This window comes from Rattus rattus, chromosome 7, assembly GCF_011064425.1.
Source record: "Rattus rattus isolate New Zealand chromosome 7, Rrattus_CSIRO_v1, whole genome shotgun sequence".
Lineage (NCBI taxonomy): Eukaryota > Metazoa > Chordata > Mammalia > Rodentia > Muridae > Rattus > Rattus rattus.
Window position 1 is genome coordinate 5529796 of NC_046160.1, and position 54122 is coordinate 5583917.

At 45.8% G+C, this 54122-nt stretch overlaps 2 protein-coding genes across 2 annotated transcripts; both read left to right on the forward strand.

Moving 5' to 3' along the window:
- The first annotated feature begins 2344 nt into the window (after positions 1-2344).
- On the forward strand, positions 2345-15079 carry Calm2 (calmodulin 2). Its single transcript, XM_032908716.1, has 5 exons — positions 2345-2470; positions 7448-7478; positions 12699-12949; positions 13393-13528; positions 14451-15079. The coding sequence occupies exons 1-5, from the start codon at positions 2468-2470 to the stop codon at positions 14477-14479; spliced, it is 450 nt and encodes a 149-aa protein (XP_032764607.1). The 5' UTR covers positions 2345-2467; the 3' UTR covers positions 14480-15079.
- Positions 15080-19621: 4542 nt separating this feature from the next.
- On the forward strand, positions 19622-53764 carry Stpg4 (sperm-tail PG-rich repeat containing 4). The gene is made up of 7 exons (XM_032908717.1): positions 19622-19758; positions 21352-21411; positions 24162-24419; positions 33778-33842; positions 34081-34135; positions 49769-49873; positions 53625-53764. Exons 1-7 carry the CDS (start codon positions 19675-19677, stop codon positions 53739-53741), a joined length of 744 nt encoding a protein of 247 aa, XP_032764608.1. The 5' UTR covers positions 19622-19674; the 3' UTR covers positions 53742-53764.
- The last annotated feature ends 358 nt before the right edge of the window (positions 53765-54122 follow it).

The following is a 54122-nucleotide window of genomic DNA, read 5'->3' on the forward strand; positions in this document are numbered from 1 at the left end:
TCTAGATCATAGAAGAGAAGTTGACGCATTACACATGATCAGTGTCCTGGAAAAAGTAGGACTTAATTTTTTTTTTTTAATTTATTGAGGAACCCATAGACTATATTCAAGGATGACACTACGGTTTGTTTGTTCTTGTTTTTGCCCTATTAACTAGCAAAACTGGCTAAAAGAGAGAAGCTGGGGAAAGGAAGTTATCCAATGATAGGACTGGTGTTATCTCAGTTCAGAAAATGAGGAAGCAGCAGCGGAGGGGAAGTTCATTCTTATTTTTTCCCAAGACGGACAAAGGTAACAAACTCTAAGATCTCACAGTGGGAATCGGACAGAGAAAAGGTGTGTTCAAGGCTCATGCCCATCCTTGACTTGCTTTTCACTGGCAACTGCCTGGGTTAGGCTGAGCCCTCTGTCATACTTCAGAAGACAAGGGCTCTATAAATAAATTGACTTGGAACCGTCTCAAATACATACAAACCACAATGGCTTTCAATGTAAACCTTGACTTTTCTTTCTCTTCTTGAGAGGTCAGCAAGGAAGATTACGCAAGAGAGGCTTTACCAAAATCCAACCTGGGGAACCTGGAAGAACTTTCCTGTATCCTCTATTTTTAAAAATTATTTCTTTGTACTTGCTACCCAGTGCCGCTGCACTTCTCTAGGCACAGATCTGTGCTGATCATGCATTATACACCAATCCTCTTAAAAATTCCTTCCCTAGAGGAGGCAATTGTTCATTTTGTCACTCAATTTCCCACCATTAAAAGTTTCATATGTAAAATCACTGCATGCTAATGGGGTACTGTGTAAAGAGAATATTTTTAGTGAGTCAGCTGAAAGACAAAAAAAAAAAATCATTAGTAGGTCTTCCATCTGAAGATCTGAGAGGAATCACAGATTTCTGAGGTATACCTTGGAAAACCTTGGAATTTACCAGAATGCAGTGCACTGGAACGGTGGCCTCAGGTTCTTGAGTAGAGGTGCCCATTTTAAAGTAATATTCTCACTTGATGTTTATCTCATTTGTAGGATAAGGTTAATTAACCCCCCCCCTTTCAAAATTATCAAGGCACCACAATGGCAAGGATAATAGAAACAGAAATCTGAGGTGGGCTTTTTGTTTTGTTTTGTTTTCCCATTGAGTGGGCGTCCGTTTGAAAGGGTGTGGACTTTGTCAGTGCTAATTAGAAGGCCGCTTAATGTCTGGTTTGCATGATTGAAAGAGGTCCCAGCACTGGCTTCATTACAAGATATGTTCAAAGGTGTGAGGGAATGTCTAATTTAGGTAAAGGAGGTTAAATCCGACTGAAGCTCTCCGAGTGGGTGCAGATAGCTGTTAGCTTCGAGATGTTCTTGCCAAACAGGAAAGTATCGTGAAAGGCAGGCTTCTTCTCAAAAGTTGGTTTCATCTTGGCTTGCTTTTTTAAAAATGCTGCTCGTTTCGAGGGTCTGCATGGTGGTGCTCTTTCCACTGGGAAGTTCGTCTCTGACTTCACCATCTTCATAATTCTTTCTGGGCCGTGGTTGTTCCATCAGTCTTGTCTGGGTACCGAATTTTGAGGATTAAGTCCTCATTTCCTTAACCTCCATCATCCTTTTCTGGTCGTCTACTTTGGGTTTCCAACAGCACATACTCTGATACCGTGGGTTTGAATACCTTTCAGATAACTTACTGCTAGACAAGAAAAGTAAAGGGGAAGCATAAACGGAAACCCCTTTCTGATTAGTCTGTCAGCTGAGCTGCACCATGAAATGAAAAACGACTGGTCTCCCTGATGCAGCAACTGGGCGCGGGGTGGGCGTTTACGGGGGGGGGGTCCTTCAGTTCTATTTTTTTATTGGCTTAAGTTGTTTTTGTCGAAACCTCCATACGGGGCGGGAAGGTAAGTGTGTGCGTGTGCCTGTGGCAGGGAGAACGGATGGAAGAAGGTCCTCCAGCCAAGCGCAAAGAGAGCCACGCTGCCTCCTGGCGCAGTTGCCAGGACAGCCCGGCGCGAGCAGAAACGGCAGAAGCCGCACCGCGTTCCGGCTGAGAGCAAGTGACGCATTGCAGGTACAAACCAGCCAATCAGCAGCTAGCTCAACGGTGTTCGCAGTGTCCATCTCCACCGCGGTGCTCCTCCGCGCCGCAAAGTAGCGCCCCCCAGCCGCGGTTCCCCCGGCCTTTTAACGGCTTGCCTGGGAGTGAAACCCACTTACGTCACCCGTCCCCTGCTCCCCTTTATCTCTTGCCTGTCTGACCGGTGACTGCGGAGAAAAGGGTCTCCCGGAGTGGAGGGGGGCACACGGGGGCTGGCCGGGACTCGTTCGCTATGTTCCGTTATCTGTCGTGAGGCGGAGGGATCTGGCGGAGGGAGGCGGAGGGAGGTGTTTATGAGGAGCTGGGGGCGGAGGAGGAGAATTAGTCCGAGTGGAGCGAGCGAGTCGAGTGGTTGTCTGTTCTGGTCTCGGAAACCGGTAGCCCTTGCAGCATGGTGAGTGCGTAGCCGAGCGGCCGGCGGCGCCGGTGGGGGAAAAATGCTGAAGCGGACTGACTAAAGAGGGGGACCTGCCCGTGCTGACCCTCGAGGAGCCGTCTTCCCCAGAGGGATGGCACCAAAAAGGCCAGGAGGCCCCCGCGACGGTTATGTCGCAGGTGTCCCCCACCCAGGTCCTCTTGGGTTCCCTTAGATGAGTCGGGGGACAGCTGCGGAGCTTGGCCCGGGGAAGATGGATCAGGGGTGAGGGGCGGTGTGGTCGGTCGGGAGAGCAAGCGCGGGGCGCCGCGGCTGAGGCGGCGCTAAAGGTCAGCCCTGGGGCCGGATTCAAACCGCCGCCAACGGCCACCGCTAAGCGCGGGCGCCAGGAAGCGCCTTTGTCCGCCCGGCAGCCATGCGCGGGGGGTGGGGTGAGGAGGAGCGCGGGGCCCCGGGGCGAGCGGGCGCCGTTAGCCCGCATCCCCGCGAGGCGAGGTAAGCCAGCCGGCCCGGGGCGCGCCCAGTGCGTCCTGCCGGTGCGGGAAGCAGGCGCTGGGGGTGGGGTGGGCGCGCGGGGCCCGGAGCCGCCGCCCGACGCTGCTCGGCTCGCGCCCCAGCTGCTGCGCTGGCACCTGCAGGACTGCGGAGGTCTGGGCGGCCCGCGGCGCTGCGGGGATGGGCGGGGGAGGGGACCCTAGCAGTTCCCCCATCCCCCTCCGCGCAGTGCTGCTTGTTCCACTCCATCTGGTGCTGTCTTCCACTACCCAGACTGGATGCTTAATTTCTTTTTCTTTTTTTAATCGCTGAAGAATACAAGCTTTATGCTGGAAGTCGGGCGCTTTCTCCAAATACAGTTTATAAAGGGAAAGCAATCGACTTCAGTTAGGGTCTCAAAGACTTTTTCTGCCCACAGCGAAAGCAAGCCAGTGAAAGTAGCAATTAAGGGGCGGGTCGCTAAATTCTTGAGTACTCAGGTGCACTCCTGTTCACCTCTACCACACGCAGCGTTCCTTGAACGCTTGTGTTTGTGTTTCTTGTATTTCGGTGTAGGAGTTGCCATCCGATCTTAGTTCTTAGATCTACAGTTCATTTATACAGTATTGGCTGTCAGAAACTGTGCACTTAAAGAGTGTATAAGAGAGGAGATTTCAGAGAGAATTTTTTTTTTTAAATAAGAGCCTCCTCGTGTTTCCTGTAAAAGAATGAGGACAGTAATTTGCACTACTTACTTTACTCCTTTGCCAAATGGTTACAGCAATGGGTGTGTCCAGGAGGCAAGGTGACATCTTAAACAGTAGTTGGGAATCCCTGCCAACTGAAACCTCCAGCCTGCTTGGGTGTGGGGAGAGTTCACCTTGGAGAGAGCTAGCATTCATTTAACTTTGGTGAATCTTTGTGTTTTGATAAGTATTTTTTTTAACTAATGAATTTTAATATGCTGATTGAATTTGTACTTTGTAAGGTGAAACAGGATATAAATTACAGGCATGTAATTAACACTCCAAGTTATGTAGTAACTTATTTTTTTAGTTAGCAGGATAGGATTTAAATGTTTACTGGAAAATTATAATTTGTATCTTACAGTGGTTTTTCTTCCCAGTAAGTTTTTATAGTTAAATGTATCATTAATACATTGCCAATTAGTCTAGTAACTTCATAATATATAAATAAGACTTTAGATTCTGAAGACTCTGTTAAAGAGGAAAAAATTATGTTAGGGACCTATGTATATATAAGAACTGATTGCAAAGCTCTCGAATTTGCATGCAGCCACTGTTTTTATTGGGCTGTCATGTATTGGAAGGAATGTGTGGTGTTGACACAGATGTAAAGAGTGTGTTTAAATGAGTCCATTAAGCTGAAAGGTTTTTATTAGGCTCAAAACAAGAATTTGCTTTGGCTCCATTATAATGTAGAAACTTCTAGCTTAAGCTAGAATCTAGGCTTTTAGTCAAGGTCCTGATTTCTATCAAGTTTTGTTCCTCCACTGGCTTCTCTTTTGGCTCAAGATACTTTTATAGTAAAGTGACATTCTGTCAGAATAAAGACCCCCTTTTTCCTACAGAAATAACAGATTGGTTTTGATGCATGAAAAATCCTGTAATTGTAGAAGAAATGATGAATGGAGCCTTGTGTGTGTGTAGTATTATTTGAGGGTTGAACAGGATGAAGATGTATTTCTGTTCATTGTGAGGCCAGGATTCATAAATTTATTCAGATACACTAAATATTTTTTAAAAAGAACTTTTCAGTTCAGAGTGCAGTTTAGAAAATGCTTTAAATGTTCATGATGCCTTCAGTTCAGGTGACTTTGTAATGCAGGTTAGTTTCTAGATAAAGATCAACAGTGGTAACCCAAAATGCAGGATCTAGTTCAGTAGGTTGGGGTGGAACCTGAAAGTACACTGGAAGTCTGTGGAATGACAAGAACAGCAGGAGGGGTTACATCAATCCTTGCAGAACCGAGAATTAGTCTCTGGGGAATTAGTCTTCGCCTTATTATGATAAACATGCTAATGAGCTTGTATTTTCCCAAAAGTATAATTTCAGTTCTAAGAAAACGGCATTCTCCATAGACAAAGTAGTTGGAAAAATTGAGTGCCAGGAAGTCTTTGCTCTTGATTTTTAGGAGCTTTTATTCTAGAACTTGGTAAAGTTTATTTTAAAACCTTAAACCCTGAAGAGACAGCTTAGGGGCTAGGAGTCCTGATGCTTTTCTTGAGGACCTGGGTTCAATTCTCAGTACTCACATGGTAGCCCACAACTGTCTGTAATTCCAGTCCAGGGGTCCTACCTAACCCTTCACACAGACATGCATGTAGACAGAACACCAAATGTACGTAATTTAGAGAAAGTCCTTAAACTCAAGAAAGAGCTTTTCATGAAGCCTTGGACGCGAAGTTAAGAGGTTTTCAAGTTACCTGGGAAACTGGTTTTTGTGTGCCTGGCTCATTGCTTGAAGGAGATCTTTATGTAGTGTTCTAAGATTACATTTGCCTGGTAACAGGGAACTGAGCTGGATGGGTGGTTTGGGGGCCTTAAGTTGTGACCCTGTAAACCAAGACTTAGAATATTCAATTATTGTTAGTCTTGTCTAACCACCACAGTTTTTCACCTCACCTGTTGAAACTAACCTCTGTGTGGTCACAGACTGATTTCCTGCTCTAATTTATAACATGTATTCCTTCCGATTGCCACACTACAGTGCCCGCTACACATTTAAGCTTAGCACCTTTTTAGGCTTAATCTCACATGCTGCATTCTGTTCTCAGGGTGCTGCTAGTGCCTTCTGTGTTCAGTTTGTGCAAGTGAATTCTCTTTGCTTAGAGTTAATGTCAGCATGCTGAGAGGTTAGTCTTCTGTATGGAAATTGAGCTGTTTGGTTAATTTATATACATTGATAGCTAATCGTTAGCTGCAAGGTTGGTGTTGCAAATGGGATCTGAGAGGTTGATAATATGTCCAAGGTTGCTCAGCTTATAAACTCATTTAAGGATTGGTATTTAGAGAGGTAGTTAGTAAATGATAGCTTTTCTTTTTAATCTTATGGTCTTGTGCACTTGAACATAACTGGCATTTCAATTTTAAGTCTACTAACTTGGCTTTTTTTCTCTCCTTAGTACTAGGAATTGGACCCAGGACTTACCATGGTTGGCAAACACTATTGATGAGCCTACATCCCTAGCTCTTATTTTGTTTCATTATAAAGAGAAATTAACTGATTGTGATTAAATTGGATATTGCTGTTTAAGTTAAGATCTTGCTGTGTTGCCCAGACTGGCCTTCAATTAATGGCCATACCGCGATGGATCAGCTCCATTGCTGAGAAGAGCAGTTGTCTTTCGGTCCCTTTTCACATCCTTATGCTGTGCCCTAGAGAAGTACACAAGGCCAGTGCCCTTCCCCAGAGATAGTTCACTTTAAACATGAGGGATCAGACTGCTTTTCTTGCCTCAGTAAGAGAGTGGATTTAACCATGGCATATTTAACCCCATGTTGTTAAGGATTTTGTTACTTTATTTATTTTTGTTTATTGAGATGCCATCTCACTGTGTACCTCTGTCTGTCTTGGAGCTTGCTATGTGCACCAGATTGACCTGGAATTCAGAGATGGTCCTGCCTCTGCCTCCCAAGTGCTTAAAGGCAGTGCTATTATACCTGGCTTCTTGGTGGGTTTTTAAGTTAGTTTGGCAGTGCCCCTCAGAACCAGGTAACAACAGTTAGAGGAGATGCATGTACTAATGAGCAGTAAATATTCACAGGTGCAGGCTGTAACAGCAAGAAACTGTTTTTGTTTTTAGCACGCTGTGTTCTTTGCATTTGCCCATTTGCCAGGTGAGTAGCAGGACTTGAGTAGTGCTTCTCACCCCTTCTCAGGTTTGGGAAATCAATTTTGTCAGGATCTTGAATTTAACCATTTATGGACTGACTTTTCAATTTGAGATTCATAAATCATTGAGTGGCAATTTTTAGTAATTTGATTTTTAAAAACAGCTATGGGTGCTCAGTTTCATTTGGGTAATCGATGTTGGAAGGTGGCACACAGATTTAATCCCAGAATTTGGGAGGCAGAGGCAGGAGGATCTCTTGAGTTTGAGGCCAATCTGGTCTATAAGAGCTAGTTACAAGAGAGCCAAAGCTACACAGAGAAACCCTGTCTCTGAGAGAGAGAGAGAGACAGAGACAGAAAGACAGAGAGAATTCTAATTTGAAAAGGAAGCTGATTTTACTGGATATATTTTTGTGTATACATTACAGGTTTTTTGAAAGTTTAAAATCATTCTGAAGTATTTGGCATAATCTTGGAGTCAAGTTTGCTTAGCTACGTGGTTAAATCAATGTGTCCACATTCTGCCTGCCCATAGTGTTCTGGGCTCATTGAACTGAATGTAGCTCGTAGCACACTGTGAACCTTGACAGTTCTAAACTTGTTTCTGTAACTGCTAATCTACATACTTAGAAGTCATTAATCCACCTTTTTTGTTCTCTTTGTAGGCTGACCAACTGACTGAAGAGCAGATCGCAGGTAAATACTCTGCTGGATTATATCTGTTGGGGTTTAAATGAAATATTTGCCTTTGATTGTGACCTGAATGGTGACAAATTGAATGTAGCATAAATACAGTTGAGCCTTTGGCAATTGGTGAATGTAAGAGCATACAAAGGGGTGTGTGTGTAGGTTGAGAATAAGTATATATCAACTGTAGGTGGTGGTTTTGTTTTGTATTTTTCTTTTTTTTTTATTACCATCCAAAACACATGGAACTCTAAAATCAGTTAATATAAATAATAAAGTGGGGACAAGTATATGTAAAGTAACTAAATTAAATTGAAATGTAGAGTCAGAACTTTGAATTTACACTGACTTTGCTAGTTGATTTAGTAGATTAAGCAATCCCTCATCTCTACAAGACTTGTATTCTCCAAAATCCAAAACCTGAGTGGTAACATGACCCCACTCATAGAAGATTGGCCATTCTACCACATGGGTGAGGCAGTGCGTAGACAGTAAAAATGCTGTTTAAAGATTACTTCTAGTTGTGTATATACGACACAGAAATACTTTGTAATTTGAAACATATCTTGTCCCAAGCATTTCAGGTAAGCAATATTCAGTTTGTATGGTCGATTGGTGAGTAATAATTTCCCTAGAGAAAAACTTAACATATGTCACTGGTGTTCTGGTTTCTTTTCAGATTTTAGAACTCTATGAATGTCAGTCACCGTGGCAATTGAATTTTGACATTAAAAGCGGTGACAGCTATTGAACAGAACCTTTTAGGAGAAATACATGAAATTAATGCATAAAACTTGTTTTTAGCGGTATCATTTACCTGTTAGGACTTTTGGTTTTCTTGTGATATTTTGAGATGATCATCTGATTCTAAACTGTGGGCGCTTGCCAGTTGTGTTCTCTGTTTCTGAATACAAGGTCTTGCTGTAAAGTACTGACTGGCCTTGAACTCATTTAATCACGCAGCCTCCGTGAGTGCATCACCACTGTGCGTGGCCTCCTAAGACTTACCACAGTCTAACTTTCATTTCCTCAGTAATTAAGAGGCATTTGATAAGTGTCCCAATGGTTTAGTTTGTTTTTTTTTTCCTCTTCCCCTGTGGTGCTGGAGATTGAACTGAGGGCCTTATGTGCACACCAGTCTGAGTTCTGTCCCTAGCATGTGACTTTCTGAGACAGCGACTGTGTAGCTCAGGTTGGTCTTGAGCATCCTGTGAAGGACAAGCTGATTTGCAATTTATGGCCCTTCTACCTTCCCTTCCCCTCCCGAATGCTCTAGCTGCTCTACTCCCTGAGCACTTAGGCTCCACTCTATCACCCATTTGAAAGCAAGTCTACCTGCAAATCCTGCAAATCTACGGAAGCCTAGAGACTCAGAAACCAGCAGTCCTCAAGTATTTTGATGACAATATAAAGGAAAGGGCTACTAGATTAAGGACCAAATTTAAACAGGTTTTTTTTTTTTTAAAACTTAATTTTGTAGGTTGATAAGGTCTATCTGAATGTATATTGAGGTAATGAGGCAGAGCTTTGAATCTTTTGTAGAGTTGCACTGGCTTGTTGTGTTGAATAGTCACAGCCAGCTTTAGTTACACCTTAGGTTACCAAGAATTTCTTTTTCCTCAGTTATTTTCATGTATTTTCCCACCTTTGGGAGACTGGGTTGGGCTAATACTTCCTTCCTTTCTGAAACTTAATTGACTCTCATGTATCTGCTTTTTGTTTCTCAATGTTTCTGGTCAAATATTGGTCCCTCCTGTTCACAACAGACATTTCAGGGTAGAAAATGTATTGATATAAGGTTTCTATGTTGCCAGAAAGTTGTCTTTTTCAAGGTAAATTCTGGTTGGCATATATATATATATGCCTATAATCCCAACATTTTTGGGGGACTGAAGCAAGGGGCTCACAAATTTGAGATCACTCTAAACTCCATAGCTAGATAGTTTCTATCCTAAAATTGGTTTTATAAAAGAAAAGGAGATTGGTTCTTTCTCTGTTCTACCCTTTTCTCTAGAACAGATTTAAAGCCTGGTGCCCGCTGTGCGTTATGTACTAAGTATTTTCTGAAGGGACAACCACAGAGTGCTGCATAGTACCCAGTAACAGTGTTCTGTCCTCTCCAAGGCCCTGCTCCTAAAAGTTCAGTCTACCTTCAAGGCACAGTTTTTATTTGTTTATTTTTCTTAAAGCTGGTGGTCAGTGAGATTCTGGAGTCTAAAATCTACTTGTCCGTCCAGAAAGAAATGTTGACCATCTAGGGATATAGAATGGGACATTATATGACCAATTGAAGCTATTTTTATTCTCATACTGTAGTAATTACTACTATAGATTTGTTTAGAAATTCTAACAATAAATAACTTAGTCTAGAAATAAAACACTACTTGTTCTTGTAAAACAATTACTAACATTTACATTGCTTTTTTTTTTCCTAAAGAACACCTTATAGCACGACATCAGTAACCAGTTAGTTCTGTTACAGCTCTGTCTGCACCTTAGTTATCCTTTCTCATTAGAAAGACTGCTGTAGAAGGTACTTTAAAATGTTATTTAAACGAAATCTACCTTAGTCTTCCACTTTAAAGGTCCAGATTGGATTAAAACATTAACCTTATTCAACTTAGAGCAGCAGTTACCTGACTGCAGCAGGCTCGCTGTGCTCTGGGGCACTCCCCTTCCCTTTGCCGTGTGATAAGTCATCTCACTGCTTACACAGTTGTTTAACTGAAGAAATAAAACCATCAAGTCTGACTTCTAAAACTTCAGTCTTGGCATAACTAGAACAGTTTGGAGCAGGCCCTCTATGCCTACAGACGATAGCTGTGATAGTATTTCTATTGCATGTTTAGCTTTCAGCTCCTGATTTGTATTTCTGATATTATTAATGGGAATTAATTAACGCTTAGGGTAAAGTGCTCCTGAGTGTAAGTACAAAGTGTGCTGGTTTTGAAGAGCAAATGAACCAGAAGTGTATGTTTTGAAATGTAGATCCTAGCTCTGACTCTTTAGCCTAAGAATAGAGTCTTGCCTGTAGTAGTGACCCCACACCTTCAATCCTAGTACTCGGGAGGCGGACTCAGGGCAGCTCTGAGTTCGAGGCCAGCCTGGTCTACAGAGGTAGTTTAAGGACAGCCAGGGCTACACAGAAGCCCTTGTCTCTAAATGATCAAAAAAGATTAAAGAGTCTTTAGTATAAGAATATAAATTTGTTCTTTGCATAATGTCATTAATTAGCTCCTTTATTTTGTACATAAATTAGCAGCCATGGCATGAATAATCTGGTGTTTGTTGTTGTTATGTTGTTTGGAGACAAGGCCCAGGCTGGCCTCTAGGTCTTGATCCTCCTGCCCCGTCCACCCCAGTTAAGGAATTACAGGTGTACACCACTGTGACCTGGCCCATGGGTGTTTTAAACCTTTGAAATTTAGGACACATAAACTAGTGTATTATACAGTCTTAAATCTTGTTTGTAGGTGGGGAAATCCCTTGATTTGTATTGTAATTAGATTGATCTGTTTAGTACTGTGTACAAGTTATTCAATTATTGCAGTCCACTCCTAATGAAGCTTCTGATGGATAATGAATTCCTCAGGAAATGTTTATATGGACTAGAACTGTGCATATATGTGGAGAGAGTGGATTGAGTAACCACAGATGAGTCAGTGCAGTCGAATTCAAATAGAAGCTAACCAGGAGTTCTGTGTTGCATAAAGTGACATGGTGTTCCAGAAAGGTATAGGATCTGGTAATCTGTGGGTAACTTAGGTCACAAAAGGACTCAAGTCAGAAGCCAGTTTCAATAGTAGAAGCAAAAGCGGGGAGGAGGGAGCTTTGAACCAAAATACTGGTTGCAGAAGTAGAAAAACGAATCAGCATTTAGTACAGCTTTATATAGACTGGGGGATGGGGGGCGACGACTAGTTAAAGTGACTTAGTCCCTGGAGTGAGTTGCTGAGACTTATAAAATTTACTACATTTATTATATATATTGCTTGAGGTCAATCAAGGGGAATCTATTTTATTGGCTAGTCAGAAAGATGAGTCTTTGCTGTGAGTGGGCATGGACAAAGTGACCAGAGATTAAAAGGATAAAATTGGTAACTGTTGGCTATAAAAACATACAAAAAACAGAGCCATGCCAGTGTAAGGTGGGAAGGAAATTGCAATGTTCTTTTGGAGGCCAAGAGAGTTGTGAATTTTGACTTCTCATGGATTAGTTGAGCTCAAAAGTTCAGCTGGTGACTTAGGGCTTAGGTCATATCAATAGAGGGATGTTTAAAATAGCGGTGCTCTCCAACTTAAGAAAATTATAAGATTTGAGATTTTATGTTCATGAACATACTTTATGTCAGTGGACAGTCTTTAGGTGTCTAGAGGTGATGTGAAGTAGAGCTGCAAAGAGTGAGTCTTAAATCACACAGAGATAGACAGGCATTACAGACCGTTTTCATTTCTTAAACATGCCAGATACAGCTGACGGGGCAGAGCTTAACACTTAGCAGCTCACGAACTTTGGAAGCACATTTTTGTTTGTTGATAGTCTAATCTGTTTAGAAAATACTTGTTTTGTTATCCATTGTTTTGACCTTGATATTGCTTTGCTGTGCTAAGCTATGACCTTGGGAGTACCATAGTTAATTTCTTAATTTCAGTCCTGGAGAGAAAAGTTTCAACATATTTTCTGATTATCAGTCCAGATTAGAAGGAACGTGATTACAGTTTCATAAGATCTTAAAATTAAAGTCTTTAAGAATAATGTATATTTCACTTTCATAGTAAGGTTTTCAAGCTTAAAAGTTTTCTATTCAAAATTGCATTCGTTCTCCATGACCTTAGCTCTAAACGGGCATCGACAGCCTGACTCATTATTAATATCAGTATTTGATAGGTGTTCTCTCTTGCATTAGAAAAGTAGCCCCATTTAACTTTTATTCTGGGGTTCTTGCTTTGATTTAGTGTTTTGTTGATTTTTAGACCTAGCTCTAACCTTTGAGGGTACCTCTAAACATATATTGGATTTTCCTGAGATTTTAAAACTTTCTGATAGCTTAATATGAACACATAGTAGCTTGGTTGGCCAAAGATTGTGACGAGGTTGTTCCCACCTAATTTATTAGGAATCAGTCCCAGTGGCAGTGCTGTCTGCCTTTGCTTTCTTGAAGAGTTAGTACATTTCATGGCATAAGGTGGTGGTGTTAACCTGTAGTTTGGACTTTCTTTTTCTGGCAGAATTCAAAGAAGCTTTCTCCCTATTTGACAAGGACGGGGATGGGACAATAACAACCAAGGAACTGGGGACGGTGATGCGGTCTCTGGGGCAGAACCCCACAGAAGCAGAGCTGCAGGACATGATCAATGAAGTAGATGCCGACGGTAATGGCACAATCGACTTCCCTGAATTCCTGACAATGATGGCAAGAAAAATGAAAGACACAGACAGTGAAGAAGAAATTAGAGAAGCGTTCCGTGTGTTTGATAAGGTAAAGCCGGGCCGTGTGCGTGGGCTGAGAATGTGGTGAAGCTAATAGGACCTACCCAGAGCCCGACCTAGGGAACTAGCTCAGTGCAGACTTGTATTTCAAGTCTTAGTGCAAAGGACATATGACATTATGTGCCTTTGGAACCAGGGACAGAGTAGTGACTTTGAATATGGGAACATCCTACTTAATGACAATTACAGATCAACTAGTGTGGATACTCTTCACTTTATGTGGGGAAGAAATCCCCACCTCCACGTGCACCCCGAGACAGGTTTCTGACTGCCCTGGAACTCCTGTGGACCAGGCCGCTGCAGACTCAGAGAACCTCCTGCCTCTGCCTCCACCTGATGGGAATTTCTGGTCTGCTCTCCTAACATGAGATTGTTCCTCATTAGTAACAGGGTTCAACTATTACTCAGACGTCACCTCCCACTCTTTTGTAGGATGGCAATGGCTACATCAGTGCAGCAGAGCTTCGCCACGTGATGACAAACCTTGGAGAGAAGTTAACAGATGAAGAGGTTGATGAAATGATCAGGGAAGCAGACATCGATGGGGATGGTCAGGTAAACTACGAAGGTAAGTCATGATGCTGCCTCACTCCACTCCACACACTGATTCTAGGATAAAATTACCGAGGGTGTTTCATAGCTAAAAATCAGCAATCTTTACCTCCCGAAATTTGGATGCTAAAATAGTTCTCACTAAACTTATGTCATTTAAAATGTCTGCCAACAAGACTACATGACTCACCTTAGAACTTTGACTGTCAGTTCTACGCCTGCACCTAGAAAATCGACATTGTAATAAGATATTAACATTTGAATGGAACTGTACAGTTTTTGTAGAAGGTGGTGGGGTAATTTGGAAAGTTTGAAATTTTACTGTGAATATTTTACTGTGAATTCCCTAAAATGAAATTAATAGACTATGTGACTAGGTTCTGTTTTTCTTTCTGACTCCAGTGTGAACAGTTCTAATTCAAAAGTACCTTGGTTACTTGAAACTCAAGGATGGCTGCCCACTTGCAGGAAGTGAGGCTTTTAGAAATTGAAAGGATTCCAGGGATCAGTCTTTCCGCCTTTCACTTTTTCAGTTGTATTTTTCATGACATAACAGTTGTAAGCAGCATAAGGTTAGCCTTACAAAGTAAAGACAGTTGTTATACTGAGGGTACAGATTTGACTTTTGACCTAGCTGATAGAAAGTTCAAGTGTAAACTATGCCAGATAAGCTCTTCATCCTGTTGCTGGGGATTGAACTTTGGGCCTTAGCTGTGCTAGACAAGTGTTCTACCAACGAGCTACACCCACAGCCCCAACATTAATTGCATCCTATTTAATAATCTAAATTAATAGTGACTTGTGAAGATCCAACTTTGGCCGTTAACTGGCTTTCCCGTTACTGTGGTGATTGTGTAGGAAAGGGCAGTGTGGGTGTCACATTGATTTTGCCCTTTGTCACTGACTCACAGTTTTTTTGTTTTTTTGTTTTTTTCCAGAGTTTGTACAAATGATGACAGCGAAGTGAAGACCCTGTACAGAAGGTGTTAAATTTCTTGTACAGAACTGTTAATTTGCCTTTTCTCTGTTTGTAACTTATCTGTAAAAGGTTCCCCCACTGTCAGAACATGCATGTATAGTAATTAGGACTCCATTCCTCCATGTTTCTTCCCTATCTTCTGTCATTGTCCTTCAACCTTATTTTAGAAAACTGATCAAGTACCATGTTGCATGTGGCTTCCTCTGGATATATCTAAGCCCTTCTGCACATCTACACTTAGATGGAGTTGGTCAAAGAGGGAACATCTGGGTTATGCCTTTTTTACAGTAGCTTTAGGAACCGTCGGCATGTTGCTGTTGAAGTGTGGAGTTGTGAGCGTGGACTGTGGACAGTCGACAGCGTGTATTAAGAGTTGCACTACTGCAAACGGGTGTTCTGTCCGGTACTCACTCGTACACTATTTTTTTGTACTGCTGGTATTGTACCAGAAACATTTTCTTTTATTGTTACTTGCTTTTTAAACTTTGTTTAGCCACTTAAGGAAGATCTGCTTATGGCACAATTTGCCTCAAATCCATTCCAAGTTGTATATTTGTTTTCCAATAAAAAAAATGACAATTTACCCAATTGTTGATCTGAATCCGAGTGATTACTATTGCTGTCTGACATTAGGGGCAGGGTGTGGGATCACTTTCTCCATGGCGTGACTCAGTCGTGGTTTTTGAGGACTTCCTTTGTAGGAACTTCCTGCCTATAAGCAAAGCCCCTTTTATAGCTGAGTGTGGTGGCACATGTCTTTAATCCCACCACTTGGGAGACAGAGACAGGCAGGTCTCTTGAGTTGAGGGGCCAGCCTGATGGCTGTTTTCATAGTAAGTACCAGGCCTTCTGGACTCCACAGTGAGACCCTTTCCCCAAGGAAAAAAATTAATAAATTAACCTTCTGTAAGGAATTGGGATATGCTAAGTATTGAACATTTACCTTCTACTATTTAAAGACTAGGTTGGTGCGGATGAGTGTTTGCCCTGTAGGTATGCCACACATGTGCCTACTGCCCTGAACGGTCAGGAGAGCACCATAGAGTTTTAGGGTTAGGTAAGCAGATATGCTGTGTTTTATATGCTTTTGCTGGTTTCAGCCATTGCTTTTTCTAATTTAGGTTCAAGGTATGGTTATCAAGGCTTTTCTGCCTTTTAAATATCTAATTCTGTAGCCAACCAGAAACAAGGTTGAAAGGGTGAGTATAGTTATTAGCTGCGTATGTGGCCCACAAGGTTTAGGGTAGTCCTGGAAGGGAGGCAGCTCATTACACATAGGTTACTGCCTTATTGCTACATAGAGGGGTGTGTGTGTGTGTGTGTGTGTGTGTGTGTGTGTGTGTGTGTGTGTGTGTGTGTGTGTTTAGACACTGCTAACTGCTCAGTCTATCCCTCAAGTGAAAACTTAGTATTAATAGGTGGCCATTTGTGAGGCCCTACCATTGAGTGGTGGTAACGTTTTAGCTAAAGTATTACCATGTTGTTAAGCCAGGTGCCCCTGTAAAATGACAGCAGGACTATTAATAGTTTTTCCAGTTAACAGTCTGGATGTTCGGATAACACTGAGATACAGAAAACCGAGGAGAAAGGGAAAGCGGTGCGTGTACAGCTGGCAGCGGTCTTGTCTTTGCTTCCTCAGGGCTGAATCGGTGTGTGCCCCCACGCCTGGCATGTTCCCTTGCCCTAGAGCTGAAATCAGCCATGGAGCTCCGTCCCGAGCCTGTTTGTGCCATATTTTAGTGGTTTATGTCAGAGTACAGAAAACATGAAAGGGCTATTATCCTGGTTTAACAGGATATTGAAATAAGATACTTCTATAATCACAACTGTTCAAACCTTTGGAACTGTCTCCCAAGTCTGCCATTTGTAGTTTTCGTGTATCAGGGCTGTAGTAGTAGTTCTTTAATGCTATCTGTAGCCTGTCTGCTCCAAGATGGTTCTGCCACTTCCAGCACGTTTTAAAGATTGCGTATGCATCCCACGAGTGCGGTGCCTGTGGAGGCCAGGAGGAGGGTCCGGTCTCCTGGAACTGAACCAAGCAGTTGGCTGCCATGTGGGTGTTGGGAACCAACTGTGGTCACCTGCAGGAGCTGCAAGTGCTCCCAGCCAGACGCAAGCCCCACAGGTTTGGAAGACACCTCTTGTGTCCGGCTGTTGTGCTTAAGCATTTATGGTAGTAGCTTTTCAATTTGAGATTCTTCATTTCAGTGAACGGCAGGTTTTAATAATTGATTTTTAAAAGTTGCCACTGTAGGTTCGTTTAAATTTGGGTAGAAAACAAAACTGGTTCTATTGGATTCTGTCGCTTAGACTAACAGCTCTAAACCTGATGTTTCTGGATACACTAAACTGTATATACATTTTACGTTTTTTTTAAGTTATTTACATTTCAAATGTTATCCCTGTTCCCTGTTTCCCCTCCACAAACCCCCTAACCCACCCCCAAAGTTATTTTCAAAGAAGTATTTGGCATAAACTTGGAGTCAAAGTCTTCAGCTTTGAGAGGTGAAGATTATCCTTGGGACGTAAAGTTTCTAACATTTTTGGAGGTCTGATGGGTAACAGGTATTGGGCTCTGAACATCTTAAACTATTGTTAACCAGAAAAGAAGTCTCAGTGGTCCTGTATACAGTGGTAGTGGTGGGCATTAGGTTTCTCTTTGCTTTCAGACTACCTCATGTATCCCAGGCCTCTTAACTCTTCCGACTCCACCTTGACGCCCCCTTTCTCCTCTCTCCCCCAGCACTCCACGCCACCCAGGTAGTGGGGTGCACCCCATGCCAGGCTGTGAAGGGCTGCACACTACACAGTGCCTCGCCACAAGAGCTTGGTCGTGGCCCTGGCAATGGTTTCTTAGCTATGGTCAATTGGTTCCATGGGTAAAAGTCCTTGAAATCATTGACCTATATGTTTCTATTTTGAGGTAAACTATTTTTTTCATCTGGTTCCCTTTTCACTTGCACACTATGTGTAGGTTTCTGGACTTCTCTGTACCTTCAGAGTCCTTGGTCTCTAGGGTTTCAGTCCCTGGTCTGCTGGGCCACTTTCACAGGCTCAGCCTGAATAAGAAGGTGAAATGCAGCACAGGGCGGACTCCTAACCTATCACTCGGAACTTAATGTTTGTTTTCGTCTTAGCCTCTACCGGCCATTCATTTTAAACTCGATTCCAGGACTTTTAAAAAGTAGTAAATTAAGAAACCAAGTGTGGTGAACGTCTGTAACCTTGGCACTTGGAGACCTGGAGGCCTAGGATGCGGGGGACTGCAGAGTGCCAGCATTTAGGATAAATTGGATGAAATCCTAACTGAGGTAATGGAGACTCAGGCTGGCCCAGGACCCATGTCAGTGGAAGGAGCAAAGCAAATCCTAAAGCTGGCCATGTTTTTCTTAGTTACTGTCCTGGGATCGGAATCAGTTTGTATTTTAACAAAAGCATGCTTCAAGAACAGCAATTAAAAATAAAGTTTATGTGTATGGTGTTTTGCCTCCGTGTATGTGTATCTGTGTACTGTGTGTGTGCCTGGTGCCCTGGGAGGACAGGAGAGGGTTTACAAACAGTTGTGAGCCACCATGTGAGTGCTGGCAGGTGACCCCAGGTCCTCTGCAGAGCAGCCAGAGTTCTCTAACCACTGAGCAGTCTCTCCAGCCGGGAACGAGTGTTGAAAGGCCCCACTACGTTAAGATTAATTGATACCAAGACATAACTACTCTCATGTAAGTTCCTCTTGTGTTCCAGTTTGGTTTGGTGTTATGCAGTATATGTGTGTGTGCATGTGTATTCCAGCACTTAAGTAGAGGCCACTTTTGAAAGTCAGTTCTCGGGTGTTGGGGATTTAGCTCAGTGGTAGAGCGCTTGCCTAGCAAAGGCAAGGCCCTGGGTTCGGTCCCCAGCTCCAAAAAAAAAGAAAGTCAGTTCTCTGCTCACACCTTGTGGGTCCCAGGATATCAAACTCTCCTGGCCCTGGGGATATTTTTTCAGTTTCTGTGTCTGAGTGTTTTGCCTGTGGGTATGTATATGGCCCCCTGTGTGTGCCTTGTGCCTGCAGGGGTCAGGGGGCATTGGAGCTCCTGGAACTTGAGTCACAGGATTGTGAGCCACCACGTGGGCGTTGGGAACCCAACCCTGGTCCTCCGTAAAAGCAGTAAAAGCAGCTGGTGCTCCCGGCTCGGAAGCCTTTTCTCTGGACTTAGATGTTTTGGGGAACAAAGAAGAAACGATGGAGTCTACTCACTCTTGAAAGTTGGTGGTGAGAAACCAAAACTTCAGGATGCCGAGGGCAGTGACGGGTGCTTTGGGACCGGCAGAGCTGGATCTGAATTCCTGGGCTTCTGTGTGTGATGGTGTCATTGTCTTAGGAAGCTGTTCTCATTCTTCAAATGGAACCAATTCATGCCTGCTTTGCAGTGCTGCCTTGAGAGTGTCTGAGGTGTGCTGTACCCTAGCTACACTGTAAATGGGGATTAAGGTTGAAAAGCCGTTTTCATAACTTTCTGGGGCTGGAGAGATGGCTCTGAGGTTAAGACACTCACTGCTCTTCCAGAGGTCCTGAGTTCAATTCCCAGCAACCACGTGGTGGCTCACAACCATCTGTAATGGGATCCTACGCCCTCTTCTGGTGTCTGAAGACAGCGACAGTACTCATACACATACAAAAATAAACAAATCTTCAAAAAAATTATTTACAAAAATTCTTTCTGGCTTAAGAAGCTACAGCCAAGAGAAAGGCCCAGTGTGCTAAGGGCCTTGGATGAGAAAAGATGGGTGGTCTGCTGTCATAGCTAAGGCGCTAGCCTAGTGTTCAGGATTGCCCGATTCCAACCCGAAGCGGGGTGTTATGGCAGAACACGATCTTTGTGTGGTTGATGGTGATTTGTGAGGGAATGGTAGAGTCTGTGGCGTGCCATCAGGGATGGGTAAGCCTGTCTATACACTCCCAAGAACGGGGGAAACTTCACAGTCCCCTGTATCTTATAACTCACGCACGTGACCATCTCAATGTCCACGGAGTCAGCCTTGCTGGAGCCAGCACTGTGCCTCGCTTCCCTGTCCCCATCACTGGAGGTGGCCTTCAGGACGCTGCGCCGGGCTTTCTCACGCGCAGGCTCGGAATCGGCGGGTGGCCGCGGTTCCTAGCAACCGCCTGGCCTGCCAGCACCGGCTTGCAGAAAGTCGAGGTCGCCATGGCTGAGCCAACCGTCGTCTTAACCTCCACCACAGCACCAAGAGAAGACCTGGGACGTAAGGAGTCGCTCTTAACGACTTCGGTAGGGTAGCCTGTCCCTGGTGGCCCCGCAGCCTCGGCTCAAGGAGCCAGTGCCTTTCCTGCTTCTCTACTTTGGGCCTTCCTGCTGGAGGGCGGTCTTATCGAGCCTGTAGCTCTCAGATTCTTTGTTTTATTTGATTGTGATTTGAATTTCTTTTTCCTGCCACTTCCCTTCCCTCCTCTCTCCACCCCCATTCCACTTCCCGCTACGATTACTATCGGCAGTAGAGCGGTTAGATTTCCATCCTTTCGCTTGCTTCTGTTAAAGAATGAACCGTTTGCAGTTCTATCAGACATGCTGTCTGCCCTGCCTCCTACTTTAGTACTTTAAAAAATAAAATGGGATGAGGGATATTTGGCCTATCATTTATCTTCTCCTTTAAAGCGAATCTAAAATGATAGGTGGCTGGATTATAAATCACTTGTCTGGGTCAAATGGAGAGCTCCTTTGCTGTGGACTGGTCCTGCTACCATCCCCAGTCCTCCCTCCCTCCCTCCTCTGCTTTGGAGCCGGAGGGGGAAACCTGTTTTGACCTGCCTGAGAATATTTTCTTTCTGACTGCAAAATGGGGAACTAAAAAAACCAACAGGAATCTAATAAAAGAAAATAAAAGAATGTGCTGAGTGGGAAGCAGTTGGTTTGGATGTATAGCATGGTATATGAAACTATGGAAATTCTGCTGTTCAGAGCAATGTACACAGTTCACACTATAGAACACGTGGACAGATGACAGAGTGAGTTGCATCTGCCATTTTTACCAATTATTCTTCTGGGTATTCTTGCTTGAGACCCCCTATTTCATATTATAAATCGGACATAGAGTTTGATGTTTTTGTGATCTGTAATAGCACAAAAAAGGAGAAGCGAAGCCTCCAAGTTCTGTGGACAGCGGGACTGGAGCAAACACAGACTCATCACGAGTTTGTATTGAGTGCTTACTGCAGAGACAAGAAACCCCCTGGAAACTGAGGCGCACCCAAGACATCTGCTTCTTCACTTGACAGATGAGATGCTAAAACTAAAGCCTACCATGGCCTAGTAAATGTGACTGTGGGTGTGTCCCGCCACTCTCTCCAGACAGGGTCTCATATATGGCTCTCTGGCTGGCCTGGAACTTAACGTGTAGACCAGGCTGGCCTAAAACTCAGAGATCCACCTGCCTGTCTCCCCGATTAAAGGTGTGTAAAGCCACACCTCTGTGTCCAACTAGTGCTTATTTTTACAGTTCTGAGAGAGAGAGAGAGAGAGAGAGAGAGAGAGAGAGAGAGAGAGAGAGAGCGCTTAATGCAGAACGGTTGGTGAGCAACTTTTCCAGTGCATTCAGTCACCATGCAAAGGAGTTATGGCCTAACACTACCTAATGTTCTTACAACATCGCTGTGAGATCCTTTAGTGTCACCAAAGGGGTTTTAGATACTTAAAGCCTCTTAATATCTTAACAATGTAAGGAAATAGCATGCGTGAAACATATGTAGCTTTCATTTTAATAACGATAGCTATTTGGTTTGGTGCAGGCAATTTAGTTTTCCTCAGGTAAATAATTTCCAGAGCTCACCTTCTAAACACACAAGCTGATTTTGTGTTTGCTCATAGAAAAAAGTCAAGAAGATTACAGGCATTGAGAGAGAAGGATGGTGGAGGCTCACAGTGACGGTATGTACGTCCTTGAGAGGGATGGTGGAGGCTCACGGTAACGTCTGTGCACCCTCACTCTTTCCAGTTCAGTGCTTTTTCTTCCCGTTAAGGTTTTAGTCAGTCTTGCCTTTCCAGTCAGCAACACTTAACTGTGAGAAAACCCGCTCAGCTCTGCTCAGGTTTCGTTTCTACTCAGAATCTTGGGATTAGCATATGAATGAGAAGTTGGCTTTAAGAGTTGAGTGTAAGAGTTTAGAGAGTGAAACAGATCTAGGGACCCAGGTGCTTACAGAGTGGCTAAGGCACCTACGAGCTTGGTCACACCCGACCCATGATCTCAGACACATCCTCTGTGGGAAGGGGATTTGGCTCTGATTTTGTCACAGAGAAGCCAGTGTGTTAACATGAAGTCCTAGTCAGGGTCTCTTGCTCTGATGAAACACCACGTCCAAAGCAGCTTAGGGGGGAAAGGGTTTATTTCAGCTATAACTTGAGGTAACAGTCCATCACTGGGGAAGTCAGGACAGCAACTCACACAGGGCAGGAACCTGAGGCAGGAGCTGATGCAGAGGTCATGGAGGATGCTGCTTTCTGGTTTGCTCAGTCTGCTTTCTTTCTTTTTTAAAAATTTCTTTTCTTTTTTAATTTATTTATTTACTTTATGTTGAGCACACTGTCGCTGTCTTCAGACACACCAGAAGCGGGCATCAGATCCCATTGCAGATGGTTGTGAGCCACCATGTGGTTGCTGGGAATTGAACTCAGGACCTCTGAAAGAGCAGTCAGTGCTCTTAACCACTGAGCCATCTCTCCAGTCCTCATTCTGCTTTCTTTAAGAACCCAGGGCCACCAGGCCAGGGATGGCCCCACCCACAGTGGGCTGGGCTTTCCCCTGATCAATCACTAGTTAAGAAAATGCCTTCCAGTAGGATCTTATTTTCCCAAGTGAGGGTCCCGCCTTTCAGATAATTTTAGCTTGTGTCAAGTTGACAAGACTAGCTGGCACAGATGGTCAGTGTATAAAGTTCATACTAATAAGCCGGTAGTATATGACAGAATGGCTCATTCACTCCCTCAGAGGACACTTTTGTATTACAGTCATCTATCTATCACAATGTTTCAAAAATAGAGGCAAATTTCAGTCAAACGAATTTTAACAAAAGACATGGGCTGAGTAGAACTGCAGGTGCTAAAGCTTCAGACCTGGTCGTTCAGCCACACTGTGGCCATGATCTGAAGTACCAAACCCCTTCTCGGCCATGTGCTGTGCGCCTTCCTCCTGAGGCCGCCATTATAGTTCACCTTACTCTGGAGGCTCATTAGAAACATTGTATCCACTAGCCAAGACACTGGGCTCTGTGCCCACTCACTGGCCTGCATATGTGGCCTGAGAACTACAGCTTGATACTCATTATCTTTCTTTCTCTTTTTTACTTTTCAGATACATTTATTAAGGCCACATTGTAAACTTAGGAAACTGTACAGCCATGTTCCACATTCCCATCTACATAGCTTGCTTAAGTTCAGTCGACATTCATCTTGAGTGGACTTAACTTTTGGGCTAGTGAGAATATTCAGTAGATCAAGATGCCTGCCACTAAGGCTGAGGTCCTGAGTTCGATCCCCAGGCCCCATGTTGGGGAAGGTGAAAGTTGACTTTACCCTCTCTCTGATCCTTCCCCCCACACTGTGGTACATGCCAGACCTCAGTCCACATACACAAAATGGATATATAAAATGTGACTTTAGTTTTCTTAGATAGCATTTTACTTCATAGCCCTGGCTGATCCAGAACTCATTATATAGAGCAGGTTGGCCTTGGCCTTGCAGAGTTCTGAGATTAAACGGCACTTGCAATAAAGTTTTTTTCTTTTTTACAAATTTATTTATTTTATGTATATGAGTACACTGTAGCTGTCTTCAGACACATGAGAAGAAAGCATCGGACCCCACTCCAGATGGTTGTGAGCCACCATGTGGTTGCGGGGAAGTGAAAAGCAGTCAGTGCTCTTAACCGCTGAGCCATCTCTCCAGCCCACTTGTAATAAAGTTTAAAGGAAACTTTTAGCCCTGATCCTAGTGTGATGCCCTGGTTGCTTTAGAAAAGAATCACTCACAATGCTTTTGAAATATTCTTCCATCAAAATGGTTTGGGAGTAGGGTGGCTGGAGAGATGGCTCAATGGTGAAGGACAGTGCCTGCTCTTCCACAGGACCTGGGTGTGATTCCTAGCACCCACATAGCTGCTAACCATTGCTTAATTCTAGTTCCAAGGGATTCAATATGCTGCACTGACTTCTGTGTATTCTACACAAATGCAGTAAAATACCTTATACATAAGATAAAAATATTAAGGAAAATGTCTGTTAGGGGTGGGAGAGCTGGCTCAGCAGTTTAGCGCACTGGCTGCTCTTGCAGGCGTCCCAGCACTTACTAGTATCTCACAATTCTTTATAATGTTGGGTCTGACATTGTATTCTGACTTCTGTGAACACTGGACACACATGTGGTACACAGACATACATTCAAGCAAAACACCGGGAGGCAGAGGTGGGCAGATTTCTATAAATTCAAGACCAGCCAGGGCTACATAGTGAAACTCTGTCTCAAAACAAAATTAAAACAAACAAATTCACGAACAATATTGATTCATATACGTTATAATAAATTAAGAGTATTTGTGAAAGTTAGAAATGACCCTTCAGGGACAATGCCTTAGGGAAGTCACAGGCCTACACATATCTTAAAACCAATGTCATTCCCCACAGAATACTCCAATACCTGGTACTTACCATTTAAGGACTTTTATTGAAGAAGCCCTACTAAATCCAGTGAGTATAACCTACAACTTTAAAAATGAAGGCAGGAAAAGAATCCCACTTGTGCTGAGAAACGATCCGGTCCCCACTGACCTCCCGCAATATAGTCCCCCTGACTTCCTGGAGTTGTTGAAGAAGCAATCGGCCTCGTACTCCTTCAAAGACAAGCCCCGCGCAGACCCCAGCATGCTAGTTGAAAAAGATAAGGTGAGATGCTACTGTCAGTGTTTTGTTGCAAGGGTACATGGTGTGTGTGTCTGTGAGTGTGTGTGTGTGTGTGTGTGTGTGTGTGTGTGTGTGTGTGTGCTTTAGACACAGAGTATACCCCCAACCCTTAAGGAAACCCTCAGCAATCTCGTTCCCTATAGAAATCAAACAAGGCAGAGACTGCTCAGTGGTCAGGAAGTTTGCTGTGGTTGCAGAGGACCTGAGCTCAGTTCCCTGCAGCCATGCCAAGCCGCTCACAACTCCAGCTCCAGGGGACCAAATGCCTCTGGTCTCCTTAGGCATGAATCAGTATTTACCTTTACATGTGTGCGCACGCATGCACACACACACACACACACACACACACACACACACACACGGCCCTACACATAACATAAAACATAAAAACAAATCTAGAAATGGAACAAGGGCTCAGTGAGATCGCTCCTGTGAAGTCCTGTGCATGGGTGCAGTCCAGTCCTGGCCGGATTCCCCTCATCTGGGGACTCTTGGCTCCCAGCCTTGACCAACACACTGGTCTCTTGAAGCAGTTGATGCTTTGGCCCCTCTGGGAAGCGCTGCCTCTTGCTGATGGCCTTCCTAGAGTGTAGGGGTCACCTAAAGTCTCTCTTTGCTGGGGAGTAGTAAAGCCCATGTTCAGTTTCCAAAAAGCCCTGGGCTTGCTTGATCCTAGTATCAAAACAAACAAGAAAAAAAAAGCATTTCTTTTTCCTTATAAAAATGAGCCTTTCAGCCACACCAGTTCATGCACAGCGTTGACGAAAAAGCTCAGCTGTGCTTCTGGCTCTGTACCAGGCTCTGCCAAGGGAAAGTGCTTCTGGTCCAGAATAATCCAGTAACAATACAAGATACAACATGTCAACCGCTGAGATAAGGAGTGCAGTAGGGAGCACCAGTAGGGAGCACCAGTAGGGAGCACCAGTAGGGAGCACCAAGGGGAGCTCAGTGCTCTGGAAAGCGCCCAGATAAGTAGTATTTAGCTGGATCTTAGTAAATAAGCAGGTTTTCTTTGTATTAACTTTTTAAAAAGGATTTATTTATAATTGTGTGTCTGTGTGTGGGTAGAAATGGGAGCAGCAGCTCCCCCCACCCCCGCCCTGAGCTAGAGTTCTAGGTGGTTGTGAACTGACATGGATGCTGGGCACTGGGCTCAGGTCCTCTTCAGGTGCTCTTAACCAGGTAGCTGTCCCTCTGATCCCCTATGGGACTCTCAACGCTTACTACAGTGGGCTGAAGAGATGCTATCTCTGTTTTCCCTGCAAGAAACCTGCCATAAATCACAAACTGACTAACTCATCCAGGACACGGCGTAAAACAAAGCACTTTTTCTTTTTTGGAGACGGTTTCTTAGCATAGTCCTGGCTGTCATCAGACCCGATCTGTGGACCAGGCTGACCTTGAACTCAGAGTGCCCGCCTCTGCCTCCCAAGTGCAGGATTAAAGGTGTGCACCACCAGGTCCTGCTCAAAGCTGCACTTTCGACTGAGAGCTTTGACTGTAGATGTGGTTCTCTTTCCTGCCCACTGCGGTCTGTACCCACAGAGCGGGAGCAGGCAGGGTTGATTGCTGGAATCTAAAGGATGCACTTGTGTGGCCTTACTGATGGGACGTGTGCTGGACAGGTCTCTTCAGGGGGCCTGACTTGTCACTTGAATCTTTAGTCTTTTTCCTTTCTCTTTGTTTTAATAGTCCCCAAATGAGAAGAAGCCAGGAACACCATCAGTCCTCAAGGGGAATGGCTGGGGTTTTATCTGGGTACAGTCACACGAGTTCCAGACTGAGGCGAAGGCACAGCCATTTCAAGCTCCAAACCAACTCGGGCTGCATAATACCCAGTCTTCAGCTGGGAATGGCAGCACACTCCTTTAATCCCACCTCTTGGGGGGCAAAGGCAGGCAGATCTTTGTGATTTTTGAGGCCAGCCTGGTCTACATAGTGAGTTCTAATACAGCCAAGACTACAGGGAGAGATCCTGTCTCAAAATAACTAAACTAACCAACCAGCCAAACAAAAACCTGTCTTCCAAACCCAGAAATAAACAAGGAAGAGCTGTGATTGCTAAGTGAACGTAAAACTCTCAGCTGGATATGCACACACATGCGGCCCGGAGCCACTTGTAGTGCTTCACAGATCTGGGCTGTGAACGTAACAGACTGCTAAGGGTTTGTTAGACAAGCCTTGCCCTGTTTGCTTCAGTGAACAAATACAGGCGCTGGGTTATTCCTGCCTATCCAGGTCTCAGGTAACCAAGCTACAGGTGAGATCACCCTGGCTGCCTTGTCTCCCAACTCGTTCCCTGCCATTTCCTCCCACCTGCGTCCTCTCCTGCTCCTTACCCAAAGGCCTCCGGGGGAAACACACCAGGTTGTGTCAGGCACAACTAAAAACCTTGATTAAATGAATCATGTGTTTAGCATTCCCAGAGGGGTAAGTCTTCCGCAAAGACACCTTTCCAGTGTCTTTTTCTTCTTTCTCCTCTCCACGGGCACTTTGAACTTCTGATGTTTCAACAGCCAGCCTCGATGGAATAATCTGAATTGAAGCATTTAGTAAAATTTGTATGACGATCTCATTTTCCTGTACTGGTGGCTTTTGGTTTGTGTATTGGTATTTTGAGACATAGAAGTGGTTTTCCTTGAGTTGCAGTTAGCCACTGGCCCATAGTTCCCCTTATTTCTTAAAGAACTTGGCTTCCTTTACTCTCGGCCCCTCGCTGCGGCCCCCACAGGGATTTTAGTACCTGTAGAGGTGTCTGGGGGCTGCGGCCCCCACAGGGATTTTAGTACCTGTGGAGGTGTCTGGGGGCTGCAGCCCCCACAGGGATTTTAGTACCTGTGGAGGTGTCTTGCCAACAACCTGGCTTCCTAGTTTCTTCAATGCTCCTTGGCTCAGCCACTCCTTAGCTTTCTTTCTTTCTTTCTTTCTTTCTTTCTTTCTTTCTTTCTTTCTTTCTTTCTTTCTTTCTTTTTTTTTCTTTTTTTTCTCTTTTTCAAGACTCATGATTTCAAACCTCCCTGGTCTTAGGTAGGTGACTCTTCTTCTCCAGGTCTCTCTGGCCTCCCCTCCCCTGTCTGGTCGGAACCCTCGGACCTTCCCATCTTTATGCTGCCCACACTCGCTCCTGTTTCATTGGTCACGATGCCCTCTCCCGTGCCCACCGTCATCTCTTGCTTGCTTATGATACCTATGTCTAGACACATTTAAATGCTCAAATTTGTTTTATCATTTGTCTTCCCTTAGTTGCCTATACTAAGAGGACTCATCTGAGTAACTTAACCTGTCACTAGCAGGAACCAGGGCTTTCCAGAACCTTCTCCATACTTTTTGAACTCTCTACACATCGTTTTTCAGAAACGAGCAGAAATACCCTTCACATTCAGCCGACTCCTGCTGCTTGTCTGTCCCTCTGTCCCACGGCAGGACAGGTCTGTGCTGAGGTGTTCCCGGCAGAGGAGGAGTATCACCACTGTAAATGCTCCCAGCTATTTCAAACAGAACTGGGAGACTTGCATAAATGTGGATATGACAGAGGGAATTTGTAACAGCCTCAATCAGGAGACTTACATAAATGTGAATGTGACAGAGGGAACTCTGAACAGCCTGGAATCAGCTCACCAGTAAGAATCGGGGTCACGATTTCCAGACAATCAAAGGTCAGGAGAGCTAGTGGCACTGCCAGCCTCAGCAGGTGACTGAGCACTGAGCACTGTCTGTCACCCAAAAGAAGGTGGAGCCCCTGCTGTAACGATGCACAGCTTCCAGACAACACTGGTCACTCCATATTCTACTCCTCCTTCAAGGGTGAGTGTGAGCCTTGTTCTCTTACCATGCAATCGAGACAGACATTCTGGTTATAAAATGGGCAGAGGACAGGAGAGACGCTCGTGACAAGATGGACCACTGACAGAAGACCAAGTGACACTCAGCTTCAACTCATCACAAAGGACAGTAAGGCAATCTCACCTGATAATAAAAAAACTGTGCAAAGGGAACAAGGACAAGAAGGTGTTGTCATTACTGATGTGAAGAGCCACTCAAATTCGTAAGACAATTCAGCAACCTAGAAGTATCTGAAATATATGGAGTTTTAACTGTGGCAACGCCAAGGGAGATTGTTTAGGGAGCATGCTCACACGAGTGAGGTCTACAGCCGCATCTAACGTGGCAGCGTTGTCTGCATTTCTGTAATTAGGGGATTAATATAAAACCAGATCTCCCGCATCCACGAGGCAGCATCGTCAGGCACCCACTGAGGACAATGAGGCGGTGATGCAAGAGCGCCTTAGGTTATCGTTAAACGAAGACGGCACATGGAAGTGAATTTTACAGCCTCATCCATCTGGACACGTGACGACAAATGTACTCTTCTGTGAGGTCTGCGTCCCCTTTTCCTTACATCATCATCCATGGTGACTCGCTTTGGGGAGGAGGCCTAGAGGCGGGCAGAGGCTCAGTCTTCGTCTTCCTGAAGCACTTGACTTGTTTCAGTGTTCGAGTTGTGCTCTTTCTCAAGTGTGCATATTTGTAAAGAGCTAAAAATAATAATAAAAAAATCCAGCTAACACTTGTTTATATCTTCGGTGTGCTTATTGTCCAGTTTAGAGCCTCTCTAGTTTACTTCCTAGGTTGGGACTATGTCTATGAAAATCACAATTAAACAAACGAAGTTGGAAACAGCCTGAGGCTTCTGCCTTGATTGGAGTTTGTACTGTATGTTAACTCGGCAAGGGAAAAGAAAATGAGTTTGGTGATGTTGCCTGGGAGACAGCCAGGCTGGAACCTGCAGGACCCTCGTTAGAAGAGGAGGTCACCACTGGAGCTCAAGACTCAGAGGCCTGACTTGGATTCCACCGCTGGAAAGATAGATGACTTCTGAAATTGTCCTCTGGCTTCTACACACATGCGTGGCGCGTGCAAGAGACAGTCCTGCACACACGCTCATGCATACACATGCTCACACACTCATGCATACACATGCTCACACTCTCATGCATACACATGCTCACACTCTCATGCATACACATGCTCACACACTCATGCATACACATGCTCACACGCTCATGCATACACATGCCCACACTCTCACACACACATACCCAAACACATGTGCTCACATGCATGCACATATACACACACACTAACAAGATCTCTCTTACATATGTTCACATACACATGCACACACGCATTGAATAGAATGTTTAAAAAACGAAAGGAAGAATGTACGGTGGAGAACGCCTTTCTTGGATTCACTGCTACAGTGGACAGAAGGACTCCCTGAGCCTGCGGACGTCTCAGCAGCATCTTCAAAGCTGAGAAGTGAAGAGGTCAAAGGTTGGAAATCTACAGAGTATCTGAGCCCCACAGAGAGGAAAAATGAGCCCAAGGCGAAGCAAAATAGAAAGGATGAACTATTTGGGGGAAGAAGATGATGCTTTTCAGATTGATATCGGGTACCCAGCAAAACTCTGGAAGAAGCTGGAGGTGATAGAAACATCTACCAGGGACCAAGCTATGTCCTCCCCAAGCTCCTCTGCAAATACTTGGCCAGCAAGAGAGACCGAGACAAAGAGAACAGAGCCACCAAGCTAGAACCCTGGGTCACGGGAAATTGCCTTCCGCAAGGGACGGAAAAGAAAATTTAGACCAATAAGAATCGAGGAAATTTATCACTACTTGACTCTACAAGAAAAGTTTAGAAAGAGTATTAGAGGCAGGGAACTCAGGTTGGCCTCCCAGATACCATGCTCAGGAGTTAGGGTAAGGGAACCAACCTGAAATCTGCAACCCAGGTTCAGGAGGCAGGCACAAGGGGGTCTTCGCCGGCCTAGCCAGTCAGTGCGCTCTAGACTCAGTGAAAGAACCTGTCTCAAAAGAATAGGACTTCTGAGGAAGACATCTGATGTTGATGTCTGGTCTACACACACACACACACACACACACACACACACACACACACACACACACACACTGGCACACACGTCTACATACATACTCACGTTTTTAAAAGAAGTTGTTAAAAATTATAGATCAAAAGCTCGAGCCTCCATTGAGAAATAAAGAGCCTTGAAGAAGGAATAGCTCAAGGTAGAAGTTATGGTTGTACTGTTGGCCTAGGTTTTGTCTACTGACTTGTCTTTGTTTATTGGAGTTTGAGGCTAGCCTGGTCTTCCCTCCTGTATGTGTTGTTGTTGTTCCCTGCAGGGAAGACCAGGCTAGCCTCAAACTCACAGAGCTCTGCCTGCCTCTGCCTTCTGAGTGCTGGGGCTAAAGGCGCGCGCCCCCACATGGTGGAGGCCGGCTTGGATTTCCTGATCCTCCTGCTCCAGGCACTGCATCTGCCATCTTCATTTTGATATCACAAGGTCCGCGCTTACACTGTCTGAGGCTGGATAGTGTTACTGGACAGTTATTGGAGAGTGCACTTTGCAGACTTTAGGGCAACTACAAGCCGAAGATGAAGAACAAAACCAAAAGACGAGGGCGAGAGACGAGAGACGAGAGACGAGGGCAAGACGCTCAGGACTTACACGGGAGAAGAAAACGGAAAACTGGAAACAGAAAAGTCAGTTTTCAGGGCTGGAGAGATGGCTCAGCGGTTAAGAGCACCGACTGCTCTTCCTGAGGTGCTGAGTTCAATTCCCAGCAACCACATGGTGGCTCACAACCATCTGTAATGGGGTTGGGTGTGTCTGAAGACAGCTACAGTGTACTTGTATACATTAAATAAATAAATAAATCTAAAAAAGAAAAAAAAAAAAAAGAAAAGTCAGTTTTCATAGTTTAGCCCCACGATGAAAAACAAAGCATCAAAAAACCCTCACCATCAGTAGGGGCTGGGAAGACGGCTCAGTAGTCAGAGCGCTGGCTGCTCTTCCAGGGTCCTGAGTTCAATTCCCCACACCCATGTGGGAGCTCACAGCCATCTGTAACTCCAGTTCCAGGGGACCCAGTGCCCTCCTCTCATCTCCACAGCTGCCAGATGTGTAAATGACGTACAGACATACACATGCGTGCAAATATATTCATACACATAAGAAGATATTAAAAATGCACGAAAATGAATGTTAAGAAAGCAACTCAAGGCTGGCGAGGCAGTGAGGCAGAGGTGGCCAAGTGGGTAGAGGCCATCATGACTTCTGGAGATGCCCTCTGACCTCCACATTCATATGATGGCAACAGCTTCCTGTGGGTCTCTCTCCCTCCCTCCTTCCCTCCCCCCCTCTCATACACACACACTTGCGCGCGCGCACACACACACACACACACACACGCGCACACACACACAGTTAAGAAAATGTAAATAGAAACTATTCAAATAAGAAAATGGGCCAAATACTTGTGCAGGCATTGAAGATGATACGCAGCAGGTGGTAAACAAGGTTGTTGCCCATTATATGTTGTCAGGTAAATGCCAATCAAAATAGCAACCCTACTGTGTGATCCCACTGCACACCCGGCATACCTCTCAGAATGGTCAAAAGCCAGACAGAACACAGACACCAGACACTGGTCCATACAGTGGGAACTCAGAATGCAGCAGCCACACGAGAAGACAGATTTTCAGATGTTTTACATCCCCTAACCGCGTGATTTCATGCCTTTGAATTTACCCATAGGATTTGAAATCACATGTCTGTGCACACACACACACACACACACACACACACACACACACACACACACACACTGACACTTATGAACACTTTGCTTATCAAGACTTAGAAGCATCTAGGTTGGTCTTCAGTAGACGACTGACTGAAAGGAACGTGTTTTCAAGTCACAGACATACAGGAAACCTAAATATAAAGAATTAGAAGCTGATCTGAAAAGACCACAGACTGTGTGATTCTAATTATATTATCATCAATCTTGCCGGCTCTCAGTGTCACCAGCTTTCATTTTATTTATCATTTTAGGAGAGTCTTGTATGACCCACACTGGCCTCAAATCTGCTATGTAGATAGGACTGACCATTACTGTGATGACCCTGCCTCTACCTTAGTGGTAGAATTGCAGGCCTGTATAACCTCCTTCTATTCATGCAGTACTGGGGATCAACCCAGGGCTTTGTGCATGCTCGGCGAGCACCCTGCCACCAGCAACACCCCAGTCTGTCAACTCTAGTCTTAGTCTGCAGGCTCTTGGCAGCGTTCTCTCAGCCTTGGGTTCCCTTGCTTAATCAAAACAGAAACCAGGAAGAGGCAAGGCTACTATGCAAATGGGGCTTTGCAGGGTCCCGGGCTCCTGCTTGCTTGGCACAAGCACAGGGCTCTCCAGTCAACTCTTGAGGGTCCTGGCGCAGTACCTGGCTGTTGTACAGGACTCCAGGGTGTCTCACACAGCTCGTCCACTCTCTCCACCAGGCCGCTGACCTTGTCCTTGGCAGGACACTCTAGGCCTGCTCACTGTTGGAGTCTGTCTGTGTCTGGCTCACATGGCAGTAGTCGAAGTGTCCCCTCAGGAGGCCATAGCCTGGTGAAGCTCCGATACATTGTCAGTGCCAAGGTTGTAAGGAAGAGCAGAAGAGGGGGCAGCAGCTCCAGTTTATGGTCACTTACCTCTCTGAAGACAGCTCGCCTGCTAGAGACAAACTTTGACACATGTTAGGGCCACCTTATTCTGTCTCTGTGTGACATGAGGGGTGGGGGCGGGGGAATGGAGGTGGTAAAATCGGCGTCTGCCAGGAAGGAGCGATGAACAGGCAGAGCACGCAGGATTTTAGGCAGGGGAAATTCTCAGTATCTATAGTGTGTGTGTGTGTGTGTGTGTGTGTGTGTGTGTGTGTGTGTGCACGTGTGTGTGTGCACGTGTGTGTGTGTGCGTGTTTGTGTGCGTGTGCATGTGTGTGTGTCTGCCATTGTACATCTGTCCAAACTCAAAGAATTACACTACCAAAGATGAACCCTAATGCCACTATGAACCTTAGGTTTTGACAGTGTGTGGTGTGACTTGGCCACTTAAACAAGTCCATTGCCATGGTAGGAATTTGCTCACCGGAACGTCCACACACATGAAGGGCGGGGTCATTACCAGGCACCTGCCTCGGTTTTACTGTAAACCAAGAAAATCCTGTAAACCAAGTTTTAAACTTGCATGAGTAGGGCCAGGCATAGAAGCACATGCCTTTAATTCTAGCAGTGCGTGGGGGCGATCGAGTTACGGCCAGCCTGCTCCATACCTAGTCCCAGGACAGTCAAAGTCAGAACGTGAAACTGTCTCAAACAAACAATGTATATTCGTATGAATATGGGAACAATGTGAATGTGTATATATGTGATGCGTGAAGACAGTACGGGAGCTAAGGAGCTGTGTCCTTCTGTCTGTCCCTCCTGTGCAGTCACTCCATCTTTGCCCGGGACAGTACGACACTCTTCCTGCACCGGTTCCCAAGAACTCAGCCAGGTAACTCACTGTAAGTCTATTGAGTCCTTTGGACCTCACACAAGCCCTCCTGCTTATACACGCGGTTGTGCACCAACACTTGTGGGCCCTAAACCTCACCATGCACTTTATGTCCAGATTCGTGCTTCAAAGTTAATGAGAGATGAAGCCACAAATTAGCAAAGATTCTCACCTCAAAAAGAAAAAAAAAAAAAACCCTCGAAAACTGTTTTTTCTTCTTTCTTTCTTTTTAATACAGGAGCTTCGTATTTCGTTCTTCAGTTCAAAGATTCCCACCAAACTATTTCACTCCTGTAAGTAAACTGTAGTTAATGCTAAAGGGGCCTGGTGTTTGCTCCTGGCTTAGTATTGTTTAACTCACGTAGCAGTAATTAATCTATGAATGGATGACTGAGGCAGTCGGTCGATACACGTTATACGTGCCGCTGCGTTCTACACATCTGTGACAAAATGCCTGCCAAGAGCAGCTTAGGTGAGGGAGGGACCTCTTTCCGGTGTCAGGAGCTTTAGTGCTTCAAGGTGGGGAAGGAAAGGCCAAGTTTACAGAGCCGAAAGCATGCGGCTCTGGCCTGTTCATGCCGCCGTCAAGTTCACAGAATGTACGATGCCAAGGGTGAGTCCTAATGTCGTTATGGATCTTGGGGACAGAAAAAGCAGGCCGGAACTAGAAATGGGCACACGTGGGTAGCCCCCCTCCCCCGGTGACCTGCTTCGGCCAGCCAGGTCTGACCCCCTGAAGGTTCCACAGCTTTCAAAATAACGGCCCACGGATGGGCTTTGTCTTGCCCACGGCTTTAACTGTATTCGCACCCTTTCCCTCTAAACAGCACATTTCCCCAGGCCCTGGTCAGACCTTTACCCTCATCTACTGCAAATCTAAATCCTGGATGGTGTGGTCTGGATTTCCTCTTCCAAATTAATCAACCCATTTTTTTTTTTTTTTTTAAATCTGGTCTCACTTCCATTTTCAGGGGATGGGAAGGACACAATCAATTTTCTACAAATGGATTAATTTTTGTTTTGCCTAAATGTAATGCAAAGGCCCCCCTCAGTCAGGTTCCCGCAGACATCTGTCTACTGCCTGCACGTCCGCCATGTTCTAGTCTTTCCGGCCCTCACCAGAGCGGCTCACGCTCTGCACACAGATGGGCTTCTGGGGCCTGCAGCTCCAAGTTCTCTCACACTGTGTTTAGGAACCAGGCTCCGAAGCCCCCAATCACAGGTCTCCGTCCCGTCGGCAATGAGCCCAACTCTCAGCGCCACACACTGGGGACTGCACATCAAAGCATGAGGCTGTAAGGGACCCTTCCAGTGCAAACTAACAAGTGTTTAAAGTAGACACACTGGGGGTTCACTGTGTGTGTGTGTGTGTGTGTGCGTGTGTGCGTGTGCGTGTGTGTGTGTGTGATTTACTGTATGGGACTGTGGATTTAGCTCAATTGGATAGCACTTGCCTGGCATATGAAAGGCCCTAGGTTCAATCATCAGTACCAAAGAAAGAAAGAGAGAAAAAGATTTATTGTACAATGTAATGGCTCTAATTAATAGCAATGCACTATACTGTTGGAGATTGTCAATAAAATAGACTTATTTTTTATACAAAAATTACAGTTAGGAGGTAGTGCATTTAATATTTTTAAAACAAGATTTTATTTTTATTTTTATTTTATTTTTTGTATTTTTTAGTGTGTGCGTGCGTGCGTGCGTGCGTGTGTGTGTGTGTGTGTGTGTGTATGTGTGTGTGTGTGCGTGACATGTTGCAGTGGCCATGTAGGCCAGAAGAGAGTGTCAGGTTCCTGGAGCTAGTTATAGATGGTTGAGCAACCTGATGTGAATGCTAAGACCAGAGCTCGGATCCTCTGAAGAACAGAAACAGGTAACAGCTGGGCCATGCCTCTAGCCACTCTACACAATTACACAATGCCAATATTAAAGTTTTCATTCATCAGTGTAAAAAGCTAATCTTCTAACAAACAACAACAACAACAACAAAAACATTCCTTATGAAAAGCCGTTGTGTGATGTCATCAGGCAGGGGAATGTCAAATGTGATTTCTCAAATATTTTTATTTTCACCCAAAATAATACCCATCTGTGGTTAGATGTCAGCTCTGCCATGGATCCTAATGAGCAGAACAGCAGGCCTCTCCCCTGTCTCCTCCTCCATCTCTAACTATCAGAGCTATTTCTTCTGATAGCATCATCGTTTGTTTGTTTGTTTGAGACAGGCTTGTTTACATAGTCCTGACTGTCCTGGACTCAATCTGTAGACCAGGTTGGCCTCAAACTTACAGAGATTCACCTGCCTGCCTTAGAGCTGGGATTAAAGGCGTCACCAGCACTGCCTGTCACCGTTTCTTATACAACTTATTTTTAAACAGTAGGCATGATCCCTAAATCTTTCTGTATAGAATATAAACTTGTAGCTATCAACATCACCCCACCCCCACCAACACACACACACTCACACATGCATACACATACACACACATGTGCATTTGTGCACACGCACACACACTGACACACACACAATACTCTCATACAACTCACACACATAATCACACACATACTCAGACATACTCACACATGCACACATACTCACACAAGCACATACTCCAACACACACATGCACACACACTCACACACACTCACACACACACACTCTCTCTCACGTACGCACGCACGCACGCCACACTCACACACACACTCACATACACACATACTCACACATGCACACATCATGCACACATACTCTCACACACATTCACATACAAGCCGTATGTTTCTGGAACTTTTAATGTCTCCACCTGACTTTCTAAGTTCCCTTGGTGGGTCACTACCATGCCATCCCCATACTTCCAAATTCCACCTGCCCTGTGCCTTTCTCTTTTTTTTTTTGGTTCTTTTTTTTTGGAGCTGGGGACCGAACCCAGGGCCTTGCGCTTCCTAGGCAAGCGCTCTACCACTGAGCTAAATCCCCAACCCTGTACCTTTCTCTTTAACTCAGTTAAGTCTCTGAGTGAAGGAAAACACCACACAAGCTTAGTTATAATCAACAGATAACTTAATTGCTGGATGCAACCACTAGCATCCTGATTAGTAAACCATACCAAATTAAATCCTTCTGTGGCAGACCCTGGAAGATCCACCATCTAACTGGGGGCCTCTAGTTCATTACATCTTCCACCCCCAGCTGTCTCTCCATCCCAAAGGCCTCAAGTTCCTTGTCTTCTCTCTTTTCTGCTCAGACCTGGAAGTCCTGCCTACTTCTCTCCCAGTGATTAGTCCCATGAAATCTTTATCCATTAGGAGAAGGTCCTTGCCACACTTACTTGAGAAAATTCATTTGACTGACTTTATCGTTTACTTCAATTTCTCTAGAAATCGACATGATATTTATAGAACTGTTAGGGACTAAGGCCTAGAAGTAGCATTGTAAGTTACCTGTGCAGTGGTCTCTGGCTGTAGACACAGTATTCTGTATCGGGCATAGACTGCCCCGTTTATCCTCTTTTTGAGGTAGAGCATATACTTATCTTTATTTGGGAAGTCAGTGAGTGGAAATTAATTGCCTAAAGTCATATGGCCATTAAAGGAAGAGTTAAGACTTACACCCTCCCCGTAATGATCCTAAGAATGTGAGCTGGCCAGCCTAGGGAATGACTATGGTCTTCAGGTAGTAGCAGCTGATCTGGGGCCACAGTGGCCATAGTCCACTGGATGCCGTCATGTCCTTCTGTCCCTTAATACTAGAGGGAAGCGAGGCATTGGGTTAAAACCGTGCAGAGGAATTTGATCTGGAGCCTACCCCCTCTGCATATGGAATACTGACCATTGAACATTTGCCCCTTGGGCAAAATTTTGGTGGAATTGGTGCAATTGCACATATGTATAGGCAGAGGCTTCTGAGTCCAAGAGTTCAAGAGTGACCTTGATTACAGAGAAAGGACACGTGAGATAAGATGTAAATATTGGTGAATGGTAGAGAACTCGCCTAGCTTGTGAAGGACCCTGGGATCAATACTCAGTGCCCTTCTACCCCACCAAACACAAAAAGAAAGAAAAAAAATAGAAGAATGTCTGTAAGTCCAAAGGGAAGAGAGTCACGCTGACCGCAGAAGAACACGGCATTGCTGTGAATTGGCTGCTGTCAGTATATCCTAGCCATATGCAAGGGCTTCTATTAGCACAGGAGAGGAATCTCCAGAGGAGATGGAGATGCACAGTATGGAAACCTAACTATGGTGTAATCCCAGGACAGGAGAGGAAGACTCTCCTAGTACTGCAATTACTACAAACAGTGGGATGAGAAAGATAGTTTTCAACCTCGGAGTCTATGTTCAGTCCAATTAGCAATCAACTGTGAGAATGGAATAAAAATATTTCCCAACACAGCAGGACCGAGAGGATGGCACAGTGGGTAGAGCCCTTGCCATGCAAGCCTGAGGACCTGAGTTCAAATCTCCATAACCCACAAGATGTGGGATAGCGACAGGAATCCACAGAAGCCTGTGAGTCACTTAGGTTGGCTCATGGGACAGTGAACAACAAAGAAAGTGTCTCAGAGTTTCTGCTGCTGCGAGGAAAACACCGTGAGCAGAGCAGTTTGGGGAGGAAAGGGTTTATGTGGCTTACACTTCCACATTGCTCTTCTCATTGAAGGAAGTCAGGACAGGAACAGAGCAGAGGCCATGGAGGCTGCTGCTTACTGCTTGCTTAGCGGGTTCTCTTTTCTCCTGTTTCCTTTTAGACTTGATTTCTCTGTGTAGCCCTGGCTGTCCTGGAAGACATTCTGTAGACCAGGCTGGCCTTGAACTCAGAGACCCCTGTCTCTTGTACCACCACCACCCGGCTTATGGAGGCATTTCTTAATTGCTGTTCCCTCCTCTCAAATGACTAACTCGTGTCAAGTTGACACAAAACTGTCAGACCCAGAAGATGAGGATCAATACCTAGGTTGTCCTCTGACCTCCACAAAATATTTTCAAACATAGAAAACAAACACGGGCTGGAGAGATGGCTCAGTGGTTAAGAGCACTGACTGCTCTTCCTGAGGTCCTGAGTTCAAATCCCAGTAACCACATGGTGGCTCACAACCATCTGTAATGGGATCTGATGCCCTCTTCTGGTGTGTCTGAAGACAGTTATAGTGTACTTATACATAAAATAAATAAATATTAAAAAAAAAAACCAAACACGGGGTTGGGGATTTGGCTCAGTGGTAGAGCGTTTGCCTAGCAAGCACAAGGCCCTGGGTTCGGTTCCCAGCTCCAAAAAAAAAAAACAAAACCAAACCAAACACACAAACAAAACCCACAGAAAATGACCTCCTAAATGTCCTCTTTAAAGATGCTACAAGTGATAAACTATAGCAAAAGATTGAACACGTCCCAGAAGAAGGCACGGGGTCCAGATGAGCAGTGAGATGTCCCAGGGACCACGCCACAGCTGGTTGGGCAGGAAACCAACTTACATTGAGAATAAAAGTAGAGCCCGCCTGGGGGCTGCTTGTAAGGCAAGGAGAGGACCTGCCACCCTGAGGGAGAAAACAGGCACAACCTGCACCAGTGAGAAAGAAGGCACCTCTTAACTCCAGGTAAAAGGAAGGCTGTGGAAATAGCGGTGTCCCTCAGCTGCCAGGTAAACAGACAGCGGGGGAGTGGTTAGAGAGGCGGGAGCAGTGCTGCACTCACCCTGGAGAGCCGTCAGTGGAGAACTACAGGGGAATCAGGAAACAGCCACGCACAGCACCCACAGCACTGCCCAGACAGCTAAGAGTTAAGCAGGCCTGTTCGGGGCTCTCCAAATGACACGTGTGAAGCTGTTTTGAGTGTTAGTCATGAGACAGGCTGGCTAAGTGTTGCGTCAATGAAACTGTGCACGCACCTTTCCGGGCTGTGTGTCACACACTCTTAGGAAAGGCAAACACAAGCATGTATGCCTCAGGCGATGAAATTGGAGAGGCTCCGTGCCACATGTTTGGAGTTCATTAGAAGGATTTTGCTGCCACTTTTTTCAAACTATTAAATTCACATTCTCGAAAAATTTTTAAAAAATCTTACATTGATTTGTTTTTGTGCGTTTGTGCATGAACATGTATGTGTTTGCACAAGTACATGCCTGTGTAGAGGTCAGAGGTCAGGCCACATTTGCAGGCATAGGTTCTGGACTCTGTGGATTGTACTCAGGTTGACAGGCACGATGGCAAGGTAAAGCCCTGCCAAGCCAGCCCAAAGTTCAAAAACTAAAAACGTAAAGATAATCAACACACATCTCAGTTTTCCTGATATCTCATGGTAGGTTTTTAAAACATTTTTTATTTGTGTGTAAATCTGGACACGTGAGTGCCATGGTCTATCTGTGGAGGTCAAAGGGAAACTTTGAGAGTTCTCAGTTCTTGTCCTCACGGGTCCCAGGGTTTAAACCCGGTTTTCAGGATGCTGTGGAAATGATTCTCGAGTTGTCTGTCTTGCCAGCCCTTGTCTTGATGTTTGGGAACTCGATTTTATTTCTGAAACAGGGTTTTGTTCTGTAACCCAATCTGGCCTTAAACTCCTCCCACCTCGGTCTTCCAGGTCCAGGGTTACAAGAGTGCACCCCCCCCCCACTTTCCCCCTCCCAAACTCAGCTTTGACCTTAGGAAAAGCAAAACATCAAAAAAAAAAAAAAAAAAAACAACTTGAAGTTATATTTTCCTAAACAAATTCCCAGTACCTTGGGATTTTGAATCATTCTTTTTTGAAAGACTAATCATGTCTGCAGTGTGTTCTGTGGTGACTTCATTAATCATGGGTCAGGCTAACTCTGCCAGGTCTGGTGGACCCACTGAGGCTCTCCCTGTGGTGTGTACTCGCTACCACTTTCATTGCTTCATGAGATGCTACATTTTTGGTGGTAATGGTGGTAAATCTTGCGTGCTCACGTTGAAGTAGGTTTTCCTCTTGCTTTAGTGTATTGCTCATTGATGATTTCAGCTCGAGGGAGAAAGACTGATGCATCAGCCCTCCAGCAATGGTGGGTGCTGGCGTGAAGCGAAGAGAAGGTTTATGTTTAGTGTTGGGACACATTTTCCTGTGGCCACAGGCTGACCTCCATCTTTTGATGTAGCTGATGACCTCTGAACTCCCCGCCCTCCTGCCCCCACCTCCCAAGTGCCCTGCCGCACCCTGCTTTTCATTCCTGTCAGTGCCTCAGTCACTGCTGTATTGCTGTGAGGAGACACCATGACCAGTGCAGCTCTTATCAGAGAAAGCATTTAACTGGGGCTGACTTGCAGTTTCATGGTTCGTGGTGGGGAACATGTCGGCATGAAGGTGGGTGCTGGAGCAGTAGCTGAGAGCTGCAGAGGTAGTCAGGCGGACAGACAGACAGAGGCTCTGGGCCTGGCTTGGGCTTTTAAAACCTTAAAGCCCCCCACCCCGCTCATGACACACTTCCTCAGATAAGGCCACACCTCCTAATCCTTCAAGAGTCAACACTCCCAGGGACTAAGCACTCAGTGTCAGAGCCCGTGGGGACCCATTCTCATGGAAACCGCCACAGCCATCTTGTCAGATGTGCAGGCTGCAGGCCGTGCAGAAAGTCCCTTGTTGAATCCCGAGTCACCATCCCTCTACTGCGGGCCATGTACTCTCTGGTCACAGGCTTTTGATTGGTTAATTGTCAAGTGGGTTTTAATGTTGTTTTGCTGTTGTTGGTTTTTAGAAACTCTATAGCAAAAATGCATATTTTCTAAAGTTTTTCAGGGATTTTGCCTTTATTCTTTGGTTTTATACAAAAGATCAAAATACAAACTTTTGGTGTCAGCAGATCGGGTGGCTTGTTACCAGGTTCTGGTCCAGGAGCCTCAGGGAAGAAGAGAATGTGTTGTCTCCTCCCACACCCAGCGCTCATACAGTGCTCAGATGTGTCAAGTAGAGAAGTGAAATCCGTATTATTTTTCTCTTTTTAAACTACAAATTTAAATTTAACTTTTGCTTCAGATGTTCTTTAATTTCCTTTTAAATTTAAATTTAAAACATTTTTTTTCCTTTTTTTTCCGGAGCTGGGGACCGAACCCAGGGCCTTGTGCTTGCTAGGCAAGCGCTCTACCACTGAGCTAAATCCCCAACCCCCAATTTAAAACATTTTAAAGACAGGCTCTCCTTATGTAGTCTCGGAGTTGGCCTGGAACTTGCTATGTAGACCAGGCTGGCCTCAAACTCAGAAATCCACCCGCGTCTGCGTCCTGAGTGCTGGGATTAAAGACTTGCCCCACTCCATGCCCAGTGACAAACACCTTTAACTCCAGTTCCTCTGAAACGAGCTTTGGGTTTATGGAAAGGTCACAGTGCCACCTGAGCCTGTTGACTCTGACTCAGCGCAAGCCACCACCTTCTGTGTGTGTGAAACCTGCGGTCACCAGAAATCTGACCTGTGGGTCTCAGGCGTCCAGCACAGACGGATATTGGCCGGGTCATCTTCTCCTCTTCAGAACAAAGTTAGCTATAAAATAGACGCGCACACCTGCTTCTCCTGCCGCCGTGGACGGTGAGGAGCTCAGCAGAGTTTGTCTACTGGGTTTGCACTATAGTCTCCTGGCCTATATTAAATATATAATAGTGAACTTATTTATAGTGTTACTATGAATTCACAAGTACGCTATACAGAGTGTTTGAACCCATTTCTCCAACATTGTTAGACGAATTTTATTTCTTGATATTTTATTCCAATTTCTTTCTCCTTTCCCTGCTCCAGGTTAGCCGTCCTTACTGCCCATCTTCGGCCATTCTCCGTTATAATCCTCTTGTTTTCTGTGACATACATTTCAAGTCAACCTTGAGAACTGTCAGGTTGACAGTTGAGAAAGCCCCAAACATCACGTGTCTCAGAAACATGTAACAGTATTCAAATGCTTTCAATCTTAAATGAAATGAACCCACAATTTTAAATTCAAAATCAGGCATAACAAAATGCCCACAGTGGGTAATCTATGCCATTCATGGGATATTTTGAATATATATATATATATATATATATATATATATATATCACAGTTTTTAAAATGTTTTAATTTTTTCCAGTTTTTAATTTTCTATTTATGGATGTTTTGCCCGAACATTGTAGGCCACATGTGTGCAGCACCCCTGAGGCTGGAAATGTCCTGGGATCACCCAGCACTGGAGTTACGGACAGTCGTGAACTTCCATATGGGTGATGGAATTAGAACCCAGGTCCTCTGAAAAAGCCAGTGTTCCTAATTCCTGAGCCATCCCTCCAGACCCTAAAATGTGTTCGAATTAGCATATTTTAATAACACATGATTCATTGTGACAGTCTTACATGTGCACAGAATGACCTTGTCCTCCCATGTCCCCTCCACCTCCCAGTGACTGCCTTCCCCTACCCCAGCCCACCGTCCACTTTCTTCTTTTTCTCTTTTCTTAATATAAAAACATTAATGAGGTTTCGTATGTAGTTCAGTAGAATACTTGCCCAGAGTGCCTGGGACCCTGGGTTCAATATCGAGCCCCAAAGAGAAAAAGAATGGAAACAAGGAAAGAGAGAGAGAGAGAGGGAGAGCAAGGAATGAGGGCGAGAGGGAGGGAGGGGGAGGGAGAGAGAGGAAAGAAGAGGGAGGGGGAGGGAGGGGGAGGGAGGAAGTTAAAAAGAAAACAAAAAGCGAATTGACTTTTAACTTGAAAACCAAAGTCCTCCCATCCTGAAGTCATTTTCACTGTGCTCATGTAATAGACACACTTAATGTGTTCAAACACACACACACACACACACACACACACGCACACACACACACGCACACACACACACAGACACACACAGACATACAGATTACAGACACACAGAGAGAGACACATACACAGAGACATGTATATACACACATACCTGTCATAGACTGCTTGTTCTATATTGGGGGGGTTCAGTAGGTAAGTGATTATATTTTGTTCCCAAAGTGTAGGGGTTTCTCAGGAGGGGTATTTGGAAATATCATTGGAAAATGATTTTTTAATCTCAAATTACAAATGTAAGGTAGTACAGCTGTGGTTTTATGGTTTTACTAATATCTCAGAAGGTTTATTTACTATTTCACGTGCATTGGCGTTCTGTCTGTCTGTATGAGCAGGCTGATCAAAAGTACAAGCTGCTCTTTGACTACATAATGAGTTTGAGGCCACTCCAATCCACATAGCAAGTCACATGTAGGGGTACAAAGCGAGACCCCATCAAACAACAGCAGAAACAACAAAAAATCCAGCCCAGCACAGGACAGTACATGCCTGGTGCCCACGGGGGTTGGGGGGCTAGAAAAATGCATGTGCACATCCACATAAATGCAGGTACTCACACCTACCCACAAACATACACAGAAACCCGAGAGAGACCTGAGTTCAATGGCAGGGCAGTACTTTGCATGTGGGGGCCTTGGGTTTGATTCCTAGCACCAAACCAGAGCAAGCCCACTGGTTCTGCATTGCCAGAATCCTCCGCTCACACATGGAACCAGCCAGTCGTAGAAGTATCTTCAGAGGAGCCAGGCCTGACGGCTCACGCTGCCCCACACTTGCAATCACAGCTCCGGGGAGTTGGAGGGAGGAGTATCGAGATTCAGGTCAGCACTGCTCCATTGAAAGTCCTAGGACAGCCTAAGCTACATAAGAAAGACCTCATCTCACAACTAAACAAAAACCAAAACCAAAACCAAGGAGCAAATCATCAAGGAACTGTTGATAATGGGAATAGCTTAGTTGCCAGAAGAAAGAAAATGATCTTTAAAGAATTTTACATATCCACCCAAAGGGCCATTAATAGTCACTACAGTGATCACTGAGGACGTTATACAATGGCACTTCACATTTTGATGACCTAATGGAACAGGCTGCAGACGGGGTTGGGGATTTAGCTCAGTGGTAGAGCGCTTGCCTAGCAAGCGCAAAGGCCCTGGGTTCGGTCCCCAGCAAAAAAAAAAAAAAAAAAAAAAGGCTGCAGACAATTATCCCAGCATTCAGTGGTAGAGGCAGATGGATCTTTATAAATTCAAAGCTAGCCTGTTCTACATCGCAAGTGCTAGGCCAGCGAGAGCTGTGTAAGACCCCGTCTCTGAATGAATGAATGAATGAATGAATGAATGAATGATGATGGCTTGGCAGTTAAGAGCACTGGCTGCTCTTCCGGAGGACCAGAGTCTGGTTCTGAGCACCCACGTAGCGACTTAGGACAATCCGTCAACTCTAGCTCCGGAAGATGCGATGCTCCCTCCAGGCCTACATACTCATGGCGCACGTGCACTCAAGCACACATGCACACATTAAATAAAGAAATAAACCTTTTTTAAAGGAAGAAAATGCAACGTGCAAATAATATAAACTGTGATTAATTTGGGCAAGATCATGTATATGAAAAAGCGGGAACTGTGAGCACAATTGCTTTCGCTGGCTTCCTGAGGTACTGTGACTTGGGGAGGTGGTTATTCCTTTTCTAACACCTTATGATTTCTCAAAACACAGGTTTTGAAGGTAGATAGCACCTTCTTAGTGTAGACTGATGTCAAACAACCACGTTTTCTTTCTTGAATGTGAAGACCATGTCCAGTTGTATTTCTGACATCTGGCAGCCCTGTGTAGCATACAGAAGGGGAGGGAGGGTCAGGCGGATGGAGCACAGACGAAGTGACTCTCTCTGTGTTGTCTTGGAATTGCCCTGGGCCTGAGTATCAGGGTGTGGTATCCGACGTATCAAAGAGAGCTGGATCTTTCCAGCGGTTCCTGGACTTAAGGAATGAGTTCAACTAAAAACTAAGCTGATAGCTTGAAATTCTACGGGGAGCAGAGAGTAATTAATAAACACGGTCAGAAGGAATCAAGCAGAAAATTGATTTTTGCTTGGATGGAACCTGGAAATTAGGGCGGTTATGGGAGATCCCTACTCAGCCCTCTCACTGATGAGCTGCGGGTGGGGATAGCGCAGTTTGGAAAATGTTTCAAGTACAGTCACAGATCTGGGATTTAAAGGTATGATGCCTACCCTGGCTACTGTTTTCTTAAAGTAAAAGCAGTCTGCAGGGCCTTTCCAGTGGCGTTGAGAGCAGCAGTGTTTTACTGTCCAGCTGCTAGCAGAGTGTTTCCCGAGCAGACTAAACTTATAACAGTGTCTGACTACAAACGGAGAGGAAAGATGAAGAAAAAGTAGGACTTCCCGTTGCAAGAGCCCATCCCAAATTAGCCTGAGCAAAAAACAAACAAATAATGTAAAATAATGCAAGGTTAGTTGGTCTGCCTTCTAGAGCTGTAACCAAACACTGCAGACTGGATAGGTTATGTAGAAACCAGGTTCTTAGATTCGCTTTTGCTGTGAACAGCACCATGGCCAAAAGCACGTTGGGGAGGAAAGGGTTATTTCACTCACTGTTCTTCATCAAATCATGGAGGGCAGGACCTTGAGCAGGGCAGGAACCTGGGGCAGGAGCTGATGCAGAGGCCATGGAGGCATTGCTCACTGCTCACCGGGCCCTGCTCAGCCTGCTCTTTATAGAAGCCAGGACCCGCCCACAATGGAGGCGCTAACTCATCCATCGCTGAGTGAGAAACCGCCCTACTGATCTTGGAGGCGTTTTCGGAGGCGTTTTCTTAATCGGGGCTGTGTCCCCTCAGCGGACTTTAGCTTGTGTCAAGTTTATACAAAGCTATGCAGGACAGTCACTCCTTGACACACAAGCTCCTTGTCAATGTGACATGTCACCATTAACCCTTTCCTTTCTCACTCGATTCCAGGATCAACTCTAAAAGTCCAGCATCTTTACAAATTCAAACACTAAAAGATCAGTCTCCTTAAAATGTCCGATCTCTTTAAAAATTCAAAGCCTTTCAGCTGTGGGCTTTTGTAATTCAAAAATTTGTCAAATATTTTCTTCAAAACCTGGGCTGAGCACAGTTGTTAGGACTTTTCCGTGAGTTAGGTCAGTGTGGGCCAGTCACTATTTTTCATTTACCTTCAAATGCAGCAGTTATCCCAAGAGTTGGGGTGAGCAGTGTACCCTCTCCAGGCTTGGGGCGAGCAGTGTACCCTCTCCAGACAGGGCGAGCAGTGTACCCTCTCCAGACTTGGGGTGAGCAGTGTACCCTCTCCAGGCTTGGGGTGAGCAGTGTACCCTCTCCAGGCTTGGGGTGAGCAGTGTACCCTCTCCAGGCTTGGGGTGAGCAGTGTACCCTCTCCAGGCTTGGGGTGAGCAGTGTACCCTCTCCAGGCTTGGGGTGAGCAGTGTACCCTCTCCAGGCTTGGGGTGAGCAGTGTACCCTCTCCAGGCTTGGGGTGAGCAGTGTACCCTCTCCAGGCTTGGGGTGAGCAGTGTACCCTCTCCAGGCTTGTCCCTCCAGGCTCTGCTTCCAGCATGGACCAGTCCTCCACTGGCTTGCTTTGCAAATGCCTCCTCTTGCTCCTGTCCATCCCAGCTCAGATGCAGCTTTCCAAGGGACTTCTTGGGGACACTGGGACCGAATCAGTGTGCCCTTTCGCTACATCCATTCCCTTGGGTGACATGGACATTATATATAATATTTTGTACTTTTTCTGATGTTCCCCACTAAAATGCAAGCCATAAGAAAATGTGTTTTTCTTGTCAACCAGGACTCAGTTCTCCTAATGGAACAGCAGTGGTTGTTGTTTGTTGTTGTTGTTTTGGGTTTGTTTTTTGTTTTTGTTTTTTTTTCAAGACAGGGTTTCCCTGTGTAACCTTAGCTATCATGGGACTCAGTCTGTTGACCAGGCTGGCCCTGAACTCGGATCTCTGCCTGCCTCTGCCTTCTGCTGGTGTTGCAGGTGTGGGCCGCCACTGCTCCGCTGAAGCAGTGGTTTTGCAGCAGCATCTTAAAGATGGTAGGGATTTGTTTTCATTTGTTTAAAAGCCCTTTAGTGACTCCTCCTTTATGCCACTCGGCTGAGTGTGACTTCTGTTTTCATGGCAGTAGAGGGCATGAGGCCAGCTGGCAGAGAGGGTGGGAGAAACGCCGCGTGTCCTCCCTCTGAGGATGGTCCCTGAAACTGCACAGCTCGGCTACTTCCAACTGGTCATCCTGATGTGACTCGTGTGGTTGCACCTAGATGTCCAGGAGGTCAGGAAATCGAGTTTTTATTCTGGGCACACACATGCTCAATCCAAAATTGTTCTAGTGGTCCCAAATAGGAGACCAGATACTGGGAAACGATCATTTCCAGGTAGCTTCTAGCTCGTTGCCTGGAACACGGTACGTTGGTTGAAAGATTTAAGTAGAGGAACACAGTCGGGTGCTTCTTATACCCAGTGAGAGGGACTTCAGAAGTCCTTGGTCAAGTGGTTACTTCGCTGGTTTCTTCTACGTGTGAGGAGACCTTCAGCCTGTCTTCTGTCCTAGTTGTGGGGCTTGCTGGAACGTCTTGGCATCCCTGTACTATAAATATTTCTCTCCTTTTGTCTTCATATGGTGTTTTCTCTCTCCCCCTCTGGTGTGCGTGTGTGTGTGTGTGTGTGTGTGTGTGTCCCCTTTGTAGCATGGGGAGCACCAGACACACTGGACCCGTGCCCACTGGAATAACAAGACCTCAATGTGAATTAGACCCTGTGTCCAAGTAAAGCCACAATCTGAGGTGCTAGCAATTCAGAATTCGCATGACTGAAGCATGTATGTGAGGTAGCATGTGCCACCCAGCACAATGGAGCGCCATGGGAGTTGCCTGGCTATGTGAGCTTGGGGGTGGAGACGCAACCCAACAGAACGACTTGGGGTGCTGTGGTTGCTGCCACGCAGGCTCCAGGCATTGGTCACTGCTGTCCTTGTCATTGCTCCTGAGGAGCTTCCGCAAGCAGGTCCAGCTGTCCCATCTTCTTAGCTGGAGCAATGGTGCTGTCAGGGAGTCGAGGGGGTTACTAAAGGCCCACCATTTCTATACTCTCATTGGCCATTCCCAATCAGATCCAAGGGAGTCAAGTTTCAGGGGCAGCACTCCAGGAAAACCCACAGAGCCCCATACGTTGAGTCTCGCAGCTCTGCGATTTCCTAGCCAGGCTGGGTTCTGCCCGTGCCCTTCCCCATGTATAAGCTGCTCTGAGCTCAGTTCAGATCTTCATTTATTTATTGGTGAAACTCCCACAGCTCCCCTTGGTGAGAGCGACTTATTAGCGACCAAAGGGGAAAGGCCCATCCTGTTACCACCAGGAGGGTGGAGTGGGAAGCCTCTCGGCCAAGCAAAGGGATGCTCATCACGAAAAGCTCCCCGTGGTTTCTGGGATTCCAGCCAGGTGGCAACTCTGTCATCCCCTGGGGCTGAGTGTCAATAGCTTATTGTCCTGGCGACTTTTATGTCAACTTGACACAAACTAGGGTTATATGGAAGGAGGGAACCTCAATTGAGGAAATGCCTCCATCAGATCCTACTGGAGGCCATATTCTTAATTAGCGCTCAGTGTGGGAGGGCCCAGCACATAGTGGGTGGCAATGGGTTCTGTAAGAGAGCAGGCTGAGCAAGCCATGGGGAGCAAGCCAGTAAGCAGCATCCTCCATGGCCTCTGCATCAGCTCCTGCCTCCAGGTTCCTGCCCTGCTTGAGTTCCTTCCCTGCCTTCCTTCAATAATGAGAGTAAGAGCCAAATAAACCCTTTCCTCCCCAAGTTGCTTTGGTTGTGGGGTTTCATGGCAGCAACAGAAACCCCAGCTAAGACCCCACCCCCAGGCGACTGGGCCTCCTTCCTGCCTCTCATGACTACTGGGCAGCTCAGCAGGCAGCATGGCTGTCTTTCTTAGGCTTCCAGCTTACACCCATAGGACTCTGCAGGCCCAGATCTGAAAGTTTCTATTACATCAGTGACTCATGTGTTTATTTGTAGAAGGCAAATAATGCTTAAGATACAGCAAACGTTAGTGAAAGTCAAGAATTCCTTTCCTTGGTAAAAATGTCTTCCAGCACGAGGGCCCTGGACCAGGGGACTACAACTTGAAATTGCCCCGAACAGGATCTATCACTTCGTGTTTTAGATCTAGGGTTCCCCGGTTCCTGCCTGTCGGTTCAGTAAGTATTTCTGAGAGACACACTGTGTGGTGGTGGGCAGGGCGGGTGGAAGAGGGTCCTGTCACATGCCACCACAGTGTTCTGGTTGTATGTTGACTCGGTGACCACATCAGAGTGCCTGTGTCTGGGAGCTTCTGACTTAGGACCGCCCTGGGAAACAGAGTTTGCCATTTCAGAGCTGGGTGTGATGGGGCAGGACTTCGGTCCTCTGAGCGCTTGGGAGGCAGAGGAGGCAGAGCTTTGTGAATTTGAAGCCAGGCTCTGTGTGTGTCTGCGTGTGTGCGTGCGTGTGTGTGTGTGTGTGTGTGTGTGTGTGTGTGTGTGTGCGCACGTCCATGTATGTGAACCACTGACTTAGGGGATCATTATGGCCTTTTTAAAAATCTTCCCAGAGGACTGTGGCCATGGCATACAATGTAGATTGAGTTCCTTCCGCCTTAAAGGCAGGCCCACTGTGGTCACTCTGGAGGCTCTTAGGTAGCCCAAGCCTGGGAATTACCACAGAAGAGAACACCTTGATCACCTCAGCGGGCAGCCTTCTCTCTCTTACCCGGGAAGCCTCTCTCCTCCTGGTGAAAGCCCACATGCTTGGGAAGTGTTTGCAGCTAGGCCTGCCGGCAGGCAGGGATCTACTTGTCACTCTTTCCCAGGATAAAGGCCCTGTCTGCGGGCTACAGGCATCTGTTTGCAGAGCTGCCTTGTCCTAGAAACATCTTCTTTTCTTCTTCAAAGTACGTGTTTTCCTGTCCTGGGTGATACATCTGGGATAGTGCTAGAGCCGGAGTGAGAGCCATCGGCTCCGTTACTGAGAGCTTTAGTTTCTAGGTATTGGTTCTGATTTGGGTACCTTGCAGTCAGTGACTCTTTGTGTCCTGCATATCAGAGTCACTCTTTTAGAAAAGAGCTCCATCCATATAGAGGACCAAGTCACTCTTTGCCAATGGATGATCTGAGAGATGGGGACAGCCTTGTGACATGGGAACCTCCACAAAAGTGGGCGGACACCTCTTCCTCTCCCAGTAGATGAGGAGTCTGCTAGCCATCCAGAGGTTTCCCTTGGAATCTAGAATGTTCATTATGCTATGAGGTGTTAGAATTTAAGGGGACAGCCAAGAGGAGACATTTGGCTTCAGGACTTAGGAGTCCAACAGCCATAGCGGTCCACAGGCACCTTTTGCCTCCTGATAACCAAACCCCAAGAAAACTGAGCAACCACTAGAAAGGGCAGAGTCCGCTCCAGTCCGGGGTTGCTGCTTTCTCTCTCTCTCTCTCTCTCTCTCTCTCTCTCTCTCTCTCTCTCTCTCTCTCTTTCTTTTTTCTTTTTTTCGGAGCTGGGGACTGAACCCAGGGCCTTGCACTTGCTAGACAAGCGCTCTACCTCTGAGCTAAATCCCCAACCCCGCTGCTTTCTCTTAAAGGAAAATTTTAGTGTTACCTGGCAATAGTGAAATTAGGGCTGGAGCATCCTAGTGGGTGTTCTCAAAGTCACAGTCACCAGCCTTTGAGGGGTGGTTTTGTGTGTGCACCACCCCCAGTCTCTGTCTGTGGGCTAGCCTGCCAGGTCTACACACTCACATTGCAGCCCCATTAATAGCACTAATGAAGGCTTCCGCTTCCCTTGACGTGTGGCCAGGACTTGATTAGATTTCCAGGCTGCTCCTCTGCTTTTGGCCAAGCAAACATCCTGCCTTTAAAAGCAGCTTTTGTAGGCAGCTGATGTCATCTACCAGGCTGACTGCTCTGTTCCATGCTCAGAGTGATGCTGCTTCCACCCATGGTCTCCCGGTGACAGGATGAACAGCAAGGGAGGGCAGGCGTGTCCTCCAGGTAAGGACTGCGACGGAGCCTACACGACGGCTGCGACCGGACGGCTGTGACCGGACGGAGCGCTGTCTGATTTGCCCTCCTACCAGGCAAAACCACTGGACAAATTGGTAGCTTGGCACCATACTGGGTCCTGGCACTAGGACTCAAACCCAGGCCTGCTGGATCCTGAAATCTTTGTCATCATGACTGTCCTCTTCCTCCTTCCTCTTTCTGTGCGTGTGTATGTGTATGTACGCGTGCGCACGTGTGTGTGTGTGTGTGTGTGTGTGTGTGTGTACTGTGCGTGTGTGTGTTCATGCACGGGTATACCTGTGCATGTGTAGGTAAGAAGACTGCATTGGGTGCCCATTTCTAGCATTCCCTACCTCATTCCTTTGAAGCACAGTGTCCCTGAGTAAATTTTTCAGCTAAGAAGGCAGCCAGCCAACCCTAGACGTCTCTCCATCGCGAGTTACGAGCACACTCACGGTCGTGATTGCCTTAGTCCGTGGGTGCTGGGATCTCAACTCCGGCCCTCATGGGTGCCTAGCAAGTGCTCCTGACTGCTGGGCTGACTCCAGAGACCCCTTCTTCCTCACTTTTTTAAAAAACAAAGACAGTTTGGTCTTGATCTTCCTGTTTCCTCCTAAGTGCTCTGATTACAAGGATGTACCACCATGCCAGAACCCCTGCCCTTAACCGCTACACTGAATGTGTATGTATCCCTCATGGGAAGCAGTAACCAAGAGCTAAACTCTTGGTCTCAGGAAAGAACACGCACTTCTGCTTTAAAGTAAGACTTTGACCAATTACCCGACAAAACGCTTTGTTCAGGAATTTCCACAAAAACACAAGATGTTTAACAATGAGTACTCAGGTCGGTTGGGTGGTGATGGCTCACGCCTTTAATCCAGCACTTGGGAGGCAGAGGCAGGCAGATCTCTATGTTCAAGGCCAGCCTGATCTACAGAGTGAGTTCCGGGACAAGCTGGGCTACACAGAGAGACTTCGTCTTTAAAAACAAAAACAAAAATAAAAACGAGAGGTACTCAAGCTAGCGAGATGGCTCAGGTTAAGAGCCCTTGCTGTTCTTGCAGGGGACAGATCAGGAGGCTCAGAACCACACACATGTGCACATACCCACACATGTGCATATACCCACACATGTGCACATACCCACACATGCACATACCCACATGTGCACATACCCACACATGTGCACATACCCACACATGTGCACATACCCACACATGTGCACATACCCACACATGTGCACATACCCACACATGTGCACATACCCACACATGTGCACATACCCACACATGTGCACATACCCACACATGTGCACATACCCACACATGTGCACATACCCACACATGTGCACATACCCACACATGTGCACATACCCACACATGTGCACATACCCACACATGTGCACATACCCACACGTGCATATACCCACAAGCATACACAGAAGAGGCTGACTGTGAGAGTTCATGGAGCCCACAAAGTGGGTTCAGACACACCTCCTCCCCTCATGGGAAGCAGCCTGGGCTTCTGATTTAGACATGCCATTGCAGAAGCCATCTCTCTAGCCACTTGCTGCTAGACTAGGGGCTAGACCAGTAGACCTGAGTACTACTCCTGACTAGTAGTTGGGAGGAAGATGGTGTCCTCTGTGACAAGAACTGCCTGGGCTAGTGCCACTAGGAGAAGTTGTGCTCTGAGGTCTCAGGAGAGAGTGAACGTGCCCTCACCCCCCGCTGGTGTCAGCAGTCACTGGCTTTCCTGCCCTTGTCTTGGCACCTCCCAGTCTCACGGTGACCCCCAAGACATCCCTTCTCTCTCCCTTCAGGGAGTGTGTCAGCCTCAGCTCTTCCAGGAGTTAGACACAGGCACTTAGGGTGTCCATCTCATCACGCTCCACTTTTCTTGTCTGTTTCAGAAAACGCCAGGCCCAGGAGCGTATACATGTACAAGACAATTCCCCAGACAGTCCTCAACCATCGCCAAAATGGGTAGAGAACATAGCCTTTTCTTCAATAACACAATTGGCTTTTGAAATAAAACAATATTGGTGCCAAGTTACCTTGAGTTTTAGCACGTTCTTATGTTTAGAAAATGATCTTGCCTGTTTCTCACAGGGATGACCGATGAGGAAGAGCAGTTGCCCGGGTGACCATTATGTAGGGTCCTAGACAGTTGCTCTGCTTAATCCAAGAGTCCAGCCATCCCCAGGCTGGCCCACACTACCTTGTAGCGGTGTGCATGGCCCCAGTGTCCAGGCCATGTGCTGTGTGGCCTTGGCTTCTCCAGCTCCATCACACTAACGCTGGAAGCCTCCAGTTCCCCTGAAGACAGTGGGAAGGCTGCATCAAGCCACAGAGAGAGCTGACGAGCTCCCAAAAGGTAGCACGTTCTCTCTTCCAACTTCTCGAGAAGA

Excerpts from the sequence above, each read along its gene's own strand:
- Calm2 (XM_032908716.1), top strand. Across the intron at positions 12,950-13,392 it reads CGTTCCGTGTGTTTGATAAG|GATGGCAATGGCTACATCAG; the intron begins GTAAAGCCGGGC and ends ACTCTTTTGTAG. Across the intron at positions 13,529-14,450 it reads TGGTCAGGTAAACTACGAAG|AGTTTGTACAAATGATGACA; the intron begins GTAAGTCATGAT and ends GTTTTTTTCCAG.
- Stpg4 (XM_032908717.1), top strand. The coding sequence starts at position 19,675 with ATGGCTGAGCCAACCGTCGTCTTAACCTCCACCACAGCACCAAGAGAA. Across the intron at positions 21,412-24,161 it reads GGTGGAGGCTCACAGTGACG|AATACTCCAATACCTGGTAC; the intron begins GTATGTACGTCC and ends CATTCCCCACAG. Across the intron at positions 49,874-53,624 it reads GGTTCCTGCCTGTCGGTTCA|AAAACGCCAGGCCCAGGAGC; the intron begins GTAAGTATTTCT and ends TGTCTGTTTCAG.